General features: G+C 48.2%; 2 protein-coding genes and 1 long non-coding RNA gene across 3 annotated transcripts; all 3 read left to right on the plus strand.

The window, feature by feature from the left end:
- Window positions 1-28,663: 28,663 nt before the first annotated feature.
- On the plus strand, window positions 28,664-32,000 carry LOC122376022 (glycine-rich cell wall structural protein-like). Its single transcript, XM_043355677.1, has 2 exons — window positions 28,664-28,698; window positions 30,259-32,000. Exons 1-2 carry the CDS (start codon window positions 28,693-28,695, stop codon window positions 31,675-31,677), a joined length of 1,425 nt encoding a protein of 474 aa, XP_043211612.1. The 5' UTR covers window positions 28,664-28,692; the 3' UTR covers window positions 31,678-32,000.
- Window positions 32,001-39,233: 7,233 nt separating this feature from the next.
- Window positions 39,234-41,869, plus strand: LOC122376020 (keratin, type I cytoskeletal 9-like). The gene is made up of 2 exons (XM_043355676.1): window positions 39,234-39,239; window positions 39,587-41,869. The coding sequence occupies exons 1-2, from the start codon at window positions 39,234-39,236 to the stop codon at window positions 41,501-41,503; spliced, it is 1,923 nt and encodes a 640-aa protein (XP_043211611.1). The 3' UTR covers window positions 41,504-41,869.
- A 4,118-nt stretch (window positions 41,870-45,987) lies between these two features.
- On the plus strand, window positions 45,988-48,550 carry LOC122376021. Its single transcript, XR_006255506.1, has 3 exons — window positions 45,988-46,320; window positions 46,769-46,869; window positions 47,750-48,550. It is a non-coding gene; the product is annotated as an uncharacterized LOC122376021 (long non-coding RNA).
- The last annotated feature ends 23,539 nt before the right edge of the window (window positions 48,551-72,089 follow it).

Below are 72,089 nucleotides of genomic sequence, written 5' to 3' on the forward strand. Positions count from 1 at the left end.
CCCGGCTCTCTCCCACTGTACCGGAGGGTGACGGGACGGGAGAATCCGGCACGGGTGATTCAGACTACTTAGAGGCATAGTATGTGGGACGTCCCAGTCAGGAACGGTGCAGAGCTGAGCTGGCGAGGCCGCGGTGTACGTACGTCATTTTCATGAGAGATGGAATCGACGGTAGAATCGCTTACCTATTTTTAGTAATGTCGGATATGAGCAGTGCTTTAGCAGTGTCGAGTGCATACTGCATAAGGGACATCAGATAGTGCACACTGCACAGTTCGTTGTTGGATTTAGAGCATGCATTAAACTTATGCCGATTCAGTCGATTTGAAATCAAATTTTAAAACATCCGTGGCTTAATGCATGCATTTCTGTGGGCGTAAAGACAGGTGTTGCAACCCCATTTCCGCAAACAACCAAGTAGTTAAGCAAATGTCATAATACGGGTGCAATTAAGCTAGCACCAGACCTTGCCTTCTGCTACAACCACCATTTCAGCATCACTCATAAGCCATCCCTCTGCAGAAATGACCGTCCGGCGTCCGCTCATTCTCATTATCCTTCCGAACCCTCTGTAGCCCGCAAAGCCTTGGCGGCGGTGACCGCCGCCACGCCTACGCCCAGCTGGACGCTGATTGGCTGCTTGGGGCGCTTCTGAGAAGTGACGTCACTCGTACCAGTCGCTACCAGCTCCGGCAGGGCCGACGTGAGGCGAGGGAGGGGAGGTGGCGACTCAGCGCGCGATGCTACCGCGGTCCGCGACTGACATAGAAGGTGGTTGGGGGATGAAAATGCTTATATTCAAAGCACACCCAACAATGTGGACACTCTGCAGTAGAGGTGGCAAAATGTGGACCCGAGGACCCGGTCCAAACCAGTCTGGAACCATATGGGTCCAGACCGGTTCCTGGAAATTTTATGACGGGTCCAACCGGGTCCTACCATAAACTATACATCTTGCCCACTACACATGATTGCAAAATATAGAGTGAATGGAAAGAAAACATTTGCTGATGTATATTTCTTAGCACACTAGCTCATAAGTATTCCCAGTGAGAAAAAGTTGTTTTAACTTTTACATGATTCAACTAACGATACCTACAATAGTTTGTATTAATTGACGTTTGGGAACGGGTCCGACTGGTTCCGATTCCAACTTAGACCGCGTCTGACTGGTTCCAGAAATGTCCAGACGGGTCAGGTTCGAGTCTGGTTCCCAAAATTTTCATCTTTTGGCACCTCTACTCTGCAGTCAACAGAAAACAAAAACAGACAACATTTGTTTATATGATGCCTTTGGGACATCAACCGTGTAAAGGTTAGTAATTTCGCTCATCCTTTTTCAACTTCAGCGTTCTTCGTTTAATAAAACTACAGCTCAAGACCTGCAACACCTGTCCACAGCTCTCGGCCCGTTACTTTTCCGATTATTTTCCTGTGGTCAAAGGCCGAAACAAACGTGTAACAAAGCGCAGAACACAGCGTCTATAAACAAGGAAACAGAACAGGAATGTTGCTGCTATCATGTTAGCATTGCTTAGATTCTCCTTGGCACAGGTGCACCTGCAAGCTTTTTGCAACGGAATCGTGACAACGGCTCACGCTTCAGTACTTTACAATTTAGAACTCCGGGAACGAAATATATGTTGGTACGGCAGTTGCTTAATTGTTGACAAAGTATGCTTTTGCTGTTACCATGATTCCTTTGCCTTTCTAGGATTTTGACTGCTACTGATTATATGGTAGCCTTGATATACAGTTTTTGTTGTCGGATCTATGTATGTATATCTCAAAACACACTTCTCTATAGAAGTATGTGTCTCAAAATAAGAAGAAATGTTCGTGCGAGAATCTTGTTCCCATGTTGATATTGAACATCCCGATTTAATTACATGATGATTGCAGTCATAATCGGGTTATGTGAGAATGTGGATACGATAGACTTTTAATTTCATTAGAAATTGTACAGCGAAAGCTGGGAAACTGACCGATTTTACGATCATTTGCGGGGCGGGAATGAAAGTGTCTTATTAGGTTACATTTGGTTTACATGCCGTTTCAATTTCCTTAAATGTTTGTGAACTAAGGTGCCGTGATACTGTTGAGAAAAATAATCAATACAAGTAAAGGCAAATTGTAAAAATGTAATTTGACAAATGGAAGAAACTTAAAGATACGTACTTTTCACCATCTTTCTTTTACCTTGAGGTCCTCGATATCAGGAAATGAACAAAACTCTTATCGATTTCAATAATCTGCCGTCCAAAGGCAAAAACGCATATGTCGGGTCATGACCTGACCCGACATATGCGGTTTTGCCTTTGGACGGCAGTAATCCCCTGGTCGACAACTCCTCGACATGTCATATTCGATATGGCATGTTCACCATGTTACAACACTGTTCCCGTCACTGCCGTATGGGCCATCTTTCCCGGGTGTCACTAACGTGACGGTGTGCCGCTCGCGGCTCCTGAAATCGTCAATTTTCCACTCTCTTCCGATCATCGGAGCGTTACGCCGCACCCAGAGCTGTGCCCGTTCCCACATGCCGTATGACAGCTGCGCTCGTCAGTAACGATCTCCAGGTTCAGAAGAAAACGACGCCGTCGTGAGTCGTTTTAGATGGTGTGGTGTGTAGCAGGAAGCTTGTGAAAGTTTGTGTGTAAATACTAAATAACGAGTCGGCTGATGTTGGTGCTTGTGGCACTGTTGTCATACAATGACACGAAGAAAGTAAACATGCATCATTTTAAGTTCTTCGTCTCAGGGTTTGATTGCTTATGCCCGGAAATTGTAATAAAAATGTTCAGGAATTTGACAAAATTTTCTTTATCACGTCAAAGAAGCTCGTCTAAAAAATCAGCAGCCTGTCTCAAAAGATAAACTGATTGAAAGAGAGGGAGAGAGAGAGGGAGAGAGAGGGAGAGAGAGAGAGAGAGAGAGAGAGAGAGGAGAGAGAGAGAGAGAGAGAGAGAGAGAGAGAGAGAGAGAGAGAGAGAAGTAATTGGTCTGTCCAGTGTCCCTGCGCGCGGGTGTTCCGCCTGAAAGCTAATCACAAGTCTGACGTATTGCGGTTAACAGTAACCAACCAATCAATGTGATGAGTTTGTTTACCACTGGCTAGGCGGCCCAATGCTGATTGGGCGGCTCAAGTGAGATGTAAAAACACAGTCAAGAAGGAGTTATCACTGTTGGGACTTGGTAATGAACTTCCGAAAGCAGAGCAGTTATAGGCGTCAAGGGTTACAACCACCTGTAAGCTAAGCATATAGCAAGGAGTGCAGCATAGAGCAGTGGAAACTGCTTACTTTATCTCTCAGTTTATCCTAATCATTCACATATGTAGAGCTATGTTGCGAAACATAGCTCACCTTCTAAAACTACTGAAGCGCATGAAATACATTTGATTGCGTCAACCATATCCATCAACTACCTGAAGTGGGTTTGAAGAGTTTGGACATTCCCCGCAGACAAAACATGGCCTCTGAAGGTTTCTGATGATCTTGAGCCATCTATCACGCACCTGTTCTATCAGCTATTCAGACCCGAACAATGCCCAGGTATCTCGCGTAATCTCCGGTCTCCAGCACACGGTAGCCTGGCATCTCAGTTCCATATCATTCATGGCCTTTAGTGCAGGTTTGTGACTTTCTCCACCTCGTAACAGCTGCTGAATGTAGCTATTCCTATCGTCTCGAACCTTGAGATTTCCAGATTTAATGCACTGCCATCTGCTGAACGTTTTAAGAGATTGTGAATGTGAATTGAGATAAATCAACTTTAATTTAATTCGCGCAGATTCTCTCTTGATACAGATAGCTTTCCGACCAAAATACTTTCTAATAGCGCTCCAAGCTTGTATGTGTCCATCATTTTCCTACATGTGGTCACTGGTGTGTTATTGCCCTAAATGGAGCCGAGACTGGGACGTCAGTCTTTTTTAATGAAGTTGTCTTACTTTGTATCTAATGCTGCCAAAAACGGACACATAAATTACCACGAAAACTCTTGATTACCCCAGACTCCAGCAGACAAAGTCAAACTCACCTCCTTTGGGTCGTCCCTCGGGGAAACAGGTGCGGAACAGTCCCTGTGTCCGGGACCGGTAGATAGCCTCTGTCTCGAACCGCTCCTGGTCGGCCGGAGACAGCGAGCCGACGCCACTGGCCATGTCCGCCTGGAACAGAGGTCAGGTCACGTCAGGTCAGGCAGGTCAGGGGCAGGTCAGCTGATATATTTTCAAAACGGGGAAAACCGAAGCCTGAAATTTGATCGAGTCGCTTCGTCGCTGGTTGGGTTGATTTTTTTTCGCTGACAATTATGGGCTGTATGACACTGTCCCTGAGGATTCCTTGCCTAAAACTACTGCTTATTTTTAATTGTTCTCGAGTTCATTATCATAGCACACCTTACACGTAAGCCCCGCACATAATCCAAATCTCCTTGACGAACACTTTACAACAGCTTATGTTTATAATTCCCAGGCATTTTAATTGCAGGGAATTCCACCAAGTAACAACAACTACCGATGTTCGCCTTCAACCAATCCCGGGTCCCGCAGCACCTAGTTAATGTCTACGATCGGTGTAAAACATGCACTAGCGAACATGTAGTTCGCCAAGCTTGTATCATTTGAAGCTTGTAGCTTGTAGTGATGACACCTCTAAGCAGTGTATTCTTCAGGTTTAATAGCAGAGTGTCAGCTGCTCGTAAGCGTTCGGTCACGATCATGACTCCTCTGCTGGGAACCGCTGGTTCGCGGTCACGCATCATTCCCCGTGCTGGCCCGGGTCCGTTGGGCCACCAAATAGCACGTCCGTCCCTTCCGGTGCTCATTCATGGCGCCATTCACCGTGACCAGCGCGCAGTGACTACCACAGGCGCTCTCCAACGCGGCGTCGACTATCACAGGCAGGCGACTGCGCACGTGCGCTTAGTAGCTTAGTAAGTATGTAGTTAGCTATGATGCAGTTATGCAGGACCACAGTAAGGACCACAGTAAGGCTTATGTCTCAAACGTGTCTCACCCTTCACACCCTACCCTGGCCGGGCCAATCCCACCAGGCACCAACCCCTAACAAAAGTCGGGTCAGGACGTGCCTAGCCTACGTCCAGCCGAGGTCGGCACGCGCTGGCCTACACCGTTACTCTGCCTAGAGAGAGGGGTGGCGAACGGTTGGTAATGGTTCATTACCATACTGAGCTGCAGTCGACAGAACTGACGGATGCTGCCGAGAGAGAGAGAGGGACAGAGAGAGAGAGAGAGAGAGAGAGAGAGAGAGAGAGATGAGAGAGAGAGAGAGGGAGACAGAGGAGAGGAGAAGGGAAAGACGAGAGGGGGATAGAGAGAGAGAGAGAGAGAGAGAGAGAGAGAGAGAGAGAGAGAGAGAGAGAGAGAGAGAGAGAGAGAGAGAGAGAGAGAGAGAGAGAGAGAGAGAGAGAGAGAGAGAGAAGAAAGAGGAGGAGAGTCTGCCGGCTGTGGGCTGCTGGGGTATGAGGGAAAGGATTTCGGACGCCCGGTATAGGCATGTGGTGCAATGAAAATTCATTCAATGGTTTTATGGTTGGTACTTGAATGCATGGTCGTGCGGATATGCCACTTTAGAGCGTGGTTAGCTCTACTTGAGAGCAGGAACAACCTTCAACTGAGGTTAAATACTACAGAGATGTTACAGGTCACGACAATTCTACCCACCGCAGCGGCTTTGAATAACTAGAGCATTACAAGGCCGATCCATCATTGAACTTCGCCACCCAACCGGAAATCAAGGCCAAAGGCACCATTGTTCTAATTACTTACGCAGCCCAGTCACCACTCAAGCATTCTTTCATCTTTAGATTCATTCCCTACCATCCCTACACGAGGGAAACCTCAAGCTTCTCTCGACTCTCGTCCGGCCGGCCCGCATGGTTGGTCGAGCGCGAGCCTGAGCTGTGACGTCACCCGCCCTGAGGGCAGTCAGCTGATACCTGGCTAAAGTCGATGACCTCGCCTGAGGCAGAGGGACCGCGCGGCGAGTGGCCATCCGACGCGCTGCGCTGGCGTTCCGGAGACGCATTCGTCCGATCGCTGGGATAGAATTGATGGCCTTTTTGTGGCGACTGCTCCCACGGGATGGAGGAGGAATGGTCTGGGCTGAGGAACTAACCCGCTCGGGTGTGTCGAGGGATGAGCGGCTGAGATGAGCGACAGACACGGAATGGGTGGGACGTGTGAGCGGACGTTTTATGATGTTAGAGCTGAGTTACCGTGGAATAGACTGTATTCTGTTTTCCAAACAATCAATGAAAGGAAAATGCTTCTCAGATTCATAAACCACCCACCTCCGCCCTGTTTTGGCTTTGAACTCGATTTTCCATACATTGCAGGCTGGATTTTTATTTTGCTCTTCCTCAGCTAGAAGCATCATCTGTGCTTACATTACGTCCACATGGCTTCTGCTGCATAGCTTCTTGAGCCAGCGTGCAACTTTGTTTTCTACGAGGATGTAGTATGATCATTAATCATGAGTGACGAAGTCACACTATACTTACTTATCTCAGGTAACAATCTCTCATCGCTAAAACTCCTTGTGACTACGCTAGGTCTCTTCACCCCCTCCCCCCTGTGACCTCTCACGTTAACCTCATACCGACCTCTTGCCATGACCCCTGTCACGATCTCCGCTGTTCGTATTATCACGGTTCTCTGCTACATTCGACGTCTGCAAGCCCCCCACCCCCACCCCCACCCCCACCCTCCCCCTCCCCGCCGAGCTGGATGCGGGCGCCTCCCCATTGGGGCGGGGGAGGGGTCGTGACCTCTGGCCCGCCTGAACGGCCGCCATTGGCCGTGAACTGCGCCCTATTCTTCAGACATACTCAGTGGAGGGTGATGGGCAGACGTGAGGTCACGCGTGCATGGGGGTTAGGCGTAATTAGAGGCTAGTTAGCTGAGAATGAGACGTTGAAAGCCGAAAAATCTCTAACGAGGCACTCACATTTGACATTGTGCGATGTTTGAGTGTTTTCAAAAGTTGTGTGTCTAATCACGGTGACACAGAATAAGTCTGCTTATCAACTGTGATCAGCATACGCATTAAAAACAAGGTCATACGTGACCAAATACCAAACATTGTGCAGTGAAGCCTAACCTGTACCTACTGAACCAAAAGTGATGATGTAAGGAAGAAATTGTGTTCAACTGAGTGCATTGTTAGCGCTGCGTGCGAATATCAGCGAATTCCATCGCGGAACTATGCCCAATCATCTTGGTGATGTTTGCTGGTTCTACGAAATATGTAGGCTCTACGTATTTCGTTGAGTCAGCAGGTTCAAAATATTCTGCATTCTACAAACATGGCTATCGCGACCCCTCCAATTTTCAACCAGGGCAAGTAAACTACCATCACGTAACATGTTTCTAGCTTCAAATTCTCTCACAGACTGGATTCCAGTACCATCAGCTCTCATATCAGCGTAGCGCCAAGAGAGCGGGAGGTGAAAGCGAGCCAGATCAGAGCAGCCGTGATCGGTCGGTCCCGCGGGACACTTTCCCTCGGCTCTCGGCGTACCGCAATGGTCATAGCTGAACGATCCTTCCGTGGTTAAACCTAATGGTGGCGTGCTCTCGGAGTGTCGTGAGCCGGGGACGCGTGAGTTCAGAGTCAGGGCGTAGAAAGCTACTGAACTGAGGCGCACGAGGGGGTGGTGAAGCAGAAATCACGAGCTTTTGTTGCGCGTGATGGCTAGGCTGGAAGTTAGGGGCTAATTAGGTTGAGATTCTTGGCGTTGTGATGAGATGGGATAGGAATGACACATAGGTAAGCAAATGCTAGACCTAAGTAGTGAGACAGTGATCTATCACGTTGTCTATTGGGCCTGATTATTCTTTATTGTATCTATTCACAAATTGAATGATTTTAAATTTTGATAAGTGAAATTCCAGCAGTTATCGATGAAAAATTGTTCATTTGTCTTTTTGGGTAGGTGTTTGAAGCATTAATTTTCTGCTTCTCCATCCGTGAAAATCTAGATAAGATTCTCAAAATAGCTCAACTTCAATCAGTTCACGAAATTCCGAACCGAGTTATCACTCTCATGTGATAAGATCCATCACACGTTCATCACTCCACCAGCATACCAGTTCCCGTGACCGACCTCCCATCTATCTGCATCGTTTCGGTGTATGACCAGTCTCAGTCGCTGCGTGCCCGGCTGACCACTCGCTCCTCAAGTCACTGACCGACCCCCTCCCCTCCCCTCCCACCGCCACGCGACGCTACCTGCCCCCACCGGGGCAGGGGAGGGGAGGTGGGGAGGGAAATAGGACACGTTACCACTACCTCAGCCGCCGCCGCCGCCGCCGCCGCCGCGGCCGCGACTCAAGTAATACTAGGGCAACAGGTTTGCTGGACGGCCGGTTTATGTTCTCAGCCTCGGGGTGAATACTTATCGCAGACTCGTGTAGCTAGTATGGGGTGCCGGTTTGACTATGATGGCACCTTGTGCTGGATTCGGTATAGCCGTGGGAGGCTTCAAGGATGATGGCGGCGGCGGCGGCGGCGGTGGCGGCAATGGTGGGAGTAGAGCCAGCGCCTCCACCGCTTATTACAGGCAATCTGTTCCGCTTTCGGAGCGTCACCAGAGAAAACTGCGCGCACATCGACCGGCCACGGGCGACTCCGGGTCTTTTTGCATAGAGTCGGGTGACTCAAGACAATAGGCTTTGTCATGGGGAGCGTCCGGGTATGAAGGGGCTAATGGGACTGACCTCAGCCGAGCAGAAGCCATTGTGCGGACAGGCACGCCATGATTTTTATCAAGACTGAAGGGGTATTTATCATGATGGAAGTTGTGCATAACTCTTTCAAAGTATGATACTCGAGATGTTTTTATAAAGATAAGCGAAACGTTAAGTTCATGCATCTCTCTCTCTTCTCTCTCTCTCTCTCTCTCTCTCTCTCTCTCTCTCTCTCTCTCTCTCTCTCTCTCTCTCTCTCTCTCTCTCTCTCTCTCACACTCTCTCTCTCGCTCTCTCTTTCTCTCTTCCTCCACCCCACCATTTCCTTGCAACACCCCGTTTCCTACTTTTACCTATCAACCCGTCTCCCGACCCTCATTCAACTGTGACAATACTTGGCAACACGCCAAATCACCTGCGGGAGCTGCCGCCCTGTTTTTCGGTCGTGGTTGGTGGCGGTCGTGTTGATATGATGGCCAACCGTGCCCATTCCCATAAGCTCGTGCGGTCTCCATAGACGGAAAACGGAGCATGAGAATGGGCAGCCCAGCGAAGCGGCAAGGCCTGGCTGGGTGCCCACTTGAAGCGGGTACAGCGCTACTTGGACTTGATTGTCTTTCACTCTGGGTGTTTTATTAGCCGTCTTCGAAAGGAAAAGAAGAAAAACCCGATTCATTCAATATATATCTCTGTGGAATATGAATACTGTTGTTCGTCAAATATTTCTTCTAAACAATGCCATCATGCTGCTTTTGCAGCAGATGCGACCTTCTGTCAATGGAGACTGCAACGCAAGGATGAGCGCTTAGGCCACTAACACCAGAGACTGCGTCAGCGCATAGGCCGCTAACACCAGCCCGCGCGGACGGCCATCTCTACCCTCGAGGGTTTCCCTACCAATTTCTCGGCTGACTGGAGTTACAAACAGTCGTGACCCTGGGGGTAGGAGGGGGAGGGGAGGGGAGGGACGACCCTTCTCGGAACGGCAGGAAAAACACACGTCTGCCCCGGCGGGCGGGAGGGGTGCGGACGGGCAGGTTTTGAGGACGCTGTCTGATGCCGCCAGGTAGAAAGCTGAGCGTGTGGTGGTGTTTTACGTCGAACTTCGGGGCTTTTATGAAAAGTTGAAGCATTATAAAGCCACTATGGTACGGTTCACTATGACCTAAAAACGAACTGCTTATATCAGCTCTCAGTTAGCAGGATCTCAACTCTTAAATTAGCAAAGATACTTTTGTTCAGGCAGCAAGCTAGGTGTTTCGGAACGGTGATTGCTGAACACTTGGGAGTGTTTTCCATTTATAATACTTTTTTCAGCTTCGAATACAAAACCAAGCTATAGCCTTCTTATGCTATAGCTTGCATAAGAAGAGCTATAGCTCTTCTTATGCCTAATAACTGATAAAATAGGCGTATTTCGTTAGTCGTCTTAAATGGCCATTGAATTGAATGATGCCATTGAAGTTCACCAGCCCACGGTCAACGTTTCTGTTCGTAACTTATCTTTGGCAGGTGTTATCCATAGCCAGCAGGACTAGCCGCGCCGTACAGATTTGCATACAATGGTCAAACACCCTACCGGCACCCCTCACGTCTCCCCCTCCTTCCCCCTCCTCTCCCCTACCCGTGTCCGTGCTCTCTCTCTCCCTCCCTCCACTATCCGTGCTCGCCGCGACGGGCCCACACATCACGTCCCACCCTCCCCTGCACTCTCCCCAACGTCCCCTCTGCCCTTCGCGCCCCTCCCTCCCTCCCTCCCCAAACTCCCCTCGGCGCATTCCTCAGCAGGTGCGCATGCGCAGTAGGCTCACCTGTATAGCATCGCGGTCCACTCGGATGTATACCCAGTTGTCGGTGCCAAAAGCAATACCGAGGAGAGCCACAGCCACCACACCGGCGACAGTCGCCAGCGAAAGGGTCACTGCCGAGCAAGGCATCTTGACCTTGATGAGGGGTCAAACAGTCACTGACCGACAAGCGGTCACTCAGGTGCCGGTAGCGTCGTCGGCAGCGGCAGCAGCTCCGCTCGGCGGCGGGGTAGGTCTCAGACTGGCAGCGGCGCCGGCGAGGAGCCTGGCAGCAACAGGTGCGCGGCAGGTGAGCGACGCAAAATGGCCGCCGTTCAGTGCCTGGGGCGAAATGCCGAGACGGCACTAGCCGGCCGGCAGAGGCGCGCACAGCGGAGGAGGGAGGGTGGGGAGTGGCTGGACGCTGGTCAGGGAGAGTTGGTGGAGGGCCGAGGCTGACTCCCACTTATATCCCAGTGCCTGAGATAAGGTGGGGTTTTAAAAGACCTAGAACAAGCATTCTTGCGATTTATGAACGGGTTTCTCCTGCAATTGAAAGTATTCATGATGCTGATGCTTTCATTTTTGATATTATTTCCTTCCCGTTATCGGTCATATATTGTTTGAATGCAAGAGAGCTTCCTCTTTTTCTTCAATATTCCAGCAAACATGTGACCTCTTCTCTTATGACCTCTTCTCACCTGATTAAAAGGCTCGAAGGATATGTGGCGGCGCCGAGATTCGATTCCAAGTCCTCCCCCGGAAACTTGGCAGCCTAGGTCACGAATGTTTCCTGAAATTACCTCATTGATATCAGCATGGAAAACGGGGTTTATCCTCCTTCGTTCCAAGATAGAACACATATCTTGTTGTCAATCAGCAGAACATGCTTTGGTAATGCATGTTCGCTATAAATATTTTCATAGCTCTAATACTTACGTGAAAAAAAAATGCTAGGAGTGATCTATATTATAATTTATTCTACACTAACAAGCTTAAATAGATCACTTGAAGCAGGTTTACATAGAAATAAATGTCAGAAGTATTGGATGAAGTATCTGAGCTATGCATAAGTGACTTCACAAATTTTGCTCCTTCCCGTGAAAACATATAACCAAAGTCCAGAAACCAGCATGTGTTCAAGATTTTCGGGTCAAGCTTCTGCGAATGAAAGCACTCTGCACATTATATTCATGTTTTCTAGAACTCTACGCCATCTTGCAGCGATTGCCAAACAAATAGTGAGGGTTGCCTATTTTTTCCAGAACTTCCGTGATACCTAATTTAACAGCGGCTGGTTGGGAGATCTCAAATCCTCGAACTCCTTTATGGATTATGAATCACGAAATCACATAACAAAGAGAAATATGAACTGTTGGTTACTAAACGAGGCGTGGGAAAGGGGTAAACGCATTGATTTAGAATGCAGCATGTAGTTGTTCTGCGAAACATGAACCCAACACTCATGATTGACGTTAGGTATCACGCAGGCCTACTTCCAACGTCACGTAGGCACTGGCTGTCTTTTATTTTTAATCTTATAATATATTGCTCTTCAAGCTTAGCCTCATTGTATACTACTAGTTACCGCAGCAAAACTTTAAGGTGGATAGCATCATTTGCTTAGATGTCCGACCTCTGGCTAGTTACTTGACGCAGAAGCTTTAGCTAGAAATAAAAAAAAATCGGCTGAATTGCTTTTCGTATTGCTCAGAGCTGTACTTATGGTTGTACTAAATGATCCATCACCCACAGTCTCTATTCCGAAGCCTTTTAAAGTGTAATCTATGAGCTCAGACGTCCGTGGTCATCCAAGATATCGTGGTCGGTCCTAGTTCTATGTAACATTTCGGCTGGCAGTAGCGTCACCTACCGAGGTCAGTGTTTGTAGCGCCACCTGTGGCGAACCATTGCAATGAAAGGCAAGTAAAGTCTGCTCCGAGAGATTGTAGAATGCAAAGTACATAAAAGCGAATAATCACGCAAACTGAACGTGTTTTCCACACAAGCTGCCTACGAATTTGTCTATTTTATCAAAGCAAGAGTAACTATTTAGTGATTGGTGGCAGAGTGGCCAAATAGGGGCTGTGTGGTATGGGTATCGTGCACGTCCACAACTTCTCCGCAAAATACCATCTTAGTAGGTGGGTCGAATAAACATAATGAAACCGATCGCCAGCACTACCAGAGTTCAGAACCCGATTCAGTGCAGTGTATATTTTATGCCGTCCTAAAAGCTGCCCCCATTGGTTCTCTTTGCTCTCAGAACCAGTCCATCCACAATCCCAACAGCTACCCTATAAGCTGAGTGACGGTCAATCCATCTACACGACGGTAGAGGGCAGGCTCGATAGTCCACACCCCGCTGTGATGATCCCTTGAGTAGCTGGATGGTAGATACTATCGAAGCAATGCCATCCCAAAGATATTGCAACGCACTAGTCGCTCGTAGTCGAGCAAGCTCAGTCACCCCCGTCCTTCTGCCGCTTGACCTCAATGGGTTAGGATAGGTACTTGTTACATAGTTATACGACTTATATATTTCAAACAATCAAGTAACATTTCCAAGAGCTCATACTATGTACAAACGACCGTAACTTTTGGCTTCCGCAAAACGCAGCCATTATGAAGACACATACATTACATTGTCCACGTAATCATGGTATTCATACAATAACGCCTCCCCACTCGGTTGCATAATGAATAGTGATGTTAGATTTGCTGATCGCATCCAGTTGTTGACATTCAAAGCAAAGGATATGCCTAGCATCGTAAAGCGCTTACATGCAATAATACTCGTAGACCCAGAAATGCAGCGTTGCTTATGTAGTGTCATGCCATTAAATATTTTATATTCATTCATTTTAGCTACAATGTCATAATACACACGGCAGTTGCGATCGTACATCAAAACTTTTTCCCTCCTGGGGCAAAATGAATGATCAGCTAATCGTATACGGTCTGTAGAAGATATTACATATCACGAATCATCCTCGCTACAGCAGACACGGATCGTAACCGATCATCCTCCCCGCAGCAGATGCTCCGCCACTAGTCATCCTCCTCCCTGTAATAGTGGTACACCGTTCCTCCTCCACTTCCTCCAGAGCCTCCAAACTCGGCACTGCCGTAGGTTCTCCGTGAACTGGGACCGGCCGCCGCCCGGTGTCCGCCGGCAGAGAAGTCGAAACTGGGCCCGGCGCTGAAGCCAGTGCTTCCACCACCGCTGCTTCCGCCGCCAAAAGAGTGTGCACCGCCGCTTCCACCGCCGCCGCTTCCACCGCCGCCGCCGCCGAAGGATTGTCCGCTTCCGCCACCGCCGCCGCCACCCCCTCCTCCATTGAAGGAATGTCCACCGCCGCTTCCTCCGCCGCCGCCGTTGTTGAAGGAAGGTCCTCCGCCACCTCCACCGAAAGACTGTCCACCGCCTCCGCCACCTCCACTGAAAGAGTTCCCGCCGCCGCCGCTGCCGCCGAAAGAATGGCTACCGCCACTTCCTAAGGCGTTTCCACTTCCACCACCACCTCCAACGCTTCCTCCTCCACCGCCTCCGCCGAACGAATGTCCTCCTCCACGTCCGCCGCCTCCTCGCCCATACCCCGGCCCTGCATGTGGCCTAGAAACTGTGACACTTCTACCGCCAGTAGCCCCTCGTGCGCTACCTCCGCTATGGAAGATAGCATTGGAGGGTGAATGCACTGGCCCGGGTCCTCCTTGAAAGGGAATGTCACGAATTCCCTTGAAGAATGTCGATGAAGCCCTTCCTCCGCCACCGACGAAGGAGTTGCGGTTTCCGGTGAAGGATGCTCGGCTGTTTTGGAATGAACGCCCTCCGCCGTGGCTTGCATAGCCCGCTCTGCGCCCGATAGATCCTTGGTGGCTTCCTCCGTTGGAGTATCCTCCTCCCCCTCCGCCCCCTCCTCTTCCTTCTCCGCCTCCTCTTCTTCCCCCTCCGCCTCTCCCTCCCCCACCCCCACCCGATGAATATCCGTAACCCTGCCCACCGCTCCCGTACCCTCCTCTTCTTCCGCTGGAGCTCGAACGGCCACCGCCTCCAGAATTGGTAGCACTTCCTCCACCGGATCCACCACCACCCGGTCCTCGGTAGAATGGACCGACGTTGGGGGTGTACTGGCTGGCAACGACGGCCAGCATCGCTGCCAGTAACACCACCTGCGGAAGAGACATGTCGTTAGGTACGGCTTGGCTTTAACGATTTTTAAAAAGTATTTTATTGATGTCTGTTAGTAAAATTTGTCTTATGTTTTATCTATTAATTAAATTTGTTTAATTAGTTATTACGTGCATACCTACTACATTGTTAAATGAACATCAGCCTTCTTTTATAATGTTTGTATTGAAAAACACGGAACAAATAGTGCTATATCTTGCTACATCTATGCTATGCTAGCTATATCTTGTTTTCTCTGTGATTATGTCATGCTGATGAAGATTTAATAATCGAAACGCGTCCATGCACTATTTGTTCCGTCATCCGTGTTTTTCTACTTGTCTCTATCAATATACAATGTTTGTATTACTTGTAAAGTAAATATATCGTTATGCCGTTATACTTAATACTAATGCTGTCGATATGACGATTCAATGATAATGACGTTCTAACGCTGGATTGTACGGGTGCATGCGATTTCTTGCATGGTTAGAGTTCATTGCTTTTTGTGTTGTAAAGAATCCTTAACCCTATTCCTGGCGGGCTCCGCCGGGACAAGAAACTGGCGGGGGGGGGGGGGCCGATTCGGCTCCCCCTGAGATCTCGAGAACGAAGCAAGATAGCGACAAACGGTAAACGGCATCGGATACGCACGGTCAAGATCTACAATTTTTACTAAGGTCATTTTCAGGTCAGGTCAAAGATGACGTCACAGGGGTCGAAAAAGTCAAAATGGCGGCGCTAGATATGGAGAGAGTTTTTCTCAAATAACTTTCGAATTAGTCAAGATAGGAACAAACTAAGGGCATCATCGTGATCCTCTTGTCAATCCGCATGGAATGATATATATGTTGACCTCGCAAGGTCAAGGTCAAAGGTTGACCTCAGGTCACGTGACCTCGAGGTCATCATGTATATCATTCGATGCGTCTTGACGAGCTGAACACAATGAGACCATCCACGCGTCTGTATCTTGTTCCTGTACGGAGTTATTGGCCAAAAACCTTTGGTGACCTTTGATGACGTCACATGACCTCACAGCTGCCCAACAGCAAAACAGACCTCAAGGTAGTGAAGGTTGATCGTATATGAAGTCATGTATGGTATATGGGGCCATTCCGACCCGTTTTAGTGGTAAAAACAGGGAGTTGATTTTTCCCCCATTGACTTATAATGGGGAGGTCGCGAAACTGACCTGACCTTAGGTCACCGATATCAAAATTCCGAGATATACAAATTGCACATACTGGTACCCTAACTAAAGCCTGAAGAGAAGAAATTGATCGGTCAAAAACTCTAGCTCTGGCGTGATTGCAAACTTTTCTGAGGTAGGGTCACCAAACCGCCTCTGGTGACCTGACCTGAGGTCAGATCAACTCAAAATTTTCAGACATGTTGCGTAGAAGCCTTTTAGGAAAAGTCAGAAAATTTGAGCTTCCTACCTCAACGCGTTTGGGAGAAATAACCAAAAAACCTCAGGGGGGGGGGGCTCCTGAGGCCCCCCCCCCCCGCCAGGAATAGGGTTAAGGCATTATATCATTGCATGGGCTATTGATTTACCAGATGCACTGTGATTTGAGCGAATGAGCTCTAAGCCTAACGGGCCCTTCTATTAAACTCATGCTGCATGCACCATTCACCCATTCATAAATGTGTCAGTGAGTAACAAGGAAACTGCTCGCATATTGTGCATAGTCACTATAGACTGACTCAATGCCAACGGTAAAACGTAGCTCACAGTAGCAGTTTTGCTGCTCCGATGACAACTGATAACATCGTACAGTTAAACGGGTAAAACGCTCGCATATTTGGTACATTCTTTGCAAGTTGATAACAATCGGTCAACATTTTATCACGGAACCTGTCATATCTGAATGGATAAGTTCTGTTTGATCTTGAAAGTTACTTCTTTCGGCGGAAAATCTGTGTCGATTTGGTTGTAGTTGTTCAAGGGCAATATGATGACGGGGAAACATTGACGGATCAAATGATTGATGGGCACAGATATGGCATTTGCTGCACGACATGACACAAAACTGTTTTTTTTAGCTTGAGGAAGGCTGTCCCGTTTCCTACAGATGAGATAACATTAAAACAAGCCTGTGATTTATAGGGTGAGTCGAAGTTTTGTTTAAATATTCTTTTATTTTAGTTTCGGATCTAATACCTTTTTATTATGAAGATAGGTTAACCACGAGACGAGTACCTACTACACTAACAAAACTATGAAATATTTACCACAGTAAAACCACTTATTTGCACGGTCATTTTTGCTTGTTTTGATATATCTATCAATCCCCTTTTCATTGTAGAGAGCACAAATGTATCAAATGACTTTATGCACACTCCGGCTTAAAATATAGAGTAGGGTGGGACGAGTAGCGGAATAGTTTCGTTTTACCAGATACTGACTTCATTTAAACTGTCCCTCGATGAACAACAAACGTGTTTGTCTCCAAAGCATATTATTATAGGCATTATGTTTTTAGAACTTCAAGCGATAAATGAAATGAAATGAAATGTTGTGCAACCTGTGATGATTCGACAGCGAGAATCAACGAGCCTTGTTTATAGAATAAATAGCGTAAGTTGAAATCCATTATTTTCCAAAAGTATTTCGATTTACAAATCGGATTGACGGATTGATGGGTATGGTATGTTTCAGATAAACAATATATAAGCCACTCGTCTTTTTTTTTCACAAGAAGATAGCTTTGTAGTTACAAGTCCCCTCACCTTCATGATTCCCCGGCGTCGTCCTCTAATTTCAACACTTCAATGGCGTACGGGAGCATCCAACCACTTGGTTATATGTATCATCTATGTAAAAATGGCAACAACACCACACAGGACGTCACATAGCTGCGCAGAAAACTGCGCAGTGACAAACCTCGCATCGCTTGGCCTCGACGCCTTGCAGAAGCGAATTACAGTGCACAAGGCAATTGCACCTGCGACGAACTAGTTTTTTCTCCTTCTTTGCTTTGAGTGAACATCCGACGCGGTCTGCGCATGCGCGGAGGGTTGTTTGTCCTTCGAACACGGACCCTGAGGATAGTTTCCCACAAAACCGTAACGAAAATGCAGCTGCCGAATGAGGAAAACGAGCATGTTCGTATCATTTTACGAGATCTGCCTTCCCACCATTGTGGGTGGCGCAGTATATTTTCAATTCATAAAACCATTCCGAACTCACAGTGCTTTGCTGAGTTGAAGAGCATCAAAGTTGTTTTTCGTATATTGAAGGTTATGCTCGGATTTTGGCAACCGTAATGCCATTGAGCCAGGCTGGCTCGTCTTACAGAAAGTTTTTTTTAACAGGTCCTGTTACGTCATGAACTAGAATTTTAGAGATATGATCATAATATGCAACGCACACCCGGACATGGATGTGATCTTCGCTGACGTTTTGCTTGCATGGCCAATGGACTTGGTGTGGGACAGATAAGATATAAACAAAGATCGCAATGCATAAGCGCTTTATACACCCACTCACAGTTATTCACGCTCACTCATAATGTCTATTCTAATTCATTCCAGCCAACTAACCATCGCGTGCTCATGTGCGTGACAGGGAAAGGCCAGGACCGCAGACATAACCCATCTGGAGTCAACATGGACCCTGCGCACAGTTACATTCCTCCCGTCTTGCTACTATTGACCCAAATACCAGAGTCGCAAAGAATTCGGTTGACAACATAGCTGGCAGAATTGTAACGAAAGCGTTTGGAGTTTAGAGAGTCATGGCAATATGCCACCAAAAATAACGTACATGGGCGCAGAATAGATTGGGACGTAAAAAGCACCGGGTCAACGAACTTGAACATCAAGAGGCATCATGTTTCCCGTCAATGGGCGTACGCGACTATGTCAGAATTGCGTATCAGCATACTATTTGTAAAATGTGCTCGCTCTTGTATATATCTGGGTCAGTCCGGTCTTATTTGGTAACCTACTTGTTTTCTTGGAACCGTTTTCTCAGAAGCTTAACCCTCGCCGGACCTATTGGTTTTCTACATACGCGCCGGCCGAGGGGGGGGGGCGGGTACGACCCCCCTCGCCGTTTCGCCCCTGGTGGAGCTAGCGCGTCGCGGAAAAAACGAGCGTGTGCGCCGTTACGAGACGCGGAGATTGGTACCCGATTTTAAGGTCCTAGGTCAACCGGTGACCTCTGAGGTCAGGTCAAGTGCCCCAAGGTACGGTTCAGTTTTTGGTGAATACCTTCGCAAAAAAACGGCCGCAGCGCCGCGATTTTGGCAGCATCGTGCTCGCCTCGCTCAGGCGCGTCGAATGATATACTTTTTGTCTGGGGTCAGGTCAACTTGGGGTGTTGACCTCAGGTCAAAGTCAGGTCAGCACCCCCAGGTCACGAAGTTAGTCGAAAGAGGTCATGTCGCATATCATTCGATTCGGCAGGTCTTCCTGAGTCCATTGGTGACTTTCCCGACTCGCTAGCTCAATTTGATCAAGAGTTATTGACGAAAAACTAATATGACCTTGATGACGTCATAAATGACGTCACGCAAGGTCAACATTGCAAAAGTGACGCATCTTACCTTGCAAGGAGTGCATCAAATCACGATTCTGTGTGCTTGAGATAGTTGGAGATCGTTCCCGGCGCCAGAATAGCAGTTTTCATTTTTCCCCATTGACTTATAATGGTGAGGTCACCAAAATGACCTGACCTCATATGACCTTTACGAAAAATCCGAGATATAAAAGTTGTGAGACTCATAATGGATACTAGATCCTGCAAGTTTCATTTCCCTGTGACATCTTCTCTGGCAGTGAGGGCGTTGCGAAGTTGCGACATCTGAAGACCGTGCAGAGGTTCACTTATGACGTCATAAGTCAGTGACCCGACCTGGCCCGAAAATGCGGTTGGTGTCAAAAGATCCGGCTTGAATCAAAGGTCAGGTATGCCAAGTTTCAGCTCTCTATCTCCAGCGTGCTCGGAGCTATCGCTAAAAAACCCTATGGGGGGCGGCACCCCCCCCCTCGGCCGGCGAGGGTTAATATCCTCTAGTCAAATGAGTGTTTCATCGTCAGCTGATTTAACTAAGAGCTACTTACACAAGAGCGCAGTTCTGTTTATCGTGATCTCATCAAAACTGCTACTGATATAAGTCAAAGAGGTGTAAAATCCGTGACCTCGGCCACGCATTGGCACGCAGTCAATGCCGCGCTGCGATTTTATCCATCCAAGCCAAAGAGTTTGTAGTTCAATGTTCCCTCTGATTTTATCACTGCTAGTGCGCTAGTAGCCCGTTGGCAGTAGCACACGGAAAACTGATAACGTTTGGCGGCGGTATGATCAAACCGGGCTAGGTAGACGAACGGTTGCATAAAGCTATCGTGATCAAAGTTCGTTGGAGATCTGCGCTATTGAAAGTTATTTTATAGCTTTGCTAGCCAGCGTAAGAGTAAGTTGTAATGAAAATAACCAGTATAACGCCTTATGGGGCGACTAACGGAGCGAGCGAGAGGGTGGGCCTTGCACGTGCGAAATTTCGAGGGGGTACCTCCAACTGACTTGTGCACGGCACTCTACTAACCGGTCTCTAGCGATGTGCCAAATTTGGGCACAATCGGCCCAGCCGTTCTCGAGATCTGGAAGCGGCACCCTGCACGTGCGCACGTGCAAAATGGGTCCCAACTGACTTGTGCACGGCACCCTACTAACCGGTCCCTAACCGTGTACCAAATTTGAGCGCAATCGGTCCAGCCGTTCCCGAGATCTGGAAACGACCCCTGCACGTGCGCACGTGCAGCAGCACCCCATTTCTGGCACATGTATATGCAGTGCCTAGTGGGTGCCTACCTACATGCCAACTTTCAGCGCAATCGGCCAAGTAGTTACCGAGATATTGCAACAATTACAAAACTGACACCTCTTCGTTTTGCACGTGGCACGTGCATAAGGGGTCACCCACATGCATCGGGAATAGTCCAATACTTGGTAGAAGGAATGAAGCTACCCTACAAAAATTACCCCGTGTAAATCGGTCAAGTGGTTGCTGAGATATAAGCCTCGCAAAAGCGTGACCACGGCCGGCCGGCCGGCCGGCCGGCCGCTCATACTCAGAAATTTCCGTTAATCTAAGGAAAGACTACGCTCGCTTCGCTCGCTCCGTAATTACGGAGCGAGCGAAGCGAGCGGAGTCTTACGTAGAATAACGGAAATTTCTGAGTATGAGCGGCCGGCCGGCCGGCCGGCCGTGGTCACGGTTTTGCGACGCTTATATCTCAGCAACCACTTGACCGATTTACATGCGGTAATTTTTGTAGGGTAGCTTCATTCCTTCTACCAAGTATTGGACTATTCCCGATGCATATGGGTGACCGCTTATGCACGTGCCACGTGCAAAACGAAGAGGTGTCACTTTTGTAATTGTTGCAATATCTCGGTAACTACTTGGCCGATTGCGCTGAAAGTTGGCATGTAGGTAGGCACCCACTAGGCAATGCATATCCATGAGCCAGTGTTGGGGTGCTGCTGCACGTGCGCACGTGCAGGGGTCGATTCCAGATCTCGAGAACGGCTGAACCGATGGCGCTCAAATTTGGTACATGGTTAGGGACCGATTAGTAGGGTGCCGTGCAAAAGTCAGTTGGGACCCATTTTGCACGTGCGCACGTGCAGGGTGCCGCTTCCAGATCTCGAGAACGGCTGGGCCGATTGTGCTCAAATTTGGCACATCGCTAGAGTCCGGTTAGTAGGGTGCCGTGCACAAGTCAGCTGGAGGTACCCCCTCGAAATTTCGCACGTGCAAGGCTCACCCTCTCGCTCGCTCCGTTAGTCGCCCCAAAAGGCGTTATTACGGAGCGAGCGAAGCGAGCGGAGTCTCATACTGAATTAAGGGAAAATCCTGAGTATGAGCGGCCGGCCGGCCGGCCGGCCGTGGGGACGCTCTTCAAAAGCTAATATTTTAGGAACGGGACATCCGATTGACAAGCGGTCTTCTTTACTGAATGTCACTTGGACGTAAAAGTTCTGTGGTGTGATGGCCACCATGCGTTCTTGCCAACCACCGCACGTGGCGCGTGGTAAAGTTGGACATTTTTTAAGAACCTCCAAAATTGCAACCTCAATAACGGCACAACGGTTGGGCCGATTGAATTGAAACTCGGTACACAGTTAGGTCTCCATCAGATAATTCATCTGCATGTGTTCAGGTTGGGGTGCTACAGCACGTGCGCACGTGCAGGGGGCGCTCCCAGATCTCGAGAACGGCTGGGCCGATTGCGCTCAAATTTGGTACACGGTTGGGGACCAGTTAGTAGGGTGCCGTGCAAAAGTCAGTTTGGACCCCGCTTGCACGTGCGCACGTGCAGTGTGCCGCTTCCAGATCTCGAGAACGGCTCGGCCGATTGCGCTGAAATTTGGCACATCGCTAAAGACCGGTTAGTAGGGTGCAGTGCACAAGTTAGTTGGAGGTACTCCCTCGCAATTTCGCACGTGCAAGGGCCGTCCTCTCGCTCGCTCCGTTGGTCGCCCAAAAGGCGTTTTACTGGTAATATTGATGATAGCTTCCTAATTATTTACGTCATTTCCTACGTCTTAAGTCATTTCCTAAAGTAGTGAAGGCATCATCTGTTTTATGAAACATTGCTCATCATTTCGGCTGTAAATGTAAATGTCCATACTGCCAGGACAAATAAGAAAGAACCTACCTACAAAAGCACACTAAAAATTAAACTTCAATGAGCTTTGCTACAAATTAAAAATGATAAGGGAGACCAAACTATGGCTGGAAATGCAAAATTGAGACTTGAAAAAGATAGAGGCACGTTTATCAGGCGTCTCATGATCGCATAGGCTATGCATGTAGGCGAAAGGCTGTCAAAATACATTGCATCTATTGGATGGAGCAGACTGAAGAAGAAGAAGAAGTATGAATTGAGAGCGGGTGAAGAAAACCTCGAGGTCCAAGGACAGGCGATGAACACGAAAAAATCCAAACACCGAAGTAACTAGCTGTTTTATGGGTTTCAAATAGTTCAGCTACATATAAGAACACTACGGTCCAACACAGTTTGAAGGCGCAGAGAGTAGTAAATATCAAAGACCTTTGGTGTACTAAATCGTTTAACTGCACATGGCAAAACACATTAAATTATCTTCAATTAAATCTATTGTGCACCTACACATTGACAATGACTTGTATTGCAGCATGAAATATGGTATAACGGTTGCTGAGGAAATTCTCTGTGTTAAGACCATCGAAGGAAAGTGAAATAAAGAATGCCTGACTCGCCAAGAATGTTTGCGCTACGTAAAGGAAATGCCCTGTAGTCATAAAGAAAGGATACCGCCGAATTCAACGCCATATGCTGGCCGTTTATACCTATAATGTCCGTTGAGGAGAGCTTTGCTGAGGAAATATACATTTATTGCAGATCGGTTAATGAAAAAGTATGACTGACATAAGAACACCACTTTGCTACTCCACTCCAGCAAACTCCGTACCAAGTATGTATAGCACGATACCTATCCTGACCCGTCTTTCGGGCTCACATCGAAAAAGCTACCTGTATAGAGATACCTAAAGCCATGTTTCTTCAACATACACTGAGTGGTCTTATTGTCCACATTTGTACCAACACAAGGCTGGAGACCTCGCTTGATACAGAGACGACAAAGTTCGACTAGCACTGCCGAACCGTAGCCTCGACCTCTGAACTGTTCCTCGGTCCAAAGGAACCCCGCGTCGCCTGACCTCTTCAGCACCATCCAGGCCAGAAGTTTGTCCGGCGGTGGTGGTGGTGTGTCCTTATCATCATTCTCACTGAAACTAGCTGGCTTAGTAGGTAGATTTGCATCACTTTGGAGACATTCGTCCGGCTTTCCTGGGCATGTAGAAGAGCTGCTACCATCCTGTTGATCGCGAGAACGATCTTCCTGATTGTGATCTTGATCGTGTTCACTATGAAGTCTGTCATGCTGATCGTGATCATGTCTTTCTTGCTGGTTATGTTTTTGTAGGTCCTGTTGATCGCAGTGTTTTTGATGCTCATCTTGCTGACTGTGCTGTTCATTCTGTTCATTGCGATGCTGCTGTTCCTGCTCACCATGAAGCTGCTGTTTACGCTCTACGCCGCGTTGCTCTCGCCCCGCCTGCTGTGTGTGTTCGTGTGTCTTAGCGAACACTCCCATGGATAACCCAGCCCGCACGGGTCCCAACACCAGTCTGGCGGCGTCTGTCACCACAGAGCTGTAGGGCCATCGACTGAGCAGCTTGGGGATGTGCGTCTCGTCTAGGGGCTGCATGGTCACTCCGGTCAGTCTGTGGAAAAAGGAGGCACATTGGTCGTCAAATGGTGTCAAAGGGCGTCACTGGGTGTTACAGCTATGCAATAAGTGATTTTTACGACAATTCGTTGTTATTTGGTATAAAACGAAAGTCCTTTTATTCAACGACAGCACGGACGTTTGACAATGGTTTATTTTAACATCTTTGATCTGTAACCCTCGCCGGCACGGGGGGGTTGATGCAGCCCCCCCCCCCCCCTAAGGTTTTTCGCGAATAACTCGCGTAAAGAGCGGCCGATCGCGACGAAACTTTAGTACCCTCGCATTGATCAATTTTACACCTACCCTGAAAATTTCATGACCCTGACCCAAATGACCTTTGACCTGTGACCTCTTTTCCGAGACCATGTTTGGCCGGAATCGCGATTCGGCGTATGTCGGCTCGCATTAGCCGCGCGTTTGCAAGCTTTCGTGATTTCAAACGCTAAAACATGTGATTTGATGTTGCTCCCATGCATAAGGGTGGGTGTCAAGGTCACCTGAAGGTCAGGTCAGGTCATTGACCTTTGGTGACCTCGGTTCACTTTTTCGAGTTTTACATGTTTCGAGGCTAGTTTTTGGAGCTGATTTCGAATTTAGCAACCATTTGAACATTTACGAAGAAGTTTTGGTGCCTTCGTAACATGTTACGAAGCTGTCAGAGGCGGTTGACACGTATTACGAATACCCGTCTCAACCCCTACCGGTTGACCTGACCTGACCTGACCTGACCCGACCTGGTCTAAATACTTAAAGACATCATCTCTGAGCAAAACTAACACGATATTCGTGATCAGCACCCCGGAAAACCCCACAGCAGCCACACTTTACGACTTTCTAACAGGTTCCGATTTTCCCGATTTTCGGGTCATTGACCTGACCTGGAAGGTCACCCGATGACCTAGGACCTTAAAATTGGATATCATCGGCCTCCTCTCGTGACGGGCAGTACGCTCGTTTTTACCGCGAAACTCTAGCTCAATCAGGGGCCAAACGCGAGGGGGGATCGTACCCCCCCCCCCGTGCCGTCGAAGGACGCAAAATGGCCTGTGCCGGCGAGGGGTAATGTTTTGGCCAGAAACGTTTCTGTCAAAAGTTTCAGATATGCTTCATACCAATTCTATGACCTGTTGATAATAAGGTGGTAAAACTGAGTTGTTTAAAGTCAATGAGTGCATTATCCCTCTACAGAGGATCAGCATTCTAGTTGCAGCCAGTTTGTTGTCAAGCTTGCTTCGTAGCTAAAATATAGGTACTTGTTACGACCTAAACCGCAAAATCCGTGACGACTAGATTCCTCAGCTCTCCAGATTCGTCGAACCAGATTCATCGAAGCATCGATTTTCCCGGAGACTGAATGGGCCAGCCCCTAAGGTCTATTCTATTTCCCCCATCCGCTGGTGCAGATTAGCGTCTTACTCACGCGGGTGATGCTGGCAGCTGTTCGGGGGTCAGAAATATCTGACGATGCACCTCATTTTCTACAGTGCATCCCATCGCCTTGGCCACTGAAGTTACCACAGTGGCGGCGAAGAGCGGAGCAGCGGCCATCATAAAACTCACGGTCCAGAGCTCACTGGCTACCTCTGAAGATTTGAGGAACTGTTCCAGTTGAGGCATATTCGCCTCGGTGATAAACAGTTCGACGACGTTTGATGGAGTTGGCGGCCTCTGAGGAAGACACAACAAGAGGAAGATCGGTCAAAATCGCTCCATTAATTAGTAGCCTGCATCCTTAACCCTTGAAGACGGTTGGAATGGAAGCGAAGTAAATTTATTTTCCAGAAGAGCCGAGCAAGCGAGGCAGAGCTGAGGAATTTTAGTTGATAGCCGTTTTAAGTCAAATTAGTTTTGATCTGAGAACCATATTTTCAGTGCACGCTTGGCCTACCTTTTTCCCACCCAGAGCCATTCCCACCTGAATTGTCAGGATTATCGGTGAACCATCAGCCATTCCCTCTTCTGTGAAGATTGTGTACCCACAGTCGTTGATGCCAAGGATCATCAGCTCAACCAAGCACCGCATCTGAAATAGAGAATAATCGAGTGATTATCGGCCAAACGAGCGAATGACACTTTTCATCAAATAGCACTTACATAATTCGTGAATTCATTACACATATTGGCGAAGCATGTTGAATTTCAAGGTCCATCGCTTTGCGTACATACATTGCTAGTGGGTGACAATTACACTATAGTATGGCATTGAGGTCAAGTCAATGCGAGCGCTCTCTGCCAACTAACTAACTCTCTACTAACTAAGAACTACTAACTAACTGTAACTAACTCTCTGCCAACTAATCTTTACCACCGCCGCCATCAAACTTACCCTGGCGGCTCCTGTGCCCAGCGGTCGCAGCATCTCCCTCACAGCTAGCAGGTCCGTAATACGCCTCGGTGTCGGTGGGTTTTCAGTCACGGTGGTCATTGCCTTGGTTATCGCAGCCAAATTGTTTGAATTGCAAAGTATGGCGAATGCCTGCCAAAGTATGGCGAATGACTAATCTAACTGGTATCTGCGTAACGATAACCGCCGCGTGTCTTGTTGTTGCGTCACAACAGCGTTACGCGTTGTCGTTAACCCGCGCACCGACGGGGGGGGCGGATATCCGCCCCCCCCCCCCTGAGGTTTTTCGCGGATAGCGGAAAAACCGCGGCGCGTAGCGCCGCGAAATTTGGTATGATTATAACCTCATCAATTTTACACATGGTGTGCAAGTTTGAACCTCCTAACTTTTAAGGTCAGGTCACTAGGTCACTTTGAATGACCCAACCTCAAGTCACTTTTTTGCAACTTTGTCACCGTGCCAGAGCTACAGTAGATGTCGGAGGCCTTTGAAAGTCGCAGGATGTTATAAGGTCATTAGTAGCTACAATTTGTATATCTCGGAATTTTGATGTCGGTGACCTAAGGTCAGGTCAATTTCGCGACCTCCCCATTATAAGTCAATGGGGGGGAAAATCAACTCCCTGTTTTTACCACTAAAACGGGTCGGAATGGCCCCATATACCATACATGACTTCACATACGATCAACCTTCACTACCTTGAGGTCTGTTTTGCTGTTGGGCAGCTGTAAGGTCATGTGACGTCATCAAAGGTCACCAAAGGTTTTTTGCCAATAACTCCTTACGGGAATAAGATACAGCCGCGCGGATGGTCTCATTGTGTTCAGCTCGTCAAGACGCATCGAATGATATACATGATGACCTCGAGGTCACGTGACCTGAGGTCAACCTTTGACCTTGACCTTTCGAGGTCAACATATATATCATTCGATGCGGATTGACGAGAGGATCACGATGATGCCCTTAGTTTGTTCCTATATTGACTACTTCGAAAGTTATTCGAGAAAAACCCTATCCATATCTAGCGCCGCCATTTTGACTTTTTCGACCCCTGTGACGTCATCTTTGACCTGACCTGAAAATGACCTTAGTAAAAATTGTAGACCTTGTCCGTGCGTATCCGATGCCGTTTACCGCTTGTCGCTATCTTGCTTCGTTCTCGAGATCTCAGGGGGGGGGCGGTCATCCGCCCCCCCCCCCCCCCGTCGGTACTAAGTTGGCGCAGACCCCCGTCGGTGCGCGGGTTAATTCCGTGACACTAGCGTTCTCCGCGTAACGGAGCTTTGTAACGTAGGATCAAGCTCACTGATGACCACTTTAGGGCTCAGACTTGGGACAACAGCACGATAACCTAAACCGACTGGCACTGATCAAGTGTTGTGCTGTTATCTGTCCCTGTACCGCTGAGCTGTGCTATACGAAGCCACTCTCAGCCACAGAGCGGGGAAACAGACTGGCGACCACGGGACGAGGCACATGTTCCGTGTCTTCCCTCGCCGCCGCACAGCTGGTCGTCAGATGGAGGCCACCGGACGCTGAACGCTCGGCGTTTGTTTATATTTGTAACGATGAAATGAATGCCGCAGGCTGGGGAACTGCCGTGCCATCTACACTAGCTTCACGCAGACATGGGGTAGACTATATGGTTGTTACACATGTTTGCACGGCCTTGATTTGATGAGCAGTTTGGTTACATTTCGTTGTGTCCTGCATCCTCAAAGGCACAATAGTTAGGCAAATTATTACGCACGCACTATCCATGCATCGATTATCGATTATGCATCGATATTTAATTCCGGTTTTATTCCTATTGCGTCATCTTCTCAACGTGCAATGCATTGCCAATATTAATCAATCATTGCAAAGTTTTTAACTATTCCATATGCATAGCGGAAGATGTAAGAATAGGCGTTTTGTCTAACAAATGGCTGTCCCTGCTCAAATCGCAGCGTATACCTTGAACCGCCCTATTTTTTCTTCTGAATTGGGTCACCTCATGGTGTGCACAAACAGTCAAGCTTTCCGCTCCGGTATCTACCAAATGCCGCGCTTGGAGTTCTTTGCATTGGTGCTGCCTACCGCAGCGATTTCAATCAACCTCCAGTAACCGGGAAAGTATGCTCTCCGGCTCCTGCTGACGTTGAGGTTTTGTCTCAGTGCGCGTGGGAGGTAGGTACGGCAGCAGCTGCTGACAGAGACCAGTGCAGCTTCCTCAACAATCTGTGGACAGATCGGGGGACCGGGGAAAACGGAGCACCTTTTAGCCGAGCTGAGACGACGCAGGCGGAAAAGCGTGCTCAGAGCATGTAAGTATAAATTGGGAGCAATGTTGTCAGGAGATACCACTTGTTCGGCGGTCAGCCCACGGGATAGACATGAAGGTAAGCGACATACAATGGCTCAAAGATCAAAGGGTTATTGGGTCAACTGCCGTTTAAGACACTTCTTGTGAGTCTTTGTTCTCCGAGAAATGCAGCATTGGTTGCTCTATGAAATGTTTCGAGTGGTTCGTTTGAACGCATTGCGCTCCTTGCATTAGATCAAAAGATACTATATGTTCAACGAACGTAAATTTGTGAAAATTTGTTGCGTTATATTATATCTAGTTATAGGTACAATTGGCATGCTCTTATATCAAACTGGAATTACACCAGTATAACGCCTTTTGGGGCGACTAACGGAGCGAGCGAGAGGGTGGGCCTTGCACGTGCGAAATTGCGAGGGGGTACTTCCAACTGACTTGTGCACGGCACCCTACTAACCGGTCTCTAGCGATGTGCCAAATTTGGGCACAATCTGCCCAGCCGTTCTCGAGATCTGGAAGCGGCACCCTGCACGTGCGCACGTGCAAAATGGGTCCCAACTGACTTGTGCACGGCACCCTACTAACCGGTCCCTAACTGTGTACCAAATTTGAGCGCAATCGGTCGAGCCGTTCTCGAGATCTGGAAACGACCCCTGCACGTGCGCACGTGCAGCAGCACCCCAACTCTGGCACATGGATATGCAGTGCCTAGTGGGTGCCTACCTACATGCCAACTTTCAGCGCAATCGGCCAAGTAGTTACCGAGATATTGCAACAATTACAAAACTGACACCTCTTCGTTTTGCACGTGGCACGTGCATAAGGGGTCACCCACATGCATCGGGAATAGTCCAATACTTGGTAGAAGGAATGAAGCTACCCTACAAAAATTACCGCATGTGAATCGGTCAAGTGGTTGCTGAGATATAAGCCTCGCAAAAGCGTCCGCACGGCCGGCCGGCCGGCCGGCCGGCCGGCCGGCCGGCCGCTCATACTCAGAAATTTCCGTTATTCTACGTAAGACTCCGCTCGCTTCGCTCGCTCCGTAATCAAAAAGTTTATTGTAGCGGTATTACTAAATTTATTATTTCCGCTCTCGCAGATAGACTCCAACAATACGGTCTGATAGAAGTTTTATAGCGGTTGCTACAACATCAACACGGCCTCAAACACGCCTAAACTTTGGTCTGATATCGTCTTAGGTGCTGCTCCTGACATACTCCTAGTCCTGCCCCTACAGCTGTTATATGTTTCGCCCCTGTCGGTGACACTCCTGATTCCTTCCTATCCGCAGCTAACACTAGCCAGTCTGGTTCCGCCAGTCACGTCCATCAGTCCTCATGACACCCGACGCAATTAATGTGGGCGCTGTGGGTCTTTCTCTTACTTAATTCCCATAACTGTGGATGCTTCTCCTTCGCAAGCGCTGACTTCCCGCCTTCTCCAATGCTGCTTTGGGTCTCACTCACCTCTGACGGCTCTGACCATGCTCCTCTCCTCAGCTGCTGTGGGCGCTCTTCATCATATGAACTCTCTGAAAAGCCGCTGTAAGACACATTTGACCAATATCCCTCCACTTACTAACTCTCTGAAAAGCTGTTGTGGGCCTCACCTCTGACCATAATTTGTTTCTCAGCTGCTGTGGGCGCTCTTTCTGGCGGCGCTGGTCGCTGCCGATGACTGCGACGATGACGATGACTGCGGGGGCGGCTTCGACTTCGGCGGGGACTTCAGCACGGTCGGAGGAGACTTCGACGTCGGCCTCGGCAGTTTCGGAGGCGGCGCCGACTTAGGTCTTGGCATTAGCGGTGGCAGCTTGGGCGGAGGCGGCGCAAGTTTCATTGGAGCTGGCGGCGGCGGAGGTGGGGGCGTAAGCTTCCTCGGAGGCGGCAGTGGAGGCGGCGGAGGTATAGGCCTCATCGGCGCTGGCGGCGGAGGCGGAGGCGGCGTCAGCTTCCTTGGAGGAGGAGGAGGTGGCGGAGGCGTTGGAGTCCTGGCTGCAGGCGGCGGCGGTGGCGGTGTTGCCTTCGGCAGCAGCGTGGGAATCGGAGGAGGCGGAGTCAGTCTCGCAGGCCCTGCTGTAGCACCCGCGCCTGCCATCATCGGGTCATCTGTTGTTCGTGGAGGAAGCTTCGGCGGATCAAGTATTGGCCTCGGAACTAGCTTGATCGGTGGTGGAACCAGCCTGATCGGTGGTGGAAGCAGCCTGTTTGGCGGCGGAAGGCGGCTGTTTGGCGGCGGAAGGCGGCTCTTCGGAGGCAGCAGAGGATTCTTGAGCGGAGGTAGAGGATTCTTGAGCGGAAGCAGAGGATTCCTTGGCGGAAGCAGAGCATTCCTGGGCGGAAGCAGGGGACTTATTGGCGGAGGTCAGCGTTTCTTCAGCGGCGCCTGTGCCTTCGGCTCTGGCCTTCTCAGTATCCACGGCGGCAGCAACTGCTTCAACCCGTACCTGCTGCCGTACTCCTTCGGCCTCCTCGGAGGCGGCAGCCTTCTGGGCGGCGGCTCTGCTGGATTCCGGCGCCCGTCTCGCGGTGGTCTTTCCTACTATAGCGTGCCTCAGACTCGCTACATCTACGTCTCTGTGCCAGACCAGAGCTACTTCTACAAGGGCTACCTGCGCGGCTACTCGGACGCCTACTCCAAGGGCTTCGCGCGGTACTACACCGCGGGCGTTCAGGATGGCATCACCATCGCCAGAAGGCTTTCAGGAGGCAGGTTCCGCTCTTCAGGTCGCTCCTTCCGTGGCATCGGAGGCGCCTCCCGAGGTATCGGCAGTTCTTTCGGAACATCCAGGGGTAGCCTGGGAACCAGCCTTGGCTACACTGGCTACGGCCAGGGCTACGGCTACGCCAGGCCTTACTACAGCCGGGTTGGCTCCGGTCTAAGCTCCGGCTCCACTGGGGGCTACTACGGAAGCTCGAACAGTGGATACTACGGCACTGGATACTACGGCGCTAGCTCCAACACGGTCAACAGCTATGCCTCCAGCACGGGCCAAAGGCGGGCTGGACCTCAGATGCCATCGTACGCTGCTCAGACCCAGTACGGAAAGTGATGCACCCTGTCATGACTAGCTGAATATTCGCCGTTGATTCTCGCCCCATCATCGATGTGATCAATTCTACCCTGTAGGTATTATTAGGAGTTATATTATGTGTGTTTCTGTTGTATGCTTGGAATGTGTGTCGTTGTAGAAGTGTGGCGTCCTACCCTGTCTATGACAGAAGTTGATGTTTCTTGTTGTCTCGTCCAGTCCTGTCTCGTAAATAATTTGTTGTCCTTTGTCTTATGTCGATGAATGCGACCGATACAGTGGTAGCAATGAACTTCCCGGTAAATGGCTTTAAGGGCTGTATTTGAAATACATCAGCAATTGAGAGCAAATGTTTGGAGATGTGAGCGATAAATATTTCTGCACTACGTAAACCAGTGAGTACGAATAGTGCGAGCCATACAAGGTAAAAAGGTGAAACGTACGAACAGTTTTGTAAAGGACTCCGAAGCTCCATTGATTCGTTAACTCAATCAATTATTTCACACTAATTGGCATCAGATTACAGTGTGATAACAATCACGCAAAGGTGAACTGATCTTGCTGGTCAGCAATGATGGTAATTGAATAATTCAAAAAGTATTGCAGCATCTAGAATTATATCCTCATAGACGGTTTAAAGACCATTTAAAGCCGGACTATTTACGAACATAATGATTGCTCGTGATGTGAAACACAAAAAGGTTGTTTCGAGAGCAAAATCGCTGGTAGAGCAAACATTTCTCAGTTATTACCATCGCAGTGAAAACTATAATAATGAAACGTGTTTTGTTTTCATACTTTAACCTGACAAACAAATAAAAAACATATGTTGCGAATTAGCGCTCGTACCAGTATCGAGCGAAATGGATTCGACCGCTTTCTCACGACTGACAAGGGCTCACGGTTTTCCGTCCTCAGGCTACCAAACTCTGCACAGTATCAAGGAAATCAATAGATATAGCTGACTAGCGCCAGTGGAAAACCAACTGATCGGTTCACCTTTTGAGAAAACAAATATCGCCAGCATTGGCGTCACTCGACATACTGGTGTCAATGCTTCATTGATGTGCTTTTCTACGGTGCGTCATATTCGCTAAAATGGATTAAGGTGCATGCAAACACACGCAATGCAAGTCAATCGTCAATGACGTCTACCATCGTGTCAACATCCACTGTCCTTTTTGAAACGGGACGGAGTCGGCAGCACTTTTTTATTTGGCCTCGCCACACAAGCATCGTAACAAATGAAGCGTCAAACATGTGCATATCGCGCAAACATGTCATTGAAAATGCCTCAATTTCGTGACATCGTCTTCGTCAAGAATACAAGAGCGCGGCCAATATGAAAGTAAACCGTTTGGCAATGGCATGAGTCTATCACGTCATCTGGATACGAACGTAGAGGGTCAGTAATATCTTATCCAATACTTTTGATGATCAATTACTACTTAACTTGTGAATACCAGCTTTGTCCTTTAATAACTTGCCCCCCCCCCAAAAAAAATATATTTCCTTACCTATATACACAGACTTCTCTATTCTGTATAAAGTCTGTGCTATATATAGTACCTATTGCATTTTATTAGCACCTACCTTTATATGACTTTGAAACTTGAATGGAAATACTGGATAGTGGATACCCTCTCAGTGAACCTTAGTTTAGAAAACGTTTAAACCAGAGCGCCTCGCTAGGTCGAAGTGACAATTAACCCGCGCACCGACGGGGGGGCGGATATCCGCCCCCCCCTGAGGTTTTTCGTGAATAGCGGGAAAACCGCGGCGCGTAGCGCCGCGAAATTTGGTATGACTATAACCTCATCAATTTTACACATGGTGTGCAAGTTTGAACCTCCTACCTTTTAAGGTCAGGTCACCAGGTCACTTTGAATGACCCAACCTCAAGTCACTTTTTTGCAACTTTGTCACCGTGCCAGAGCTACAGTAGATGTCGGAGGTCTTTGAAACTCGCAGGATATTATTAGGTCATTAGTAGCTACAGTTTGTATATCTCGGAATTTTGATATCGGTGACCTAAGGTCAGGTCAATTTCGCGACCTCCCCATTATAAGTCAATGGGGGAAAAATCAACTCCCTGTTTTTACCACTAAAACGGGTCGGAATGGCCCCATATACCATACATGACTTCATATACGATCAACCTTCACTACCTTGAGGTCTGTTTTGCTGTTGGGCAGCTCTGAGGTCATGTGACGTCATCAAAGGTCACCAAAGGTTTTTGGCCAATAACTCCGTACAGGAACAAGATACAGACGCGTGGATGGTCTCATTGTGTTCAGCTCGTCAAGACGCATCGAATGATATACATGATGACCTCGAGGTCACGTGACCTGAGGTCAACCTTTGACCTTGACCTTTCGAGGTCAACATATATATCATTCGATGCGGATTGACGAGAGGATCACGATGATGCCCTTAGTTTGTTCCTATCTTGACTAATTCGAAAGTTATTCGAGAAAAACTCTCTCCATATCTAGCGCCGCCATTTTGACTTTTTCGACCCCTGTGACGTCATCTTTGACCTGACCTGAAAATGACCTTAGTAAAAATTGTATATCTTGGCCGTGCGTATCCGATGCCGTTTACCGCTTGTCGCTATCTTGCTTCGTTCTCGAGATCTCAGGGGGGGGGCGGTCATCCGCCCCCCCCCCCCCGTCGGTACGAAGTTGGCGCAGACCCCCGTCGGTGCGCGGGTTAACAATTGTTCCGTAAACAGGTCATTTTAAACATTCAGCATTAGTTACCTTACCGCGGCTTTTAAATGGAAACACTCAGCCACGGCCACCAACCAGTATCAGTATAAACCATTGTATGAAATCATTTGCCAGATACTTTGGTGGTCACTCTCAAAGGCAGGCGGATGATGATGGTGCTTTATTTATTTATTTATTTATTTATTTGGGGTCAAGGACAACAGGCATACGTAGGCCCATTTAATGTCCAAGTACTCAAAATCAGTCAAATGTTACACACAAACACTGGGACAAAAACATTGCGACTACGATACAATTTTACAATTCTTTTACATATGTTGACACATTGGCCCTAAGTTCCCTTAAAGAGTCATGGAATACATCAGCATCAGTACACTGAAACAAAAACTTATTAACAAACGATGGTGCTCTAACAAAAAGTGACCTTTGTACCGCGTCTACTCTCGCAAATGGAACATGAAAGACACCACGTGCTTGTTCGGTGTTTCTCGTTGCCCTTGGCGCGATAAATAGAGGGAAATGGGCTAAAAGGGCTGCACAATCAGTATGATTTTTATACAATTTGGCAACAAACATAATGTAATATTGTCGACGCCTATTCTCTAGACATGCGACGCCAAATAATCGCAGCAAAGCAAGTCACTGTAGTCTGTAATCAATAGCTGATGGTGAGTCTTGACATCGAGTATAACAATATAGCCAATATAAGAAACGTTGTTGCACCCTTTCGATTCTGTCCAGGTCATTTACGTCATTTGCAAAAAAAAAAATATCAATACCTATCCCTATTCCCAGCCTCCCTACCAAAAGCGACAAGCTTGGATACACGGATGACTAATTAGACAAGTGCAACGTCTTTCGAAAGAAATAATCAATATTTCCTAACAAGCTACCTGCATGTTTCACCGTATGTTTGGTAAAATTGATTTTTATGAAAGGTACCAAGCAATCCCGATAAGTGTCGCAAAAGCAGCTAGCAGTAACAATGTCTTGTTTTGCGTCAGTTCATCTATCATCGTCGGCGCCATATTAAAACGGAAGTTTGCTTTCAGTAATGCCCTTCCCAGAATGGTCAAAGCCATGTGTTGGTGTGCACATTTTCGACGTTCCACCACTATTCTGCGTGCAAATACCGTGTGTATACACACACAACTGCCATGCACGGCTGTCAAATATCAATGATCGGATACTGTGTTGACGATGAAGGCTTCGGAAATTTGCCCACGCATGCGCCCCGACTATATATGGATAATCGCTCCAAGGAAGTCAGCCAGTCGCCCCTAAAAGTTTGGAATGGACGCTACAGGTGCACACCGCACGGGGACGCTTTTTCCCGACGAATATTAGCACTGCACTTTCAGCTGATGGACGAAAAGCCTCCCTCACACAGAAAGACCGACGTCCTACAGCTACCAGACACACCAAGATCAGACGCCGAATCTTCTGCTCCAAATGGACGCAAGCTTTCCGCCAAAACTTCCAGAAGCAAAGTGAGAGCTCAGGAGGCGGCAGGAGGAGGTCAGGTAAGAGATCAGGAGGTGACAGTTCCCAGCTATGTCCACTGCGTGTGGTGTTACGCAGCGCAGCACGCGGGGCACTTCTTCTACTGATGGCAGCGTTACTCTGGCTTCAGATCATTCAGTACCGGGCACAGCCTGTGAGCACAAGCATCGAACCCCGCCTGGTCGCCTTCCCGAGGCTAACTCTTTGTCCTGGCACGTACCTGAGGAACGACACCTTTGTTGCTGATGCTGTGCGACGCACCAACAACGGCTCGCTCTCAGTGGAGGAGTTCTACCAGTTGATCACCATGGAGATCCGATCGTCTGCGAACACGATGGAAATGCCCAGCAAGCACTATCGATTCACAAAGTCTATAATTGGCAGCACCGATAGTGCACTTGGGTCTTGGAAACAACGCTTCTACCTTTCCTTAAGATCCGGTATCTGGCCAAATCGGTGCATTACGTTCGAACCAAGTCATGAGCTTCTCAATCCGGAAAAGCTCAGCGTTCTTAAGATGGTGTTCAAGCTGCAGACTTCGCCTATGTTTACCACTGACAGAGGCGTTGCCTTCCAACTCTTCTTCCATGGATCCGATGAGCCTAATGTGGGTGATCTTAGTGCTGTCACAGCTAACGATGGCTCGCTGGTCACTCCAAGCGTGCGTCTCTTCGCGGGGCACTCTGCGCAATTTACAGTGACGGCCAAGGTGCGTCAGAGGGTGAACCTCCGTCGACGTCCCTGCATCAGCAAGGTCGGCTACTCCAAGGCCGGCTGCCTCAAGGAGTGTCTGTGGCAGAGACTGACATCGCACACCGGCTGCCGACTGCCACACATGGTGGGAAAAGACGGCGAACAGCCGCCAGCTGCGCTTCGTCACCTTCCCGTATGCGAGCAGCTGTTGTTTTCCTCAAACGGTGAAGGAATGTTAAGTTTGTCAGAACAAATGACCCGTGTCGGAAACCACTCTGAAACGGTTCCAGCTGGAAATCTTGTCGTCCCTCCGGGTCTTATGAAAATCGTGAAGGGGTGTGGCTGCCTGAAAAGTTGCAGTGAAACTAGTTATATCACGCAAGTCCAAGAATCAAAGCCAACCGAACAGGCGAATCGAACCAATTTTATACTCACTTTTTATTTGGCGACCGAAGCCGTGGAGGAGTCTCTGCCATTTTCTTTGAGTACTCTCCTGGCCAATTGTGCTGGGTTTGTTGGAATGGTGACGGGTTTTTCGCTGTTCACTCTAGTGGAAATGGTGGATAAAGTTGCTACAGCAGTCTTCGGCAGGTGGATGAAACGCAGGAAGATTTAACTGAGGGGCCTTGAAAGTTTCACATGAAACTCCTCCGCTCTGCTTTTTCTTTTCTTTCTATCTTGCTTTTTCTCAATTTCCTTCTTCTTTCGCAGTGGAATTAAATTTTCTTCACTATTGACAAACCTCAATCTTAATAAAGAAAAAAGAAAAAAGGAGTGGCAATAGCGAACTAACACTCGTAATAAACAATACACACGACTTCTCAATCATTCCGAAACGATGCTTAGATTACTGCTTCAGAAACCTGTGATTCAAAATCACCATGAAGCAGTGAAGTACTGAGCACACATCTAGTAAAGGAAGTGGACGGTATAGTCATGACCCAGGAAGAATGAGAAGGTCGAAACAGACAGGTGTTGTGCCGGACCTTATACCCGGCGACCAGGTGTGGGTATCACTATCAATGGTGGCAATTACGCCAGATACTGTGTTCTCTTTGTTTGGTAACAAGGCAGAGTGGTTATCTGACCCAGTGAGTGCGTCAACAGTGAGGAAATTGGACATTTGGGCAGTGAGCTGAGCTAACAAGTGACACCTGACAAGCGTTTGTGATTTGTTGCAATATGTGATATATTGACAATTCAACACGGCGTGTTAAACAGACATTTTTCAGCTCGCGCTGCGGTTCAAGGTATTTTGACAATTAAGATTATTACCATCTTTTTGTGCGTATCTTTGAGTATCATATGTTCTTCATAAGTTCCTTGATAACTGACAAGTGACATGTCATATGTTTCTTCAACAGACGTTGTTTACCAGCGGTTTATCTTTTTATCTATTTATCTTTCATAAAATAACAAGTTCAAATAAACGTCGTTTGAAGTCACTGTTGCGTTGCATTTGCATCGATCGGTTTCGCCAATTGGGAAACCGTTCTGCCAACAACTGACCATTGTGGCAATATGACAAAGCGTTCAGTCCATCGTCTATTGACGAACCTCATGGCGCTCTATATATACGGCGAGTGACGAACATTTGTCCTCTGTCAATGTGTTATGCAGAATGACCGAATGATGTTCTTGTTCTATTTTGGCGACAGCCAAACGCGTAGTATTGAACAACTGGCAGGCTATGCAGAATGGCGCAATGCTCGAAGCCTCGAACTGCTGCTCATTTTTGATGGGGTATTGATTATTGGGCATTGGCCATCTGACATCGCAAAATGCGTGTTTCGGGACGTCGTAAATGTTGGCGCGGGCCATAAGCCAGAATTGAACGGCATTTTAGAGACTGGTTGATTGGTTGTTGTTATCCCTTTAGGTAAGATAAGTACATACATTTTTGATAGTTATTTACAATGAATTGTTATTTATATTGATAATGTGCCTCTTTCAGTGCTTGTATCAATAAAAACATTGGTTTGAATCGTGAAATGTGATAAAGGCGCATTCAATTGTCTTTGTGTCACGACGAAGAGAAGATGCAAAATAGAACCAATCACAGCACTTTGTTACAAATCCATAAGCACTGACAAGTAGAGTAATCGTACTTCTTTAATTGGTCGGTATTCTGCATTGCAAATTCTATGTAATCACAAGTCATTTCTGTGTCTTGGTGCGCAATGAGAGTTGCCCCAAGGAAGAAAGTAGGCCAATCAATCACCATTGAAAGATGTGTCGCATACTTTCTGCACTGCAGTCCAACTCTCCAGTACACAATAACAAATACCGCTACAGAGACACGCGCACCCGTTTCTTAGGAGCTCACAGGAATGTTGAGTATCTCCTCTGAACCCGGTATCCACTCGGAGGTAGCGACCAATTTTCCTCGGGGAGAATGACCCACACGTGTGTCCGAGACAGCGCGTTGTCCGCCGCTTTAGCTGGTCCCAACTCGACCCATTTTTCGCAAAGTGCCGGAAATTTCGCGGTGCCCTGACACGCGCATTTTGACGTTCGGCCACTGTCAGGCGCAGAGTCTAGCGGAAAAATTGGGGCAAACAACCGTCTCATGACGGGGATAGATATAAAGTCGACGAACTCTCAGCTGCAGCCAGCAGACCTCAACAGGAGCTCCACTGCACAGCAGACATGAAGGTAAGACAGACAGTTGAGAGTTCAGCAGCGAGATCAAGCATTACTTCTCGGTTGATTCAGTGCGGAGCCGGGGACTCTGACGTCCACCGGTCTCATTGATAGCGTTTCACTTGCAGCAATTGGGCCACGAATCGAGCTCTTCATCAGTCATTCACATAGTTTAGAGAACCTTCTTTTGATCAAAGGGACTTTTCAAGTACTTCATTTTTATTATTTGAAATAGAAAACTCAAATTTGTGGCTCCAATTAGGAGTTTTGTGTTCTACGCCTATATCCGGATATATAAAAATCGCTGTCTGACTGCTGAAATTCACAGATACATAACTCCCCTTCCTGTTCTATTTCAGCTGTCGCTGCTGCTGCTGCTGCTGCTCGTCGCTCTGGCAGCGACTGTTCGCGCCGACGACTGCGATGATGACGACTGCAGCGGCGGGGGAGGCGGAGGCGGCGGCTTCGACTTCAGTGGCGGTTTCGACGTGGTCGGAGGTGACTTCGGCGACATAGGTGCCACTGGAGGCTCCTTCGACTTGGGAGGAGGCTTCGACTCCGGCTTCTCCGGCGGATCGGTCGGCGGAGGAGACTTTTCGTCCTTCTCTGGAGGCGCCGGCTTTGCGGACACCGGCTTCTCAGGAGGTGGATTTGACTTTGGCGGAGGTGCTGTGTCGTCCGGACCAGGCGCGTCGCTGGCAGTTGGAGGCGGCGGAGTCTCTGCGGGAGCGTTCGCAGGAGCTGGAGCTGTCTCCAGTTTCTCCGGAGGCGCTGGACCTACTTTCGTGGGCGGTGGCGGCGGCGCAGGCTTCGGAGCAACCAGTTTTGGAGGAGCTAACTTCGTCAGCGGCGGCGCCTTCGGAGGGGCCGGCTTCGGAGGAGGCAACTTCATAGCAAGAGGTCCTACCCCGAACTTCGCCGGCAGGGGCGCACTGGACAGCTTCCTCTCTAGGCCAGTTAGTATCGCTGGACCGCGGCCCTTCGGCGGGGCTAGTTTTGCCGGAGGAAGCTCCTTCTTCACTGGAGGTGCTGGCCTGCGTGGACGCGGTGCTGGATTCGGTGCCGGCAGGTTCTTCAGCGGTGCCTGCAGGTTTGGATCGGGCTTCGGAAGCGTATACGGACACAGCTCTTGCTACTATCCGTACCATCACTACTACTCCTACCCCAGCTACTACCACTCCTACAACCCATCTTATCACCATTATTCTTACCAATATCCTACCTACAACATCTTCCGAGGATACAACCGCAGACCCTACTACAGTAACATCTACCATCGGCAGATCAACAACTTCAACCACTACTATCCTGATTACAGCTACTACTCTTACCCGACGTACAACTATCGGTACAGCTACCCAACCAGCAACCTGTACCACAGCTCCTTTGGGGGGTACGGTAGCTCTCTTCGCGGTCACCGCGGATCTTTCGGAGGATATGGAAGCTCCTTTGGTGGAATTGGTAGTTCCCTTGGTGGAATTGGTAGCTCCCTGGGCGGATTTGGTAGGTCCCTGAGTGGTTACGGACTTTTTCGTGGGCTAGGCGGCTTGGGACGACGCGGTGGATTCAGGCGTGGGTCTAGGTTCGGATCAGCCGGATTCGGACGCCTTGGAGGGTACGGACGTGGATCCTTGGGTGGTGGGATCCGAGGTGGATTTGGCCGCCGTAGCCTGGGTGGTTACGGAAGCTCCTTTGGCAGGTACGGATCCCTTGGATACGGTTCATCCCTCGGGGGCTTTCGCGGGGCCTTTGGACTCGGTGGGTCTCTTGGAGGCTTCAGTAGCTCCCTGGGTGGATATGGTAGGTCCCTGGGTGGATATGGTAGGTCCCTGGGTGGATATGGAAGGTCCCTGGGTGGATATGGAAGGTCCCTGGGTGGCTTTAGAGGATCCTTGGGTGGCTTTGGAGGGTCCCTGGGTGGTTTTAGCGGATCCCTGGGTGGATATGGAGGATCTCTCGGTTATGGCAGCTCCGGAAGTATCCTAGGAGGTGGTGGAAGCTCGTACGGTGGATCGGGAAGCTACTACTCCATTCCCGACTACAGCTATGCCTACGGTGTCCAGGACCCGTACTCTGGTGTAGACAACACCAAATCGGAGAGCCGCCTCGGCGACCGTACTGATGGCTCCTACTCCACCGTGCTCCCGGACGGCCGAACCCAGGTGGTTAACTACTGGGTGGATGGCGATTCAGGCTACAACGCCGATGTGAAGTACTACGGCGTCGCCCACCATCCGCCGACCTCCTCCACATATGGGTCTTCTAGTTATCAGTGAATCAGTTGAATCAATGAACCAACGAATCACCAATTGTCAATGGAATCCCGCCTCCAATGATATGACTTTTGATACAAGCCAACTTATCCCTGCAAATTGACCATGTGTGAACTGTGTGTGCGTCGAGCAGAGTCGATTTGCTGAATAACTTCGTTAGGAAAATATTTATACTATTTATGTCGTCCTTAATGTATTAGGAGATCGGAATGCGTCTATGTTTTTCAGCTTACGTCCTATAGTGTTGTGGCGCCAAGCGCTTGTTCCTTTGTGTTTAATCAGCAGAAGAGAATCGAAGAGTACCTAGTACTGTGATTGATGTCTTGGATAATAGAAGTTTCTTCGTGTATCTGTGCTTCGAATACACCAGCAGCAACATCCTGCGTTTTTAAACTTGTTGATATGTTGATAAACAAGCTTTCATGCAATCGATCTCACATTATGTGTTACCGGTGACGGTTTGTGCACTGCACTGCTTTTTTATTCTTTGGTAGTGTCATTGAAATGCGTGATATTTTCAAATCCCATAAATACCTATTAATGATGACAATTTATAAACAATATTACATAAATAAAATAGCATTCATATTTTTTTATTATAAAAAACGCACATTTAGGTATTTAGCCTAAATTCTACCTTCCTGAGCCCTGACGTCACACAACACACACGCGGCTTCGCTCTTATCCCGCGCCCCGTAGGGCTACCGGCGGACCCTACCACCCGTAGGGGGGGGGGGGGGGTTCGGCCCCCCCCTGAGATCTCGGAAATTTACCGGCCGATTTTCAAAATTCAAACGGCGTTCGATAGCCCCACCGAGGAACTACCTTGTGACCAAATTTCATTGACCTAGGTCAAACCGATGACGTCACAGGTCAGGTCAAAGGTCAGGTTTTCACCGTTCACAGGCATTTCAAGAAATGTGTTGTGAAATCGAGTAAATTGGTAAGTTATTGAAAACCATCGATGGTACATTGTTCGTCAAACACATACTTCGCTATATGAGGTCACTGATAGCAGGTCAGGTCTCAGAGGTCACGTCACTGGGGGTCACAATATGAAAGTATCGTGTGATACATGTTTTATGGTCCATTTTACATGACAAATGCGATTATGTGGGTCAGGCAGCCTTTGGGGTCAGTTTAAATTATGTTCCGGTGAAGGTCAGATCAAGGTCAGGTCAAGGTCAGGTCAAATTATGTCAAATTTCAAAGTTGATATTTTTGCATAAAATGGGTATCCATTCGATGCAGCTCGTCACGGGGAGTCCAATGGTGGTCTTTGTTTTGCCCTACGTGGTCTAGAATTGCCTAAAATTGAGTTTGAAAATTTGACGTCATCATTTTGGAACAGTTTTTTCGCTATAACTTGGCCAAAAAAGGAGATATTGATCTGAATTTTGGTATGTAGATAGAAGGTGGTAAGTACTATCACATATATTCCGGGTTTTTCGAAACTCAAAAAACTTTTTGGATTTTTTGCTAATATATCTTAGAAATTGCATTTTTGATTTTTGGGATCCAAAACTCAAAAATTTCAAAAATCCGAGATGGCAGTTTTATAGCCCTGTCAATTCTTCACCTTTTATGTCTGATCAAATTTTTGTATCTTTAAAGCTGTAGGGCTGACAGCTCTTCTCGCGAAGGTCTTTTTTGGGTCGAAAATGGCAGAGCACGACGTCATTCTGACGTCATTTTTGGCCAACCTATCATAGCCTCTGAAAAATGTTTTGGTCACAATGTGTAAAATTGATACCCGGAGGGGTCCTGAAAGTTTGGTGGCGATATCTCCAGCCGTTTAGGAGATATCGTCGGAAAAGGACAGGGAGCCGTTTCGCCCCCCCCCCCCCCTACGGGGCGGGGGTTATGTTATCCGATTGGTGACGTCATAGCTGAGAACACGCTGCGCCCTGTGCAAAAAGAAAAGAAAAAAAAAACAGACCCACATTCGGAATAGAACAATTTAGGCATTCTGAGGATATCCAGTGCCTAACTGCTGCTGCTGTTTACATTCAGTGGTGTTATTTGCCAATACCATAACGTGTTCACGCAAACATTGGAGGCTGGAGCTCAATGTCTTTCAATTCCTTCATTGTCTTGGAGTAGGTACCATAAGGTGTGCATGACAACCGGCTGTGAAAACTGGGACTTGCGAGGGCGTAAAATGGAACTCTGCATAAAAGACGTGCGTCATCGTTTTCATTGATTGATGATTCACAGGTCTTCAGGCCGTACAATGTATGCCGCTTTATTTTGGAACAGTTCGATATCGTAAATAGTGTTTCTAGTGGAGCATGTCATGAAGAAGGATCGCTTTTCGAAATTTGTTTGCAGGGTTATGGACTACATAATAACACCGTAGCCTGTGATAGTGTGTATCTGCACGGGCACCAAAGTGACAGCATATGAAGTATTACAGCCACTGGCTAGTGGCTATAATCACTTATTTTTAGTAGTCAGCAACACTCGGACTCTCAAAGGAAGCCCGACGCTACCAGGCATTGGCGCTTAGGTTGGTGTCTATGGGTCCTGGTTTAGCGCATTGATGCTACCTGACCCTACCGGTACTGGCGCACAGTTTCCATGGAAACGTAAGCCAAATTTTCCATTTTTGCCTACGTTTCCATATAAACCGAGCGCCAATACTGAAAGCGTCGATGCGCTGAAACGGGGCCATGGAAACAAGCGCCGATGGGTTAAGTTACGGCCCGGCTGGTAGCGGCAACGGCCGAGGCTGACCTGCCGATCATCAGCTGATTGGCCGGTCCCCAAACAAGTAATCTTGGGTCGAACGGTAGAGTGCGGTGCCCGAGGCAGTCATGGGTCAGGTCACATAGGTAATTACTCATTAATGTAAGGGGGCAAGAGTGCCCCCTCCGCGGCCGCCTTATTGACTCGGCCGCGGCTGCTGCTGGGCGCCGCTGCCGCTGCTGGGCGCCGCTGCTGTGTCGCCTGTGTGTCGCGGCTGAGCGCTGCGGCCGTCCGCCGCCGCGCTGCAGCTCTGCTGTGGTCCGGGTCGTGGGCCGCCCGAGGCAGTGCGCGTTGTCGGCCGCTGATTGGCCGCCTCGGGGCGGCCCCGACCCGGCGTTGGGTCGGGCGCCGTGTGCGCGCGCCAGTGTTGTGCTGGACCTGGTGTCACGTGCGGCGCGGACGTGTCTTCACCGTGTAAATGCAGTGTGGACAATGGACCCGGACCACCTTTATGATGCTGGCCGCAGAAACCGCACGCGAGGCACGTCACCCGAGCGTCGACCGCCCCGGTTCAGCAGACTTGCTGCAGAATGTAGACGATCAGGGGTAGTCACTTTTCCCAACTTGGTCACCGACCATTAGACACAAAATGACGAACAGCCTGCCACATAAAAGTAAAGTATAAATTTGTATGCCTACATTAATAGTTGGTACCTACTACTTTTTATTAATTTAGCTCGAATGTTTGAATGGACGGACTCGGAGCCCACGCTACCTATGCAGAGCTTGGTACGTTAGGCCCTGACCTCTAACGTTCGATCGGTTAATATACTAACTGAAAAATTTTGATGCCGAATGTCCGAATCGGACACGGCTTGTCTCACTCATGACTGAACTGAATTCAGGTGGCTGCAGCTGCCCCCACCCACTCATGCCCACAGTGGCGGCGGAACACCTTCAATTAAGAGGGAGGGCACCGCCGACTTTTGGTCCGTCCATGCAACGCCCGTAGGGCTAATGTTAAAATGCCAAAATAAAAGGGGGCACGGTGCCCCCCCCCCTCCCGTTCCGCCGCCTATGCGTGCCGAGAGTCTCCACCTCCGGCGCGGCGCTCTATATACAAACTGGGCACGGGCTTTTGACGTGAATATTGGCCATGCATTGTAAGCAGGCCAGCAGGCCAGTAATTACCTACCGGCTACCCTGCTTACGAAAAATAACTTTTTGTTACAGTACAGAGGTGATGATGAATGTAACGTTACACTTACATTGATGATGATGGTTTGGTGCTATGGGGCTTGTTACAAAGAAATAATTACAAATAAATTAGTTACAGTAATACCAGTATCAGCAATATTTTGATGATCTTAGGTTCTGCAAAATCTTTCGCAGTTTCCCTCAAGTTTGAATATTTGCATTCTATGAATTGATTAAAATCATTAGGTGTCACTAGTCCCAGCCACGTCTAACAAATTAGTGCCGTATTCTTTCGAACCAACTGAGCTGTATTTGGCGCACCCTAGACAGTTCTTTGACGGCGCTGTTCGGCGGCCGGCTAGCGCGCTAGCCCACGCTCGCATGTGCTCGTTGCCCTGGCAACGGGACATTGACCAATGAGAAGCGTGCTTCGGGTGGACTTGTTTATGAAAATCCTAAGTGACGTTTCACTTTACACGCTTCTCATTGGTCAATAAACCGTTGCCGTGGCAACGAGCATGCATGCGAGCGCGGGGCTACCGCACCAGCCGGCCGCCGAACAGCGTTCGAGCACATGGCGTTTCAGTGCGACTGTAATCCAAAGCGCTTGCCCTTGTTAAGTTATTTTGCAAATTGGCACCTCTCTACAATTATATGTTAGATATGCATGGGTTTTCCTATTTTGCCATCGATAAAGTGGCTACCGGTCTCACTTCATGAGCAGGGTGTAGGGGTCACCTCCTCGCGAGGCGAAAAACGAAAGTTGAGGCCACTCCAAAAAACATGGAGCCCAAAGTAAAGTAGATGTGAAGAAAAATTAAGAGTAGTGACAGTGTATAGGGCCTTAGAGGTGACCTTTAGGGGCTGCCAATGAGAACTGTGACTTGTGCAGTGAGACTGCATCGCGTGGCCATGGCACATCCAACACTGAATAGGTGCGTCTCGCCTCAATCTGCCATGCGTCTTGCAGCGACGCAACTGGAACATGCTCCATCACTGCTGGAATTGCGATTGAAGTGTCGGTACTAAAAAACAATAATTGTTTTTGTTCCACTGCACTAAGTGGATATTGCCATGGTACCCAAATGGTGGAATCTGAAGCAGGGCTCCTGGGGCGATTTAATCAAGGATCTTGAAATTCGCTCAACGTTATCACTTGACAATAAGCCAGTTGAAGGCATGAAGAGTGGGAGAATAGGTATCCCAATAATCATGTGACTAAAATGCCCTCCAGCGCCCTGTTTTCAGATTCCAACCTGTAAATGCACTGCAAAGCCCTGTGCTCCATAGGGCATTTTTGTTTTGTTGATGTTTGTGATACCTAATGAAACATTAAATTGTTTGCTTTGAAATCCTGATTGCTGAGTTTTTCTTTGTTTGCAGGTTTTGGAGACAAGATTAATATCATTACTGGCCTTTTGAAGACTGACTGACAGAGTGAACAGGTATCAATTCAGGAGGATGTCTGATGAAACACTCATTCGGTGAGTCAGCGGGGGAAGCTTCAGTACAATCTTCCTTTTATAGAAGCCCTTTGGTTTTGGAAGAATAATATCTACAATTGGTAGTGTAAACTGGGGTGAATAGGGACATTTTTTGAGTGTTTCACCTTTTATCCATTTTTTATTTTGCTGAACATTTGCTTGTACCAGTATAGTATATATATGACTAGATAAGTGAAACTTTTTTAAATATAAAGGTACTGTATTATAGAAAGCCTTCGCAAACGCGTTTCGATTATATCATCTTCAGTGCTAGCTTCCCATAATACAAAAAGAAAATGGTACAAAAGTTCACAACACATCGCAAATACACACGCTGCAATTTTTTCTCACAATATCACGGGTAGAATGTTTTTATATACTTCTGGAATGCAAGACCGCAAAACGCCCCTCCTAAGGTGTAAAAGCCCCCCTTATGGTTCGTACATGGCACACTTTGAATTAATGCCGACTCAAGAATTTTTCTGTGCGATCTCTTCAGACCTGATTTCACCGCACTGGCTTTATCCCACTTAGGTAGGTGACCCTCTGTTTCGGCATGTAACGTAATTGAGTTAGACAATTACGTAATTAGACAATAACGTAATTGAGTTAGACGTTTTTGTATTATGGGAAGCTAGCACTGAAGATGATATAATCGAAACGCGTTTGCGAAGGCTTTCTATAATACAGTACCTTTATATTTAAAAAAGTTTCACTTATCTAGTCATAATTGTCACAATGAACGTTCAACAATAGTATATATAGTTGATTGAGGTTGTGTGGATCCAGCATGCACAGTACCATTAGTGTTTGTTCTTGTATCTGGTTGATGGAGATGTTGTCTGGCATGAGTCTGGCCGCTTTGCTGCACTCCTCCCAGCGAATGAGGAAGTACTCCCAGTCGGTGCTGCTGCTGCCTGGAGCTATCGTGGGCCTCTGAAGCTTGTGTGGCACTGCTGGCCTAGGGGCCGCTTGGTGTGTGCTGCTGTGGCTTGTCAGAAGCGCGGCAACGATGACCGGGTCATAGTCGGGCGTCACGTATGGACATCCATCAATTGGACATGCCACGGATGGCATCTTGTGAACTGTGAGTTGTGGACACCAACATAAATGAGGGGGCACTCTTTGTTATTGTATTTCTCCAACACAAACACAATGTTGGTGTCCACAATCTGGAACAAAACAGAAAGTTGTTAAGTGAGCTGCACAGGGCAACAGAACACCATCCACAAACACCAGAGACACTATCTTCTAGCCACACTGACTGGCGCACAGTCCAACTTACAACCTACTTGATACCCTTTGTATGCTTATCTGCTATTGTTATGCTCTTGGTGTCGCCATGTTGACTGTGAGATATTTAGTAAGTTGTGACCAAAGAGGCATTCGTAGGTGACGTTTATTCAGTGCAACGAATGCCCTCGCATAAATGGATCTGGAAGGGAGACAAGAATTAGGCATGGTAACCCTTCAGACACGGTGGACACATCCCTACATCCCCCCAGTTTGAGAGAACAAGCGAAAAAACTCAATGATCACACTGATAGGCCTCCAGGTATCGAGGCGGGCGTCGGGGTCGATGGCTCCTACGGGGAGGTGGCGATGACTTGTTCGAAGACTCAGGATCGCAAGACGGGCTCCGTGGTGCGGCCCCAGCCTCGTAGCCGGCGGCGGGGGCCGCGACGGCCTCGGGGTGTGTGGGCTCGCTGATGGCGGACCAGTGTTCTAAAATTGGATTTTGGTTGGGTGTGACGATGATGATAAAAAAATCTAGGATGAAAAAAAACAAGTGAAAACCTATATCACTTTCGCAATAAAGGCGTAACGCTACGCTGGCTGATAATAAAAGAACATACCATTCCTGACCACCAAAACTAACCGAAAAAGACGATGCAAATAGGTAAGGGTGATATACGGCAGAATTATAACTTTAGCATCTGATCGCCAAGTGTTTCGAAATCCGTCCCATTTTATCCCAACCTTTGTGTTTGATTGAGACCAAGGCTATATAAACCAGGTAGAACGCTCCCGACGAAAAAGTGGTGACAAGCGATAATTAGTAGCCGCGACCCTCTTTTGTTCAAAACTATATCCGCAAGCAGCATTTACAGGCTAGCGGAAATCGACCAATCGGCGTTCGGCAATACTCAACGCTGATTGGCCCGATGCTCGTGACGAAATTGCGGGGGACTGCAGCTATTCCCCTATGGCGTTTAATAGACTTACGGCTTTTGAAGGGGATTTGTACCAGTTTTTGTTGGGTTTGAGGCCATTTTTGAGCTTGGATATTCTTTCTGTGACTTTTGACTGTGTAATAACGACATTTAATCATAACATTTCTATATACTACCGGTGTCACATCGACCAAAAAGACCGTAAGTACATGGGATAGACGGACCACTGCTGATGGGGCCACACATGCCGGCGTGTGGTCATCGGAGGCCCATGAGGGCTCGACATAGGCCCTTCATGGGTCGGTATAGGCCCGGTGGGTCCAGTGCAAGCCTATCAGGGGCCGGTGCTGACCCAACAGGGCCCAGTGACATATAATGTAAGGCCGTCTAGGGACGTTGAGGGCTCATGGGGGCCATATAGGACCAATAGGGACCACATAAGCCAATCAGGGGCCATTTAGGCCAATAAAGGCACTTCAAGGGACTTGAAAAGGTCATTCAAGAGCTGTGGTGGGCCCATGAGAGGACGGCACCGGTCCAGCAGGTGCAGTCAGGGGATGTTGTACGGGTTTCTCAGTGGCCCATTTGGGCATATCAGTGACCAATTTAGACCCAGCAGTGGGCTTTGTAGACCTATCAGGGGCTGGTGATGGTTCATCAGGGGCCAGCGTTAGTCCATCGGGGCACGGCATATGCCCATCAGAGGTAATTGCGAGCCCACGCTGAACAATGCTGGCCCTTCAACGGCCCCATGGATCTACATTGACCCATGGGCCATGATGTGTCATGTATGCCCCTATGACAGGCCTACTCAGACCCCTGATGGACGTTCCCGGCCTCTGATGACCCTATGCTGAATGCTGATGGGGCTCTAAGAGTCTCCAATAACCCTTCGTCACCCCATTATTACCATACGCTGGCATTAGGGACCCCACATCAGCCGCAGGGCAGTCCGTACCATGACAGCATGTCTTTTCGGCCGATATTTCATCGGTAATATTTATCAAAATCATGATTTTATGGTGCCATTATATAGGTAACAGTCATAAGAAATATATTTCAACTCGAAAACAGCTCGAAACAGCATATAATTTTAAAGAAACCCCTCCGAAATCCAAAAGCCTATTCGGGTCCATAGAGAATAACTGCGGTCCCCCGCAATTTCGTCACGAGCGTCGGACCAATCAGCGTCGAGTACCGCCGAGCGCTGATTGGTGAATTTTCCGCTAGCGTGTAAGTACTGCTCACGGAACAAGAGTTCGTCGACAATCCTCCACAAACGTCTGTCACCATTTTTCATAATGCTTAACAGCCGGAGCGTACCCCCCTGATTGAGACTAATGAAGTTAAGAATCACCCTTGTCTCTTATACAGCTAAGAATGAATACCTACTTCAACCAGTGAGATTTCATTTTCCTCACAAGTCAAAATGCATTGTCACAATTGAATGACTGTCCAGTGGCCATCCTTCTCCTAGCCTTAAATCAATGCCTTCCTTTCCGTTTCAGATGCAGACAGCAGATATTACCGTCAGCATCTGCTAAGTTCCTACTCATGCTTACTGGCACGGATCCAGGACGGTCCTTCTGCCTGTATATTTCTCCTAAAGAAAATCATCCGCGGACCTCCATCCTCGCGACGCCAGTCGCCATCATGCGAGCGAACTAGGTCTTTAAGAAGCAGAAGATGCAATGATTCTGTTGAAATCTGTTGTCATATCTTAAGGAGGGTGGGGGAGGGGCGGGTGAGGGAGCTCTCTCTATATGCGGGCTTTGGTACTAGTGCCATGTGGAGAAGTTTTCTTTCTTTTTTAAGCAAAGGAAGTGGGAAGGAACCTGTCTTTGCCGTTGCAAAGGGTATCATTCTGTCGTCCTGTATTATTGATTTAGTGCAGTTGACTCAGACTGTGTAATGCGTGAGGCGTGGTCATCACTGTGACACTGTCAGACATTAAATTTTAGGTAATCATGATACCCTGATGGGCAGTTTGTTGACGTAACTGATCGCTATGAAACCGGACACCGTATAACTCATGTGTTCTGGCCTCTGGGACGTTTTGCGCCTACAATATGGCAGCACCGCTTCCAAGATTACTGTATATTTGAGATAATATGCGGCAATATAAGTATGTAGTTTTCGTCATAGGCGGCGGAACGGGGGGGGCACCGGGGCACCGTGCCCCCCCTTGAATTCTGCAAGGGGGGCACCAATAGCAAGGTGCCCCCCCTTAAATTTGATGTATTAGTACCAGGAGCGGATTCGGGAAAACTCCAAGGAAAGGGTCATGAATCGAAGTGGTGCCCCTACCTATACCCAAAATGAAAACCTCAACGGATTTCGGCCACTTAATTTTGGTGGTGCCCTATTTTCAGTTTTCTATTTTCTTTATTTTTGGTTAGTCGTGTGATGACTGGTGCCCCTGCTAGGCCGCTAGTGCCCCTGGAAAGATTGTGGTACCTACCTACCCTGCCCCCTGACAAGCCCACGGTGGGCCCTGCACATGACTTAGGTGCCCATGGGCCCTGACAGGCCCGTGGTGCCCCTGACAGGCCTGTGGTGTCCTTGCTAGGCCTGTGGTGTCCCTGGGCCTTGGCAGGTCTGTGGTGCCCCTGGCGAGCCTGTGGTGCCCCTGTTAGAACTCGTGTGCCCTTGACAGGTTTGTGGTGCCCCTGACAATCCTAAAGTGCCAACGGCAGGCTTGTGGTGCCCTTGACAGGCCCATGGTGCCCTTGCGAGGCTGGTGGTTCCCCTGCGAAGCCGATAGTACCCCTGGCAGGCCTCTGGTGCCCCTGGCAGGTCTGTGGTGCCCCTGGAAGACCTGTAGTGCTTTTGCTAGGCCGATGGTGCTCCTGACAGACCTGTGGTGCCACTGACAGGCCCCTGGTGCCCCTGCTAGGCCTGTGGTACCCCTGGCGGACCTGTGGTGCCCCTGTCGGCTGTCAGGCCTGTGGTGCTCCTGGCAGGCATGTGGTGACCCCAGGCCCAAAGTCATGACCCATGTGACCTCCCCCCTGGGATTCGCCACTGATTAGTACTGCAATGGCTTCTTGGTAATTTGATACATGTAGGATTAACCCTCGCCAGCCGAGGGCCTTTTCCATAACACGGACGGCGAGGGGGGAGGGTTGGTACGACTACGACCCCCCTCGTGATTGGCTCATATGGCACTTAGAAACGACAAATTTACAGGGTAGGTGGGTCCATGGGAGATCTCGCCCCTGTGAAAGTTTGGTGACTTTAAATCAATATTTAGGGGGTTTTGGGGGTATAAATGCAAAAATTTTGCTTAAACATGTTAAAAGTTTTTCGCTTATAACTTTTTACCTAGCAAAGATAGAGCAAAAATAAAAGCACCAGTGAACTCAGGACCTCAGAGCGCATCGAATGTTAGGTATATGTACTTTGTTACCAATTTTAGTGAACTTTGGAATTCAGTTGCCGCTAAGCTAGTCCAATTTTCCCCTGACCTTGTACCGGTTTTTGTGACCTGGTGACCTGACCTGAAAAGACTGGGACTTCAAATTTTCAGGAAAGGTGCGAAAATGTTGCCCCAGAGGGTTCACCAAATTTGGCGGCGCTACGCGCCGCCGTTTTTACGTTATTTGCGAAAAACTTTAGGGGGGTTGCATCAACCCCGCTTCGTCGGGCGAGGGTTAATGGAATTTATCAAACGAGAATAAGGAAGAGAAAAACACATAGGTACCTACTTGAGGATTTGCTTAAAGTTAACCACACATACGGGGGTGTTCTGCCATTTTCGTTTAGAAAAAAAAAAATAGAAAAAATAAAAAATCATCGTGTCAGGGCTGTGACGAAAAATAAGTGGCCTAAATCCGATGAGAAAACAGGATTTGGGGGTACCCTAGGTTTGGCTCCTTGAGCTGGTGCCCCCCCTTGTCTCAAATCGTTCCGCCGCCTATGGTTTTCGTTCGCATCTGATCTGGTAATATTCGTACAGTGTACGCAGTATAGCTTTGAGCTTTCCATTTTCAACAGATATGACAATGGCCGGATTATACTGGAAATGGTGCCTTTGCTCTGGGCACACGGAACGGGACGCAGTATTAAGTATGCAATTGCAGTCGCACTATGCAGCATGACATACGCCGGAAATCTCCCGGCCCGAACGCCGGAACGGCCAGCGATAGTCGGTACTCATTACGCATAGTGAAAATGGAAACGGTATCAGCGCAACTCTTCGAAAGGAACGGTGCACTACTCGTACATGAGACTAGACAAAGGGTCACTGATTAGGGCACCCCAAACGGAACGATGTGCACTGCGCAGCATAATACGCAATATCGCAATAAAAAGCGTGCAACTAACCAGTAACCAGGGCATCCATATAGGAACGGAACGGGATGCAAAAAAAAAAAAATGATAAAAGGATGCCACCGACCTCATGGCCGGCCACCGAAACGGAGCGGTAGCTTCGTATCATGTCACGTGATAAGTGCTGAGTGAGAGCGTCAATGATCAGTGATCAGTGATCAGAGTACCCGCAATGTAACGGAAGTTGGCACAGATTCAGCACAGATTCAGCACAGCACAGATTCGGTAGGGGGAAAAAAGGCCCCGGTAGAGGGAAACCTTTATGACCCGTTTTCCCCTAGAAATGACGTCACAAAGAGGTAAAAATGGGTATCAATCGAAAGCTCTCGTTTACCCAGACACAGTCCTGCAGGAAAATTCCACTTTTTCCCCATAGGAAAGTTTTTACGGGAAAATCAAAATTTTGGGTCAATGGGGGGTCCCCCCGATTTCGTTCAAAATCGGCACACAGGTGCCCCACCACCAGCCGAGAAACTTTCCCCAAAACGGTCCCCGTTGCATTGACGTTTAAGGCCCGTAAAGCCCCCTAGACTCGTAAAATATCCGTAAAATCGCCTTTGTACGGACAAAAAAGTGGTGCTATGGTAAAAATGGGTATCAATCGAAAGCTCTCGTTTACCCAGACACAGTCCTGCAGGAAAATTCCACTTTTTCCCCATAGGAAAGTTTGTACGGGAAAATCAAAATTTTGGGTCAATGGGGGGTCCCCCCCGATTTCGTTCAAAATCGGCACACAGGTGCCCCACCACCAGCCGAGAAACTTTCCCCAAAACGGTCCCCGTTGCATTGACGTTTAAGGCCCGTAAAGCCCCCTAGACTCGTAAAATATCCGTAAAATCGCCTTTGTACGGACAAAAAAGTGGTGCTATGGTAAAAATGGGTATCAATCGAAAGCTCTCGTTTACCCAGACACAGTCCTGCAGGAAAATTCCACTTTTTCCCCATAGGAAAGTTTGTACGGGAAAATCAAAATTTTGGGTCAATGGGGGGTCCCCCCCGATTTCGTTCAAAATCAGCACACAGGTGCCCCACCACCAGCCGAGAAACTTTCCCCAAAACGGTCCCCGTTGCATTGACGTTTAAGGTCCGTAAAGCCCCCTAGACTCGTAAAATATCCGTAAAATCGCCTTTGTACGGACAAAAAAGTGGTGCTATGGTAAAAATGGGTATCAATCGAAAGCTCTCGTTTACCCAGACACAGTCCTGCAGGAAAATTCCACTTTTTCCCCATAGGAAAGTTTGTACGGGAAAATCAAAATTTTGGGTCAATGGGGGGTCCCCCCCCGATTTCGTTCAAAATCGGCACACAGGTGCCCCACCACCAGCCGAGAAACTTTCCCCAAAACGGTCCCCGTTGCATTGACGTTTAAGGCCCGTAAAGCCCCCTAGACTCGTAAAATATCCGTAAAATCGCCTTTGTACGGACAAAAAAGTGGTGCTATGGTAAAAATGGGTATCAATCGAAAGCTCTCGTTTACCCAGACACAGTCCTGCAGGAAAATTCCACTTTTTCCCCATAGGAAAGTTTTTACGGGAAAATCAAAATTTTGGGTCAATGGGGGGTCCCCCCCGATTTCGTTCAAAATCGGCACACAGGTGCCCCACCACCAGCCGAGAAACTTTCCCCAAAACGGTCCCCGTTGCATTGACGTTTAAGGCCCGTAAAGCCCCCTAGACTCGTAAAATATCCGTAAAATCGCCTTTGTACGGACAAAAAAGTGGTGCTATGGTAAAAATGGGTATCAATCGAAAGCTCTCGTTTACCCAGACACAGTCCTGCAGGAAAATTCCACTTTTTTCCCATAGGAAAGTTTGTACGGGAAAATCAAAATTTTGGGTCAATGGGGGGTCCCCCCCGATTTCGTTCAAAATCGGCACACAGGTGCCCCACCACCAGCCGAGAAACTTTCCCCAAAACGGTCCCCGTTGCATTGACGTTTAAGGCCCGTAAAGCCCCCTAGACTCGTAAAATATCCGTAAAATCGCCTTTGTACGGACAAAAAAGTGGTGCTATGGTAAAAATGGGTATCAATCGAAAGCTCTCGTTTACCCAGACACAGTCCTGCAGGAAAATTCCACTTTTTCCCCATAGGAAAGTTTGTACGGGAAAATCAAAATTTTGGGTCAATGGGGGGTCCCCCCCGATTTCGTTCAAAATCGGCACACAGGTGCCCCACCACCAGCCGAGAAACTTTCCCCAAAACGGTCCCCGTTGCATTGACGTTTAAGGCCCGTAAAGCCCCCTAGACTCGTAAAATATCCGTAAAATCGCCTTTGTACGGACAAAAAAGTGGTGCTATGGTAAAAATGGGTATCAATCGAAAGCTCTCGTTTACCCAGACACAGTCCTGCAGGAAAATTCCACTTTTTCCCCATAGGAAAGTTTGTACGGGAAAATCAAAATTTTGGGTCAATGGGGGGTCCCCCCCGATTTCGTTCAAAATCAGCACACAGGTGCCCCACCACCAGCCGAGAAACTTTCCCCAAAACGGTCCCCGTTGCATTGACGTTTAAGGTCCGTAAAGCCCCCTAGACTCGTAAAATATCCGTAAAATCGCCTTTGTACGGACAAAAAAGTGGTGCTATGGTAAAAATGGGTATCAATCGAAAGCTCTCGTTTACCCAGACACAGTCCTGCAGGAAAATTCCACTTTTTCCCCATAGGAAAGTTTTTACGGGAAAATCAAAATTTTGGGTCAATGGGGGGTCCCCCCCGATTTCGTTCAAAATCGGCACACAGGTGCCCCACCACCAGCCGAGAAACTTTCCCCAAAACGGTCCCCGTTGCATTGACGTTTAAGGCCCGTAAAGCCCCCTAGACTCGTAAAATATCCGTAAAATCGCCTTTGTACGGACAAAAAAGTGGTGCTATGGTAAAAATGGGTATCAATCGAAAGCTCTCGTTTACCCAGACACAGTCCTGCAGGAAAATTCCACTTTTTCCCCATAGGAAAGTTTGTACGGGAAAATCAAAATTTTGGGTCAATGGGGGGTCCCCCCCGATTTCGTTCAAAATCGGCACACAGGTGCCCCACCACCAGCCGAGAAACTTTCCCCAAAACGGTCCCCGTTGCATTGACGTTTAAGGCCCGTAAAGCCCCCTAGACTCGTAAAATATCCGTAAAATCGCCTTTGTACGGACAAAAAAGTGGTGCTATGGTAAAAATGGGTATCAATCGAAAGCTCTCGTTTACCCAGACACAGTCCTGCAGGAAAATTCCACTTTTTCCCCATAGGAAAGTTTGTACGGGAAAATCAAAATTTTGGGTCAATGGGGGGTCCCCCCGATTTCGTTCAAAATCAGCACACAGGTGCCCCACCACCAGCCGAGAAACTTTCCCCAAAACGGTCCCCGTTGCATTGACGTTTAAGGTCCGTAAAGCCCCCTAGACTCGTAAAATATCCGTAAAATCGCCTTTGTACGGACAAAAAAGTGGTGCTATGGTAAAAATGGGTATCAATCGAAAGCTCTCGTTTACCCAGACACAGTCCTGCAGGAAAATTCCACTTTTTCCCCATAGGAAAGTTTGTACGGGAAAATCAAAATTTTGGGTCAATGGGGGGTCCCCCCCGATTTCGTTCAAAATCGGCACACAGGTGCCCCACCACCAGCCGAGAAACTTTCCCCAAAACGGTCCCCGTTGCATTGACGTTTAAGGCCCGTAAAGCCCCCTAGACTCGTAAAATATCCGTAAAATCGCCTTTGTACGGACAAAAAAGTGGTGCTATGGTAAAAATGGGTATCAATCGAAAGCTCTCGTTTACCCAGACACAGTCCTGCAGGAAAATTCCACTTTTTCCCCATAGGAAAGTTTTTACGGGAAAATCAAAATTTTGGGTCAATGGGGGGTCCCCCCCGATTTCGTTCAAAATCGGCACACAGGTGCCCCACCACCAGCCGAGAAACTTTCCCCAAAACGGTCCCCGTTGCATTGACGTTTAAGGCCCGTAAAGCCCCCTAGACTCGTAAAATATCCGTAAAATCGCCTTTGTACGGACAAAAAAGTGGTGCTATGGTAAAAATGGGTATCAATCGAAAGCTCTCGTTTACCCAGACACAGTCCTGCAGGAAAATTCCACTTTTTCCCCATAGGAAAGTTTGTACGGGAAAATCAAAATTTTGGGTCAATGGGGGGTCCCCCCCGATTTCGTTCAAAATCGGCACACAGGTGCCCCACCACCAGCCGAGAAACTTTCCCCAAAACGGTCCCCGTTGCATTGACGTTTAAGGCCCGTAAAGCCCCCTAGACTCGTAAAATATCCGTAAAATCGCCTTTGTACGGACAAAAAAGTGGTGCTATGGTAAAAATGGGTATCAATCGAAAGCTCTCGTTTACCCAGACACAGTCCTGCAGGAAAATTCCACTTTTTCCCCATAGGAAAGTTTGTACGGGAAAATCAAAATTTTGGGTCAATGGGGGGTCCCCCCCGATTTCGTTCAAAATCGGCACACAGGTGCCCCACCACCAGCCGAGAAACTTTCCCCAAAACGGTCCCCGTTGCATTGACGTTTAAGGCCCGTAAAGCCCCCTAGACTCGTAAAATATCCGTAAAATCGCCTTTGTACGGACAAAAAAGTGGTGCTATGGTAAAAATGGGTATCAATCGAAAGCTCTCGTTTACCCAGACACAGTCCTGCAGGAAAATTCCACTTTTTCCCCATAGGAAAGTTTGTACGGGAAAATCAAAATTTTGGGTCAATGGGGGGTCCCCCCCGATTTCGTTCAAAATCAGCACACAGGTGCCCCACCACCAGCCGAGAAACTTTCCCCAAAACGGTCCCCGTTGCATTGACGTTTAAGGTCCGTAAAGCCCCCTAGACTCGTAAAATATCCGTAAAATCGCCTTTGTACGGACAAAAAAGTGGTGCTATGGTAAAAATGGGTATCAATCGAAAGCTCTCGTTTACCCAGACACAGTCCTGCAGGAAAATTCCACTTTTTCCCCATAGGAAAGTTTGTACGGGAAAATCAAAATTTTGGGTCAATGGGGGGTCCCCCCCCCGATTTCGTTCAAAATCGGCACACAGGTGCCCCACCACCAGCCGAGAAACTTTCCCCAAAACGGTCCCCGTTGCATTGACGTTTAAGGCCCGTAAAGCCCCCTAGACTCGTAAAATATCCGTAAAATCGCCTTTGTACGGACAAAAAAGTGGTGCTATGGTAAAAATGGGTATCAATCGAAAGCTCTCGTTTACCCAGACACAGTCCTGCAGGAAAATTCCACTTTTTCCCCATAGGAAAGTTTTTACGGGAAAATCAAAATTTTGGGTCAATGGGGGGTCCCCCCCCGATTTCGTTCAAAATCGGCACACAGGTGCCCCACCACCAGCCGAGAAACTTTCCCCAAAACGGTCCCCGTTGCATTGACGTTTAAGGCCCGTAAAGCCCCCTAGACTCGTAAAATATCCGTAAAATCGCCTTTGTACGGACAAAAAAGTGGTGCTATGGTAAAAATGGGTATCAATCGAAAGCTCTCGTTTACCCAGACACAGTCCTGCAGGAAAATTCCACTTTTTCCCCATAGGAAAGTTTGTACGGGAAAATCAAAATTTTGGGTCAATGGGGGGTCCCCCCCGATTTCGTTCAAAATCGGCACACAGGTGCCCCACCACCAGCCGAGAAACTTTCCCCAAAACGGTCCCCGTTGCATTGACGTTTAAGGCCCGTAAAGCCCCCTAGACTCGTAAAATATCCGTAAAATCGCCTTTGTACGGACAAAAAAGTGGTGCTATGGTAAAAATGGGTATCAATCGAAAGCTCTCGTTTACCCAGACACAGTCCTGCAGGAAAATTCCACTTTTTCCCCATAGGAAAGTTTGTACGGGAAAATCAAAATTTTGGGTCAATGGGGGGTCCCCCCCGATTTCGTTCAAAATCGGCACACAGGTGCCCCACCACCAGCCGAGAAACTTTCCCCAAAACGGTCCCCGTTGCATTGACGTTTAAGGCCCGTAAAGCCCCCTAGACTCGTAAAATATCCGTAAAATCGCCTTTGTACGGACAAAAAAGTGGTGCTATGGTAAAAATGGGTATCAATCGAAAGCTCTCGTTTACCCAGACACAGTCCTGCAGGAAAATTCCACTTTTTCCCCATAGGAAAGTTTGTACGGGAAAATCAAAATTTTGGGTCAATGGGGGGTCCCCCCCGATTTCGTTCAAAATCGGCACACAGGTGCCCCACCACCAGCCGAGAAACTTTCCCCAAAACGGTCCCCGTTGCATTGACGTTTAAGGCCCGTAAAGCCCCCTAGACTCGTAAAATATCCGTAAAATCGCCTTTGTACGGACAAAAAAGTGGTGCTATGGTAAAAATGGGTATCAATCGAAAGCTCTCGTTTACCCAGACACAGTCCTGCAGGAAAATTCCACTTTTTCCCCATAGGAAAGTTTGTACGGGAAAATCAAAATTTTGGGTCAATGGGGGGTCCCCCCCGATTTCGTTCAAAATCGGCACACAGGTGCCCCACCACCAGCCGAGAAACTTTCCCCAAAACGGTCCCCGTTGCATTGACGTTTAAGGTCCGTAAAGCCCCCTAGACTCGTAAAATATCCGTAAAATCGCCTTTGTACGGACGAAAAAGTGGTGCTATGGTAAAAATGGGTATCAATCGAAAGCTCTCGTTTACCCAGACACAGTCCTGCAGGAAAATTCCACTTTTTCCCCATAGGAAAGTTTTTACGGGAAAATCAAAATTTTGGGTCAATGGGGGGTCCCCCCCGATTTCGTTCAAAATCGGCACACAGGTGCCCCACCACCAGCCGAGAAACTTTCCCCAAAACGGTCCCCGTTGCATTGACGTTTAAGGCCCGTAAAGCCCCCTAGACTCGTAAAATATCCGTAAAATCGCCTTTGTACGGACAAAAAAGTGGTGCTATGGTAAAAATGGGTATCAATCGAAAGCTCTCGTTTACCCAGACACAGTCCTGCAGGAAAATTCCACTTTTTCCCCATAGGAAAGTTTGTACGGGAAAATCAAAATTTTGGGTCAATGGGGGGTCCCCCCCGATTTCGTTCAAAATCGGCACACAGGTGCCCCACCACCAGCCGAGAAACTTTCCCCAAAACGGTCCCCGTTGCATTGACGTTTAAGGCCCGTAAAGCCCCCTAGACTCGTAAAATATCCGTAAAATCGCCTTTGTACGGACAAAAAAGTGGTGCTATGGTAAAAATGGGTATCAATCGAAAGCTCTCGTTTACCCAGACACAGTCCTGCAGGAAAATTCCACTTTTTCCCCATAGGAAAGTTTGTACGGGAAAATCAAAATTTTGGGTCAATGGGGGGTCCCCCCCGATTTCGTTCAAAATCGGCACACAGGTGCCCCACCACCAGCCGAGAAACTTTCCCCAAAACGGTCCCCGTTGCATTGACGTTTAAGGCCCGTAAAGCCCCCTAGACTCGTAAAATATCCGTAAAATCGCCTTTGTACGGACAAAAAAGTGGTGCTATGGTAAAAATGGGTATCAATCGAAAGCTCTCGTTTACCCAGACACAGTCCTGCAGGAAAATTCCACTTTTTCCCCATAGGAAAGTTTGTACGGGAAAATCAAAATTTTGGGTCAATGGGGGGTCCCCCCCGATTTCGTTCAAAATCGGCACACAGGTGCCCCACCACCAGCCGAGAAACTTTCCCCAAAACGGTCCCCGTTGCATTGACGTTTAAGGCCCGTAAAGCCCCCTAGACTCGTAAAATATCCGTAAAATCGCCTTTGTACGGACAAAAAAGTGGTGCTATGGTAAAAATGGGTATCAATCGAAAGCTCTCGTTTACCCAGACACAGTCCTGCAGGAAAATTCCACTTTTTCCCCATAGGAAAGTTTGTACGGGAAAATCAAAATTTTGGGTCAATGGGGGGTCCCCCCCGATTTCGTTCAAAATCGGCACACAGGTGCCCCACCACCAGCCGAGAAACTTTCCCCAAAACGGTCCCCGTTGCATTGACGTTTAAGGTCCGTAAAGCCCCCTAGACTCGTAAAATATCCGTAAAATCGCCTTTGTACGGACAAAAAAGTGGTGCTATGGTAAAAATGGGTATCAATCGAAAGCTCTCGTTTACCCAGACACAGTCCTGCAGGAAAATTCCACTTTTTCCCCATAGGAAAGTTTGTACGGGAAAATCAAAATTTTGGGTCAATGGGGGGTCCCCCCCCGATTTCGTTCAAAATCGGCACACAGGTGCCCCACCACCAGCCGAGAAACTTTCCCCAAAACGGTCCCCGTTGCATTGACGTTTAAGGCCCGTAAAGCCCCCTAGACTCGTAAAATATCCGTAAAATCGCCTTTGTACGGACAAAAAAGTGGTGCTATGGTAAAAATGGGTATCAATCGAAAGCTCTCGTTTACCCAGACACAGTCCTGCAGGAAAATTCCACTTTTTCCCCATAGGAAAGTTTGTACGGGAAAATCAAAATTTTGGGTCAATGGGGGGTCCCCCCCGATTTCGTTCAAAATCGGCACACAGGTGCCCCACCACCAGCCGAGAAACTTTCCCCAAAACGGTCCCCGTTGCATTGACGTTTAAGGCCCGTAAAGCCCCCTAGACTCGTAAAATATCCGTAAAATCGCCTTTGTACGGACAAAAAAGTGGTGCTATGGTAAAAATGGGTATCAATCGAAAGCTCTCGTTTACCCAGACACAGTCCTGCAGGAAAATTCCACTTTTTCCCCATAGGAAAGTTTGTACGGGAAAATCAAAATTTTGGGTCAATGGGGGGTCCCCCCCGATTTCGTTCAAAATCGGCACACAGGTGCCCCACCACCAGCCGAGAAACTTTCCCCAAAACGGTCCCCGTTGCATTGACGTTTAAGGCCCGTAAAGCCCCCTAGACTCGTAAAATATCCGTAAAATCGCCTTTGTACGGACAAAAAAGTGGTGCTATGGTAAAAATGGGTATCAATCGAAAGCTCTCGTTTACCCAGACACAGTCCTGCAAGAAAATTCCACTTTTTCCCCATAGGAAAGTTTGTACGGGAAAATCAAAATTTTGGGTCAATGGGGGGTCCCCCCCGATTTCGTTCAAAATCGGCACACAGGTGCCCCACCACCAGCCGAGAAACTTTCCCCAAAACGGTCCCCGTTGCATTGACGTTTAAGGTCCGTAAAGCCCCCTAGACTCGTAAAATATCCGTAAAATCGCCTTTGTACGGACAAAAAAGTGGTGCTATGGTAAAAATGGGTATCAATCGAAAGCTCTCGTTTACCCAGACACAGTCCTGCAGGAAAATTCCACTTTTTCCCCATAGGAAAGTTTGTACGGGAAAATCAAAATTTTGGGTCAATGGGGGGTCCCCCCCGATTTCGTTCAAAATCGGCACACAGGTGCCCCACCACCAGCCGAGAAACTTTCCCCAAAACGGTCCCCGTTGCATTGACGTTTAAGGCCCGTAAAGCCCCCTAGACTCGTAAAATATCCGTAAAATCGCCTTTGTACGGACAAAAAAGTGGTGCTATGGTAAAAATGGGTATCAATCGAAAGCTCTCGTTTACCCAGACACAGTCCTGCAGGAAAATTCCACTTTTTCCCCATAGGAAAGTTTTTACGGGAAAATCAAAATTTTGGGTCAATGGGGGGTCCCCCCCGATTTCGTTCAAAATCGGCACACAGGTGCCCCACCACCAGCCGAGAAACTTTCCCCAAAACGGTCCCCGTTGCATTGACGTTTAAGGCCCGTAAAGCCCCCTAGACTCGTAAAATATCCGTAAAATCGCCTTTGTACGGACAAAAAAGTGGTGCTATGGTAAAAATGGGTATCAATCGAAAGCTCTCGTTTACCCAGACACAGTCCTGCAGGAAAATTCCACTTTTTCCCCATAGGAAAGTTTGTACGGGAAAATCAAAATTTTGGGTCAATGGGGGGTCCCCCCGATTTCGTTCAAAATCGGCACACAGGTGCCCCACCACCAGCCGAGAAACTTTCCCCAAAACGGTCCCCGTTGCATTGACGTTTAAGGCCCGTAAAGCCCCCTAGACTCGTAAAATATCCGTAAAATCGCCTTTGTACGGACAAAAAAGTGGTGCTATGGTAAAAATGGGTATCAATCGAAAGCTCTCGTTTACCCAGACACAGTCCTGCAGGAAAATTCCACTTTTTCCCCATAGGAAAGTTTGTACGGGAAAATCAAAATTTTGGGTCAATGGGGGGTCCCCCCCGATTTCGTTCAAAATCGGCACACAGGTGCCCCACCACCAGCCGAGAAACTTTCCCCAAAACGGTCCCCGTTGCATTGACGTTTAAGGCCCGTAAAGCCCCCTAGACTCGTAAAATATCCGTAAAATCGCCTTTGTACGGACAAAAAAGTGGTGCTATGGTAAAAATGGGTATCAATCGAAAGCTCTCGTTTACCCAGACACAGTCCTGCAGGAAAATTCCACTTTTTCCCCATAGGAAAGTTTGTACGGGAAAATCAAAATTTTGGGTCAATGGGGGGTCCCCCCCGATTTCGTTCAAAATCGGCACACAGGTGCCCCACCACCAGCCGAGAAACTTTCCCCAAAACGGTCCCCGTTGCATTGACGTTTAAGGTCCGTAAAGCCCCCTAGACTCGTAAAATATCCGTAAAATCGCCTTTGTACGGACAAAAAAGTGGTGCTATGGTAAAAATGGGTATCAATCGAAAGCTCTCGTTTACCCAGACACAGTCCTGCAGGAAAATTCCACTTTTTCCCCATAGGAAAGTTTGTACGGGAAAATCAAAATTTTGGGTCAATGGGGGGTCCCCCCCGATTTCGTTCAAAATCGGCACACAGGTGCCCCACCACCAGCCGAGAAACTTTCCCCAAAACGGTCCCCGTTGCATTGACGTTTAAGGCCCGTAAAGCCCCCTAGACTCGTAAAATATCCGTAAAATCGCCTTTGTACGGACAAAAAAGTGGTGCTATGGTAAAAATGGGTATCAATCGAAAGCTCTCGTTTACCCAGACACAGTCCTGCAGGAAAATTCCACTTTTTCCCCATAGGAAAGTTTTTACGGGAAAATCAAAATTTTGGGTCAATGGGGGGTCCCCCCCGATTTCGTTCAAAATCGGCACACAGGTGCCCCACCACCAGCCGAGAAACTTTCCCCAAAACGGTCCCCGTTGCATTGACGTTTAAGGCCCGTAAAGCCCCCTAGACTCGTAAAATATCCGTAAAATCGCCTTTGTACGGACAAAAAAGTGGTGCTATGGTAAAAATGGGTATCAATCGAAAGCTCTCGTTTACCCAGACACAGTCCTGCAGGAAAATTCCACTTTTTCCCCATAGGAAAGTTTGTACGGGAAAATCAAAATTTTGGGTCAATGGGGGGTCCCCCCCGATTTCGTTCAAAATCGGCACACAGGTGCCCCACCACCAGCCGAGAAACTTTCCCCAAAACGGTCCCCGTTGCATTGACGTTTAAGGCCCGTAAAGCCCCCTAGACTCGTAAAATATCCGTAAAATCGCCTTTGTACGGACAAAAAAGTGGTGCTATGGTAAAAATGGGTATCAATCGAAAGCTCTCGTTTACCCAGACACAGTCCTGCAGGAAAATTCCACTTTTTCCCCATAGGAAAGTTTGTACGGGAAAATCAAAATTTTGGGTCAATGGGGGGTCCCCCCCGATTTCGTTCAAAATCGGCACACAGGTGCCCCACCACCAGCCGAGAAACTTTCCCCAAAACGGTCCCCGTTGCATTGACGTTTAAGGTCCGTAAAGCCCCCTAGACTCGTAAAATATCCGTAAAATCGCCTTTGTACGGACAAAAAAGTGGCGCTATGGTAAAAATGGGTATCAATCGAAAACTCTCGTTTACCCAGACACAGTCCTGCAGGAAAATTCCACTTTTTCCCCATAGGAAAGTTTGTACGGGAAAATCAAAATTTTGGGTCAATGGGGGGTCCCCCCGATTTCGTTCAAAATCGGCACACAGGTGCCCCACCACCAGCCGAGAAACTTTCCCCAAAACGGTCCCCGTTGCATTGACGTTTAAGGCCCGTAAAGCCCCCTAGACTCGTAAAATATCCGTAAAATCGCCTTTGTACGGACAAAAAAGTGGTGCTATGGTAAAAATGGGTATCAATCGAAAGCTCTCGTTTACCCAGATACAGTCCTGCAGGAAAATTCCACTTTTTCCCCATAGGAAAGTTTGTACGGGAAAATCAAAATTTTGGGTCAATGAGGGGTCCCCCCCCCCGATTTCGTTCAAAATCGGCACACAGGTGCCCCACCACCAGCCGAGAAACTTTCCCCAAAACGGTCCCCGTTGCATTGACGTTTAAGACCCGTAAAGCCCCCTAGACTCGTAAAATATCCGTAAAATCGCCTTTGTACGGACAAAAAAGTGGTGCTATGGTAAAAATGGGTATCAATCGAAAGCTCTCGTTTACCCAGACACAGTCCTGCAGGAAAATTCCACTTTTTCCCCATAGGAAAGTTTGTACGGGAAAATCAAAATTTTGGGTCAATGGGGGGGTCCCCCCGATTTCGTTCAAAATCGGCACACAGGTGCCCCACCACCAGCCGAGAAACTTTCCCCAAAACGGTCCCCGTTGCATTGACGTTTAAGGCCCGTAAAGCCCCCTAGACTCGTAAAATATCCGTAAAATCGCCTTTGTACGGACAAAAAAGCGGTGCTATGGTAAAAATGGGTATCAATCGAAAGCTCTCGTTTACCCAGACACAGTCCTGCAGGAAAATTCCACTTTTTCCCCATAGGAAAGTTTTTACGGGAAAATCAAAATTTTGGGTCAATGGGGGGTCCCCCCGATTTCGTTCAAAATCGGCACACAGGTGCCCCACCACCAGCCGAGAAACTTTCCCCAAAATGGTCCCCGTTGCATTGACGTTTAAGGCCCGTAAAGCCCCCTAGACTCGTAAAATATCCGTAAAATCCTTAAAATAAATCCGTAAAATATCGGCACCTGTGTGCTGATTTTGAACGACATCGGGGGGACCCCCATTGACCCAACCATTTACCATAGCACCACTTTTTTGTCCGTACAAAGGCGATTTTACGGATATTTTACGAGTCTAGGGGGCTTTACGGGCCTTAAATGTCAATGCAACGAGGACCGTTTTGGGGAAAGTTTCTCGGCTGGTGGTGGGGCACCTGTGTGCCGATTTTGAACGAAATCGGGGGGACCCCCTATTGACCCAAAATTTTGATTTTCCCGTAAAAACTTTCCTATGGGGAAAAAGTGGAATTTTCCTGCAGGACTGTGTCTGGCTAAACGAGAGCTTTCGATTGATACCCATTTTTACCGTAGCACCACTTTTTTGTCCGTACAAAGGCGATTTTACGGATATTTTACGAGTCTAGGGGGCTTTACGGGCCTTAAACGTCAATGCAACGGGGACCGTTTTGGGGAAAGTTTCTCGGCTGGTGGTGGGGCACCTGTGTGCCGATTTTGAACGAAATCGGGGGGACCCCCCATTGACCCAAAATTTTGATTTTCCCGTAAAAACTTTCCTATGGGGAAAAGTGGAATTTTCCTGCAGGACTGTGTCTGGGTAAACGAGAGCTTTCGATTGATACCCATTTTTACCATAGCACCACTTTTTTGTCCGTACAAAGGCGATTTTACGGATATTTTACGAGTCTAGGGGGCTTTACGGGCCTTAAACGTCAATGCAACGGGGACCGTTTTGGGGAAAGTTTCTCGGCTGGTGGTGGGGCACCTGTGTGCCGATTTTGAACGAAATCGGGGGGGACCCCCCATTGACCCAAAATTTTGATTTTCCCGTACAAACTTTCCTATGGGGAAAAAGTGGAATTTTCCTGCAGGACTGTGTCTGGGTAAACGAGAGCTTTCGATTGATACCCATTTTTACCGTAGCACCACTTTTTTGTCCGTACAAAGGCGATTTTACGGATATTTTACGAGTCTAGGGGGCTTTACGGGCCTTAAACGTCAATGCAACGGGGACCGTTTTGGGGAAAGTTTCTCGGCTGGTGGTGGGGCACCTGTGTGCCGATTTTGAACGAAATCGGGGGGGACCCCCCATTGACCCAAAATTTTGATTTTCCCGTACAAACTTTCCTATGGGGAAAAAGTGGAATTTTCCTGCAGGACTGTGTCTGGGTAAACGAGAGCTTTCGATTGATACCCATTTTTACCATAGCACCACTTTTTTGTCCGTACAAAGGCGATTTTACGGATATTTTACGAGTCTAGGGGGCTTTACGGGCCTTAAACGTCAATGCAACGGGGACCGTTTTGGGGAAAGTTTCTCGGCTGGTGGTGGGGCACCTGTGTGCCGATTTTGAACGAAATCGGGGGGGACCCCCCATTGACCCAAAATTTTGATTTTCCCGTACAAACTTTCCTATGGGGAAAAAGTGGAATTTTCCTGCAGGACTGTGTCTGGGTAAACGAGAGCTTTCGATTGATACCCATTTTTACCATAGCACCACTTTTTTGTCCGTACAAAGGCGATTTTACGGATATTTTACGAGTCTAGGGGGCTTTACGGGCCTTAAACGTCAATGCAACGGGGACCGTTTTGGGGAAAGTTTCTCGGCTGGTGGTGGGGCACCTGTGTGCCGATTTTGAACGAAATCGGGGGGGACCCCCCATTGACCCAAAATTTTGATTTTCCCGTACAAACTTTCCTATGGGGAAAAAGTGGAATTTTCCTGCAGGACTGTGTCTGGGTAAACGAGAGCTTTCGATTGATACCCATTTTTACCATAGCACCACTTTTTTGTCCGTACAAAGGCGATTTTACGGATATTTTACGAGTCTAGGGGGCTTTACGGGCCTTAAACGTCAATGCAACGGGGACCGTTTTGGGGAAAGTTTCTCGGCTGGTGGTGGGGCACCTGTGTGCCGATTTTGAACGAAATCGGGGGGGATTCCTCATTGACCCAAAATTTTGATTTTCCCGTACAAACTTTCCTATGGGGAAAAAGTGGAATTTTCCTGCAGGACTGTGTCTGGGTAAACGAGAGCTTTCGATTGATACCCATTTTTACCATAGCACCACTTTTTTGTCCGTACAAAGGCGATTTTACGGATATTTTACGAGTCTAGGGGGCTTTACGGGCCTTAAACGTCAATGCAACGGGGACCGTTTTGGGGAAAGTTTCTCGGCTGGTGGTGGGGCACCTGTGTGCCGATTTTGAACGAAATCGGGGGGGACCCCCCATTGACCCAAAATTTTGATTTTCCCGTACAAACTTTCCTATGGGGAAAAAGTGGAATTTTCCTGCAGGACTGTGTCTGGGTAAACGAGAGCTTTCGATTGATACCCATTTTTACCATAGCACCACTTTTTTGTCCGTACAAAGGCGATTTTACGGATATTTTACGAGTCTAGGGGGCTTTACGGGCCTTAAACGTCAATGCAACGGGGACCGTTTTGGGGAAAGTTTCTCGGCTGGTGGTGGGGCACCTGTGTGCCGATTTTGAACGAAATCTGGGGGGACCCCCCATTGACCCAAAATTTTGATTTTCCCGTACAAACTTTCCTATGGGGAAAAAGTGGAATTTTCCTGCAGGACTGTGTCTGGGTAAACGAGAGCTTTCGATTGATACCCATTTTTACCTCTTTGTGACGTCATTTCTAGGGGAAAACGGGTCATAAAGGTTTCCCTCTACCGGGGCCTTTTTTCCCCCTACCGAATCTGTGCTGTGCTGAACCTGTGCTGAATCTGTGCCAACTTCCGTTACATGTACCCGCAACAGAACGGAGGGCATCAGTGATCACTGATCAGAGCAACTGCAACGGAACGGAGGATCGCTGATCAGGACACCCAAAGCAGAAGGGAAAGCGAGAGCACAACTGACCAGAACACCCGAAACCAAAACGGAACGGGAGTGAACGGAACGCATTAGCAGCTCGCCGAATCGCGATTCCGGCCAAACATGGCCTCAAGAAATAGGTCACAGGTCAAAGGTCATTTGGGTCAGGAATATGAGATTTTCAGAGTAGGTGTCAAATTAATTGACTCGAGAGTCCTGAAAGTTTCGTCGCGATCGGCCGCTTTTTACGCGAGTTATTCTCGAAAAAACGAGGGGGTGGTTCGTTCGACCCCCCCCCCCTATACGGGCGAAGGATAATTTATTAAAAAGCTAGGGCCTTCTTAATCCCATCTACCAGCTTCAGAACATGTATTGGGCAGATCTGGGAATACCGTATCTTAAATTTATCCCTAGAGGTGTGCCAAGGTATCCTTTCATTCATCTTGGCTTTCCCTCGGCCGAACGCTTCGTGTTTAAAAACCTTTAGAAACAAATTGAAATGAATAATTGGCGGTAAGATAATTGCAAAGGCATGAGAAATTAACGTAAAATACATCATTACCGGTCTTATAACCTCATTTCGCGTATGAAACCTGCCAGAGTCCACAGAGTTTCATATTCATCCCTAGGGTGTGCCAGGGTGGCGTGTCAGTCATCTCGAACCCCTGCCCGACCCGACGCCTCGAGTTTTAAAGACATCTAAAAACTAATAACGTAAATAGTTTGTGGTGAAATTGATATAATGTGATCAGAAAAGAACGCAGAATAAATTAGTATCGGTCTCAAAACATTATTTTGCCTATGAAACCAGCCAGAGCCCGCGGAGTTTTAAATTCATCCCTAGGGTGTGCCCAGGGTGGCTTTTCTCATCTTGGACCTCTACCAGGCGCGACGCCTCGAGCTTTAAAGTCCTCTAGAAGCCATTGACGGACATAATTTGTGGCGAAATTAATGCGATAGGATCAGAAATAAACGCAGAATATATTGGCATCGGTCTCAAAACATTATTTTACCTATGAAACCAGCCAGAGCCCGCGGAGTTTTAAATTCATCCCTAGGGTGTGCGCAGGGTGGCTTTTCTCATCTTGGACCTCTGCCAGGCCCGACGCATCGAGCTTTAAAGTCCTCTAGAAGCCATTGACGGACATAATTTGTGGTGAAATTGATACAATAGGATCAGAAATGAATGTAGAATAAGTTGGTACCTGTCTCATACCCCTACTTTGTATATGAAAGAAGTTAGAGCAAAGCAAGTTTTAAATTCATCCCTAGGGTGTGCCAGGGTGTGCCCAGCTGACTGCGGGTCCAAAGATGAAAATTTTGTAGGCGTATCCTGCGCAACTTAGTCAAAAGCGAAATGCAGAGGTAGTGTTTAATTTGCGCAAGCAGCGGCTCATCCGTTTTGCGTTGGCAGCAAACCACTAATCATAGTCGTTATGAATATCCAAAAGCATTTATTCAGAACACAAGCCTGGTTTTTACAAACAGTTGAGGTGATCAAGGTCATTCAACGCATATTTGTTATTAACAGCTGGAAGTGTGCAAGGTTATTTTCTTTCGTTGTCAGTCAGGGTGAGTTGTTGGGTTTGTGCCTTGATTTCGATTTTTTTCATGGAAATTATGTATTATGTAGCAAACCTATAAGTTCTATTCTAACTGTCTATATGGCGCTGCTAGGTATATCTGGTAATCTGGCTGTTAATTGTTGAGCATGAGTTGAGCATTTTTCAAAGATGAAAGAATTCCAATTTACCTGGTTTTGGGGATGAAAATATTTTACCCATTAGGTGTGATTTTCCACCCAAAATTCCCAAAAATGGAACACTGTGGCGGACCCAGGCGGCGACTTGCTGGCTGGAGTGGCAGCCGGAGGTGGGCCTGGCGCCGACGGAAGCCATCCTGTTTTCCGTCCTGTTATGTAATTCTTTAAAAGTCGTAGGTATCAGCTTGCCGTTTTACAGCAGCTAGGACCAATAAACTATAGGTACACTCGGGGGCAGATTGATGTTCCACCACTCCCTACCCATCGGGCTCCCATGGCTCAGCGCTGGCTGCTGTCAGTGGCAGCACTGGCAGCACTGGCACTGGCAGGCAGTGCTGAGCAGCGCTGAGGGCAGGCATCACTGGCAGCAGCCAGTGCTGAGTCATGGGAGCCCGATGGGTAGGGAGTGGTGGAACATCAATCTGCATCCGAGTGTACCACTTGGCTTTCAGCTCCTGAACCATGATCTTCAGTTCCTGAGATGGCGTAATTTTCTGATTGATGTCAGCTGAAATGTAGAACATTTCATCAGTTTCTTTTGGCCATTTCCAGTTCAGACCACTCTGACCATTGGCTTGATTTTACAGCCATGTTCCTGGGTTGACGTACCTATGCTCAAACACATAGCAGCATTTCAGGAGATGTTACTAGGTACATGGTAATGATGGAGCTCATAGCAACGACCGCGGACCGTGGAGGGCGTGTATTCTCCTACTGTCGGGAACATGACTATTTTCCCTCTGTAATAACACGAAATGTGGGTTCCTACTAAACTACGTTGTTGCTAAACGAGGCTCATGTCTAGGACACGCCTGCAACTCTAATGACAGTGTGTGCCGCACCGTCTGCCACCCAGTGCAGTGCACAACAATCGATCGGTTACAGCCGAGCGGCGTTGCTGCAGCTGCAGCATGGCGGCGGCAGCTCGCAGGGGACCAGCGGCTCTGTCCGGCGGCGCATGGCGAACCGTCTGTATTGGAGCTGCAGCGATGGCGTGACGCTGACCTGTACTGAGCAGACCGAGCTGGACTTGTACCGAGCAGGCCGAGCTGCGGCGGTGGCGCGTCAGCTTTCAGCGGCTCTGTCAGCGGCGTCGCATGACGGACCGTCGTTCCTCTTGTCTCTCACGAGCGTCGGACGGTCACTGGTCAGCATCGAGAGCCGAGAGGTGGCGCTAGTAGCGCCACAGTGGTGCGCTTTGGCCGCGCTCACGCGGAACCTTCCGCGCATCATCCGTGATGAATC

The sequence above is a fragment of the Amphibalanus amphitrite genome, unplaced genomic scaffold (assembly GCF_019059575.1).
Source record: "Amphibalanus amphitrite isolate SeventyFive unplaced genomic scaffold, NRLGWU_Aamphi_draft 001987F_arrow, whole genome shotgun sequence".
NCBI classification, from domain to species: domain Eukaryota; kingdom Metazoa; phylum Arthropoda; class Thecostraca; order Balanomorpha; family Balanidae; genus Amphibalanus; species Amphibalanus amphitrite.